Source organism: Rutidosis leptorrhynchoides, chromosome 2, assembly GCF_046630445.1.
Source record: "Rutidosis leptorrhynchoides isolate AG116_Rl617_1_P2 chromosome 2, CSIRO_AGI_Rlap_v1, whole genome shotgun sequence".
NCBI classification, from domain to species: Eukaryota; Viridiplantae; Streptophyta; class Magnoliopsida; order Asterales; family Asteraceae; genus Rutidosis; species Rutidosis leptorrhynchoides.
This window is the reverse complement of record NC_092334.1, coordinates 499995372-500067460: the sequence shown is the minus strand read 5'-3', so window position 1 is coordinate 500067460 and position 72089 is coordinate 499995372. Positions and strand designations below refer to the sequence as shown.

The window sequence follows — 72089 nt, the reverse complement described above, 5'->3', positions numbered from 1 at the left end:
ATACACATATACATACATATTCATATATGTTCATTTAATGGTTCGTGAATCATTGGAATTTGGTCGAGGTTTAAATGAATGTATAAACATAGTTTAAAATTCTTGAGATTTAACTTAACAAACATTGCTTATCGTGTCAGAATAATATAAAGATAAAGTTTAAATTTAGTCGGAAATTTCTGGGTCGTCACAGTACCTACCCGTTAAAGAAATTTCGTCCCCGAAATTTGATAGAGGTCGTCATGACTAACAATGAGAATGTTATTATGATGATTATAAAGTTTTATCATGTCTAAGAAGTATGGATAAAATAATTCAATTACTCGAAGCGTATGAGGGAAGTTATCGTAAATGAAGGAAATAAGATTATAGTGATTCGTCATATCTTTTGACGTCATCACAATTGATCTCCGAATTTAAAGAAAATCTTTGTAATCTATGTTGGATTTGATGCTTCGGTGATTAAGGAGATTATGATTCTCTTCGAATTAATACGATAATCCATCTTGATTTCTCTATCGGGTATTTCACTATAAATCCACCTCCTTCGTTTCCTTACAACTCACACCTTCTATTCTTTCTTCCTCAACTCATATTTTAAAGTATTTGTCAATATGCTTCATCCAGTACTGATTCTCGATATACTCCTCACTTTCATATCTGTCATTCTTCTTTTTCATCTGCCTCCGGAAGAATCTATTTACTTCTACTATACTCTTGGTTTTATAGTGTTTTTAGTTCTCCCGTGTCTTTATATTGCTATATGCATTGATATATACGGTTTGTGATTTCTGGATTGTTGTTGGGTTTTATATCTTCCCTTATATTTCAAAGTCCTTGCTTCTTCTATAATCATTGTCATCCACAGTTAATGCTCTCTTCTATTTGCTATGATTTATACTCCCATTTCTAGTTCGGAGCTTTGTCCTTTCGTTTCTTCTTCTTGCGATTAAGCACCGCTTGTAATGGTCCAGAATTCGCAGATATAAATTTCAGAATGAACATTGTTAATGTTCTAGGAAGGAAATTGTAATGACACGATCTTGATTTGTTAAATTACCAAAATACCCTGAAAAGACCGAATCATCAAGAAAATATATTCTTGATATTTTTAGAGATTAAATAGAATACAAGAGTCGTGTAACATAGCACATGATGACGTTATGATCTGTGAATCATCATGTTCCATTTAGAAACTCAGCATGAATTACTGTAATATAATCACGTTGATCAAGTGTCATTATATTATACTAACTCATGCTTCAGCTCCCAACACTTCTTCAAGAATATTCCTATTTTAAACTCGAATGTTTCAGAATTTAGAAACTAAAATAGTTTCCTTTATGATATAATACAGATAGCGCGAAGAGGTAAATGATTTCAGATAAGAATAATTATAAAAATATCTTCAGAAGTATGGATGATATTTATAATGAAAGATACGATGATATCTTAGAATGTCTAATATCAGAGGATGATGAAGGATATTGTCCGCAGGGGTTTAGAGTTAGGAGCAAGGTATTCGTTAATGACTTCAGCAAGTAATGAATCATTTGGATCCTTTGAAGGCAGGTTCAGCCTTTATGATTTGTCCACAGCCTCCTTCATACTTTGCTCAATCCGTTTTCCAGTTCTAAAGCTTCTCTTTTTCTGAGCTTTGCCAATATACTATCCTTTATAATCCAACTTTTTACTGTTAAGGTCGTTTACAGTTTTTGTTGCTTTATCGGCATTTTTCAAAATTTCGAGAACTGGTTCGCAGTTTAGGGTGTTTTTCAGAAATTTCTCATTCAAAGAATGTAAGTCTTGGAGGTAGACGTTGTGTGTATATGTAATTGTTGATGTAGACATGCTGCGAGGTTTCAAAATACTGATTGCTGATTCTCAATAATTGGTATGGCAATTCTTGTTATAAGGTACGAATAAATATATGATAGGGTTTCGATAATTATAATGATTTTTTTTTTTTTTGGAAAGTCAAAGATCAGTGAAGTTGTTGGTAAGTTTATTGCTAATGTGGTGAATATAAACGATTCCCCGGTAACGTTGGCGAAAGGGCAACGTATTTATCGAGGTTATAATAAGACTAGTCCGACTGAAAAGTCGAAGTTGACTTGCTGGAGCTGTGACAAAACTGTCTACTTTGAAAAGGAATTGAAAAGTCATTTTAGCTAATAAATGCCAAAGGGTCTGACACGGATACGCGTTGAACTATGACTTTGGCTTCGAGAGCTTTTTAGGTACATAAATGTGGGTAATATGTGGTTGGATCATCATCTCGATTGTTCATTGTTTGAAGTGTCTTCGAAAACTTCGGAGAGTTTGAACACAGTTTGTAATCGTTAATATACATATGATGTTCTAACATAGTTTTGAAGTCAAAGTATAGCTTTGAAAGATGTAGGAATCTAAGAGTGATGTCTTCTGTTAAATCATGACTTGGATTTTGATTTGTCAAAATCAGAATGCGTAATCAAATTTGGGTGAGAATGGTTGTTTTGATTACTATACAAAAATGTATATTGTTGTGAGATTTTGGGAGTATAGTTGATGATTTGCTTAATCAGATTCGAAAAATGTAACATATTAATTGTGAATTTATATATCTCTCGGGTATTACCTACCCGTTAAAATTTTTTTTTCCACACTTAATATTTTGTACAGCAGAATTTTATTACAGTCTTTATGAAAATATATATGTGCATATTTTCTTCAGATGTAACATAGATTTAATGAGTTAATATTAAATTAAACTCATTTGATTTACGGTTGAAACTAGAACTGAATAATCCCTAAAGACTTTAGAAATTACATAACTTCTACGGAGTATTTATTCAATAAAATTGAAATTATGAATTAATACTTCGTTATTTGTTGGTGTTTGTAACCCTTGCACCATATTCTCTAAAGCCACTACTCGAGCGCGAAGCGCGTTGACTTCTTCTGTTACACCGGGGTGATTGTTGGTTCAGACGAGCGGATAAATAAAATCTAGAATTTGATGTAGTATATAATCATGACGAGATACTCTGAAAATGAGAGAGCAAATGGTGTTTCAGACCGGTTCGCCGGTAAGTGCTTCAGGTTCATCGCCAAGAGGGCAATGTGGTGGATGGAAGGGATCACCTTCTTCTTGTCTCCAATTATTGAGGAGGCTACGAACCTATCCCCAATTCATCCAGAATAGATGATGGCTAATTGGTTGATCCATTCCGGTCACACTGCTTTCGGAGCTTGAGTGGGATTCCATATCGGAATTCGAGGGACTTGAACTAATGACGAATTCCATTTCGTTCGATTGAATAAAGGATTTTTCGATATGAAATGATTTTTCGGCTATCGGGTGGTATTCTAATTACATAGAATATCTATATATATAGCGCAAAAGATTTCGTAGATTACGGAGGAATTTACGGAATATGTCAGGCAAAGTTTACAGTAACAGATACGTTAAGATATGAATTAGCAGATACGCTAAGATATGAATTTTGTCTATACACTATTCATGCAATTAATGCAATAAGATGTGTCTAGACTAAGAATGATAAGCAAGTAATTTCTGACAAGAATTATGAGCAAAACTTTTGACATGCAGACACGGTCGAAGTCCAGACTCACTAATGCATCCTAACGACTATCAGTTAGACACACTAATGCAGACCTGGTTCGCTAAGACCACCGCTCTGATACCAACTGAAATGACCCGTTCATATACATTATAAACGATTCATAATAGTTGATTACATCGCGAGGTATTTGACCTCTATATGATACATTTTACAAACATTACATTCGTTTTTAAAAGACAAACTTTCTTTACAACGAAAGTTGACGGCATGCATACCATTTCATAATACATCCAACTATAATTGACTTAAAAATAATCTTGATGAACTCAATGACTCGAATGCAACGTCTTTCAAAATATGCCATGAATGACTCCAAGTAATATCCTTAAAATGAGCTAATGCACAGCGGAAGATTTCTTTAATACCTGAGAATAAACATGCTTTAAAGTGTCAACCAAAAGGTTGGTGAGTTCATAGGTTTATCATAACAATCATTTCAATATATTAATAGACCACAAGATTTCCGTTTATAAATATATGTACACTCGCAAGTGTATAAAACCGTTCTGCTTATGTTGAGGCCTCAGTAACCAACCTTAACAATAATATAATAAGTCATCTTCGCAAAGATGGATACGTACACTCGCAAGTGTATAAATAATCCTCAAAGTACTAAACATCCGCCCACTAGCTCTTATGTCTAGTGCAGCCTACAGGATGGGGGTGTTAAGCCCGATAGATCTATCTTTAGGATTCGCGCTCACATGCTCTTATAACATGTAACTAAATTACCTAGCACATCAATCCGCAGAATTATCATTTTTGATCACTTGTCTCTATTTCGTAAAGTATTTATAAAAGCAGCGCATGTATTCTCAGCCCAAAAATATATATTGCAAAAGCAATTAAAAAGGGAGCAAATGAAACTCACCATACTGTATTTCGTAGTAAAAATACATATAACGTCATTTAACAAGTGCAAGGTTGGCCTCGGATTCACGAACGTATCAATATTGAGATTTAATATTGCAGGAAAGTACGTAGACGCAACGGAGATGATAAACACTAGATTGACCTCACGAGCATACCCATGAACCATACCCATCACCTCCATAGCTATAACCCATAATTTCCTTAGCTTCGACTCATTCAAAAAACTATTTTGAAATCACTCGGACATCACTCCGTCGTAATATTTTATGTATACTAATAATATCTTGAAATAATACAGAGCAAATATATATATATATATATATATATATATATGTAAATCGATTGAGAGAGTTTAGAGAAATATATTTTCAAGTTTCTATAAAATAATGAAACCTATTGAATTCTATTTATAATAGATTTTTGAATTATTAAAGTATGAATTATTAAAGTGAATTATTAAAGTATGAATTATTAAAGTGAATTATTAAAGTATGAATTATTAAAGTGAATTATTAAAGTATGAATTATTAAAGTGAATTATTAAAGTTAAAGTAAAGTAAAAGTAAAGTAAAGGTAAAGTTAAAGTATAGTAAAAGTATAAAAACTATGTATGTATAATACGCGTATAAATATATATAATATTAATTTAAATCGTTATATATATTTAATGAAATAAAATATAAATATCATTATATTTATTATACTGGTTAAGTAATGAGTTGTCAAAAGTGATTCTAGATATTTATAAAAGTTATATATATTTTAATAATAAAGTTCTTTTTAAACTGAAAACGTTTTTGTACGTTTGAAAATAGATTAATAGAATATTATGGAAACCAATTCTCCACTAACTTTTGTCTAACTTTCGTAAATGACACTTTTTGTTTTTATTTATAAATAGCTTTACAAATTATTCCGAATATCGTTAAAAGGAATAGATTTTCTCAATCATAGTGGACCTCTCAACAGAGACTTGTAATCATAATTCAATGTTTCTGATAATTCAAGCATTTAATATATTTTTTTTAATTTCATCGATAATCATATTGAAACAAATACGTTCATGTAAAGCAATATACGTTTAAATACTTTTTTGACATTTTCAATTTATAATATATACACATATACATACATATTCATATATGTTCATTTAATGGTTCGTGAATCATTGGAATTTGGTCGAGGTTTAAATGAATGTATAAACATAGTTTAAAATCCTTGAGATTTAACTTAACAAACATTGCTTATCGTGTCAGAATAATATAAAGATAAAGTTTAAATTTAGTCGGAAATTTCTGGGTCGTCACACTGGCAGCCCGCTGTCCGGATTTTCCAACTCACGCGAAAAGATCTTCGACTTCCCGACACATTTAGACCAAATGCTTTTCACAACATAATACAATAGTTAAAATTAACACGTTCCATTAATAAAAAGGGTTTTACGACACCGGGCCCACATATGCCCAAATTACCCTTTAAGTACATAATACTAGTTTCGACCACACGACTTTTAATACAAAATAAAGCTGAGCATGGCGATTGGGGATACTCTACCCAATCCTAAACAATCCAAAAGCAAGCCTTCTCAAGCAACTACGCGAGTCCACTAGTCTCACGCTTACCCGAGCCACCACGTCCATGCAATCTATAAAAATGTAAACAACGAGAGGGTAAGCTAACGCTTAGTGAGTGAAAATATACTACATACATATATATGCATAAAATGGACACGCCACAAAATATCAAATATCGCATACCGGAGCATCCAAGCATAAAGGCAAGCTAATCTAAGCATACCGTACGATCACTAAGCAACAAGCTAAATATACATCAACAAACATAAGTTCACCAACGACGATGCGAACAACGCCAAGAAGCTACACCCGGAGGGTTAGCTACATCACGACAATGCAACAATATATATAACAATATATAAACGAATAAGGTTAACCCCTTAACCCATTACCGAATACCAAACACCACAATGAAGATTGGCCGAACTACACGAGCCTTAGTAATCCGAAACTACACGAGATTACTATCTTTAACAAGACAACATCGAGGTTGGCCGAACTACACGAGCGTTAGTAATCCGAACTACACGAGATCACTACCTCAATAAGATGACCGAACTACACATGTCATCGTGAACCCGAAACCACACGCGATTCACTTTCAACATCAAAACCCTTCGCCATTGGGGTTATATTATCCACATCACAACCACGTGTGATAGTGTACACACAAAATGCGTACCTCGCCAAAGGTGGTCAACCAAAACGCACAACCGTGCTAATTGGATCTAAACGCAAGTCCATCAAATCCACCTATATGTGAAGTGAGCTCTATAACCGAGAACCACTTCACCCGACCCGCACCCATCCTACACATACATATGCACATAGGATATTAACACTCACCTTGTCGCCTTGATGAATGCAACCGAGTAATTCCGCAACACATCAATGGAAAGTACCTAATCCATTATCACAAATACAATAACACACTTAGAGTGGATTTACAAACCAACTCAATTCGACACTTAGTGCAAATTCGACCAATTGCACTTATAAACACCAAACGCGTCCAAACTAACCACTAATCACTAATCACAAGTGAAAATGGTCCTAATAAGCCAAATGAACCCAAACTTAAGTGTTTAACACTTATCAATCTCAAAATCACCCAAAAACCCTAATTTTGACTCAATTCCAAAATTAGTCTTTCAAACACACCAAAAAGGGTTCCAATACTTTCATAATCACTAAACCTAGTGATTAAACCCAATTACAAGTCATAAACAAGACCAATTTGTTCACCAACCCAAAATCCACCAACAATAACAATAAACCCGATTACTAGCATCAACAAACTCACTTCAAGAGTTTTAAATGGGTTTCTTAACAATTTAAGTTCAAACCCTAACTTTGAATATCAAATCAAACAATGAAATTCAGAGTTAGAACTTACCCCAACAACCAAAACATAGCTAGGAACGAGGTGAACAATTTTAACACTTGAGCTTTTGATCAAACCAAGCTTCTTCTTCACCAAAACCCCAATTCCCTCTCTAGAACTCTCTCTCTCTAGATATTTGAGAGTGTTTGTGGATGTGAAATATGATCCAAAAGTAAATCCAAACCAGCTGATATGGCCTGAGATCCGGCCTCATGTGAAAAGACTAAAATGCCCTTCATTAAACTCAAAATAGAAAAAGACAAGATTCTGTCGCTGGGCTAGTGCGCGGCGCGCTCACCCAAGGGTGCGCGGCGCGCACACTGTTCTGGGCAGAATCTGAGCCTTTTGATTTATACCACGCTTCACCCATTATACGCACATCATTTATACTCTAAGTATACTAAATATTAGGGTCTTACAGCAACGCCCCTGCAACCTTTCAAAGGTGCATGATGGCGATTTTTCACGACATGATAGAAGAATGCATGAAAGTTTTCATGGATGACCTTTCAGTCTTCGGTGATACATTTGAATCATGTTTAGTTAATCTTGAACGAATGCTTATTAGATGCGAACAATCAAATCTAGTACTTAATTGGGAGAAATGCCATTTCATGGTTAAAGAAGGCATCGTTCTTGGACATAAAATTTCAAAGGAAGGAATTGAAGTGGATAGAGCTAAAGAAGATGTAATTGCTAAACTTCCACATCCCACCAATGTTAGAGGAGTTAGGAGTTTTCTAGGGCATGCCGGTTTTTACCGACGTTTCATAAAAGATTTTTCTAAAATTGCCACTCCTATGAATAAACTCCTAGAAAAGAATGCTCCATTCATCTTTTCAGATGAATGTATCAAATCTTTTAATATTCTTAAAGAGAAACTCCCTAATGCGCCGATCATGATAACACCAAATTGGAATTTACCGTTTGAACTTATGTGCGATTCAAGTGATTTTGCAATGGGAGCCATTTTAGGACAAAGGATTGAAAAACGATTTCAACCTATATATTATGCTAGTAAGACGTTACAAGGAGCACAAACAAACTATACAACTACTGAAAAAGAACTCCTTGCTATTGTCTTTGCTTTTGACAAATTTCGATCATATCTCGTTCTAGCAAAAACGGTGGTCTATACCGACCATTCTGCTCTTAGATACCTATTTTCGAAACAAGATGCCAAACCAAGATTAATCCGTTGGATCTTACTCTTACAAGAGTTCGATATTGAAATCCGAGATAAAAGAGGAGCAGAAAATCTCGCCGCTGATCATCTTTCTCGTCTTGAAAATCCCGAATTAGAAGTTCTAAATGAATCGGCCATACAAGACAACTTTCCTGATGAATATCTATTGAAGATAGATTATAATGAAATTCCATGGTTTGCAGACTATGCAAACTACTTAGTTTGTGGATTCCTTGAGAAAGGATTATCGTACCAAAAACGAAAGAAATTCTTCAGTGATATAAAACACTATTTCTGGGAAGATCCACATCTGTTTAAAAGTTGTCCAGATGGAATAATACGCCGATGTGTATTCGGAGATGAAGCTAGTAAAATCTTAAACCATTGTCACACAGGACCAACAGGAGGGCATTATGGGACTCAACTCACAGCAAAAAAAGTTTATGATGCTGGATTCTATTAGCCTACAATTTACAAAGACGCACACCTTCTTTGCAAATCCTGAGATGCTTGTCAAAGGGCCGGAAAAATAAGTCAACGTGATGAAATACCACAAAATGTCATTCAAGTATGTGAAGTATTTGACATTTGGGGTATTGACTTTATGGTTCCATTTCCAAAATCTCATAATAATCTCTATATTCTCGTAGCCATTGATTATGTATCTAAATGGGCGGAAGCACAAGCTCTCCCAACTAATGATGCACGAGTTGTAGTCAATTTTTTAAAACATCTTTTTGCAAGGTTTGGAACACCGAAAGCTTTAATAAGTGATCGGGGTACTCATTTCTGTAATAATCAATTTGAGAAAGTTCTCAAAAGATATGGAGTAACTCATAAAATCTCCATCGCATATCATCCACAAACAAGTGGACAAGTTGAAAATACCAACCGAGCATTAAAACGTATTCTAGAAAAAACCGTAGGATCAAATCCGAAGGAATGGTCCATTAAATTGGAGGATGCACTCTGGGCTTTTAGAACAGCCTACAAAACTCCAATTGGAACCACACTTTTAGACTCGTTTACGGAAAAGCATGTCATCTTCCAGTAGAAATTGAACACAAAGCATTTTGGGCTTTGAAAACATGTAATCTTGATTTACATGAAGCCGGACGTCTACGGTTAAATCAACTAAACGAATTAGAAGAATTAAGACAAGAAGCATACGAAAATTCGTTAATCTATAAGGAAAGAACGAAGAAATGGCATGATAAAAGAATCAGAAGTTCAAAAGAATTCAAAGAAGGAGACAGAGTTCTTCTTTTCAATTCACGATTCAAGCTATTTCCTGAAAAATTGAAATCAAGATGGTCTGGACCATTCATAGTCAAAAGAATTTTTCCATACGGAACAGTAGAATTAATAAATTCAAATGGGATTGAATTTAAAGTTAATGGTCACAGAGTTAAACATTACATACATGGTCCGATGGAAGTTGACAATGAAGTTAATCATAATTTCACCACCCAAGAAAACCTTCAAAATGAAAACATAAATATGTTATCAACAACATATGAAAAAACAAAATTGGAATATAGGGAGGAGTCAAATTTGAGTGATGAAGAAGAATTCTTATACAAACCTCCCATTCCAAGAAACGAAGAAAAATGTAAACAAGAAGTTCAAATAGAAGTGAAAGAACCAAGAAAAAAACACCCGAAAAAGGTTTACAAACCAACTCGACTTACTAAAGCAGGAGACCCGGGTGAATTTATCATTTCTTGCTTGCTTAATGATGGTGCTGTATATAATGGACTCGCAGATTTAGGAGCAAGTGCAAATATTATGCCTCTTTCCTTATACAAAAGATTAGGCATGGGTAAATTAAAACCAACTAAAATAGGTGTTCAATCATTTCACCAAACCATTAAACACCCGGTTGGAATAGCAAATAATTTACTTGTTAACGTGGGAAGTTTGGCCTTTGTTGCAAACTTCATAGTGATTAATATGGAGGAAAACCTTGAAATTCCTCTAATTCTAGGTCGCCCATTTTTAGCAACCACTGAGGCATTCATTGATGTAAGAGAAGGTAGAATGACACTTAGGGATGGTGATACATCGATCACCTTTGTGAATCGAAAGTTTAGATCTCCACCAACCAAAACTGTTAGATCAATAAAACGCATAAGTGTGGGGAAGATGAAGAAACACTTAATAATGATCCAATCACAAAGAATGCCGTTGATGATGCGAAATTAGATGAACCCATTTTTAACAGTTCAACGAAGAAACTTTATAAACGGATTCACGATGCTAAGATTAAGGGAAACTTTAAGTTATGTAACCGATTAGTATCCAATTTATCGCCAAAAGAATAGGCGATGTTAGTTGAATTTGTGAAAGTTACGGAGGAAATCAACAAATGGATTGAAGTAAAAGTCAAAGATATACAAGTTGTTGATGATTCAATTGAAAATAATGTTAATCACAATTTCAACTAAGTGTAGGGAGGTTTATATATTTCTGTTAGAGTTAGATTTTCTGTTTTCGTGTAGTTCTCAAAAATGGAACCCGAATGGTCTTTCCCTAGCAGACCCTAAAGAACTAGTCTTCTCCCCCCATTCTGAATTTTTTTTTTTTTTTAGGTTTTACAAAATGAAGACTTCCTGTGAACTAAACCATGGTCTAATGCTACACGCTTTGATTACTAAACGTAATAATGACACACTTCCGAGTGAAATAGTATCATTAATCAAAGGTAAATTGGACGGGGTAAGAAAAGAATCCAGATGCGAAGATAATAAGTTATAATTTGGTAAAGGAAAATCAAAATCCGCAGCAAAAAGAAGAGCACGACACCTTGAAAAATGTCACAAATGCGGAAAATGGTCACACGAAGGTAAATGTTCAAATAATCAAACCTATTCAAATACCGAATTTGTTACTTTATGCAGAGACGGACCGTTCATATGTTTAGAAGAAAAAACATTAAATGCTCGAGGTTACGCCTATGTAGCCATGGAAAATCAATTAGTCCGACTATCTTATGAGTGGGCTAGAGCATATCACTAAGAAATATATTTCACAGGTAAGTCTGTACAGTTTTTATTTTTATTTTTATTTTTTATTTTTAACCTTTTGATAATAAACGCTAATTTGTTCGCTATAAAGTATTAAATTGGTATTCGATGAAATTAGGTCTTGCGACCGAAATTATTGATATCATACAAAAATTTATTACATCACTGCAAAATTTACCGTTTATTCTTAAGGTATAAATATCTTTAATCAATCAACCCAAAATATTTCAAAAATTCGTCATGAGTTAAATTAGGTCATGAAACCGAAATTACTTTACCAAAAAGAGGGGCGTATATTTTTGATAATATTTGATTGATTAAAGTGGGATAAAAACCAAAAAGATTTTTAATTTTATTTTTACCATATTTTTAAAATTAATATATAAATCTTAAATTAATATTGTGAACTTTGTAAAATCAATATATTTAAGTTTGTCAATATTTAAAAAAAATTAATATTTTTAATATAAGTTTGTATGTATAAAATCAAAAATATAATATAAGTTTGGTGTGAATTTTTAATTTTTAAAATATGAATTTTTAATTTTATGTATTTTAAATTTAAGCTTGGTGTAAATTTTTAATATTAATTTTGAATTTTATGCATTTTTAATTTAAGTTTGGTGTGAATTTAAAAACAAAAATTTACTTTATTTCGTTAAGTTAAAAATATGATTTTTAAAATTCGTCGTGAGTTAAAGACTAGGTCTTTGAACCGAAATTGCTTTACCCGAGGGAGGGACGAGAACTTTTATTATCATTATTTTTAATCTTATTGAATTAAAGTATGCCAAAAACATTAAAAAAAACCCAAAAATCTTTGCTTTTAAAACCTCGCTTTAAAAAGACAAATTTTTAAATTTTGTCGAGGGACGGACTAGGACATCGTTCCGAAACGACCTCGTCCTAAATAACAAGGGAAACAAAATTTTAAAATTAATTACTTAATTGTTTTATAAGTTAAAGATTTCTATTAAAAAAAAAAAAAAACGCCGCGACTCGCGGAGTTTGAAGAGCACAAACACCGCTACTCGCGGAGGACCAAAAATACAGAAGAAAAAAAATAAAAGGCCGAACAGATCAGTTGCACACCACCACACCCCAAAACACTGCGAAAAAACCCGAAAAAACACTCCCAAAATCGAATTTTTTCACCAAAAATCATCACATTTTTTACTAAAATCATGTTGAGAAGGATGCTATCAAGGAATTACTCAAGAAAAACGGTAAATTTATACACCTAAATACCATTTAATCCAAAAATTAGTGTTCTTGAGCAAATTTATACCCAATTCGATTTTGATGCTTTTTAGTGTAATTATACTTAAATTGTTTATGTATTATGCTTGTATAACCTAGATTGATGCTATTTAACCTAATTAGAAACCTTAAACTTCAAATTTTAAGTAATCTAGGGTTTGTGTTCTTGAGCAAATTTGGGGCTTTTTGATATAAACAGGTTATGGCCGATTTTTGTCATGAATTATTGCTAAATTAAGTAGTGTAACATGTTTAGGTAGTTAAATGATCTAAACTTTGAGCCTAAACATGATTTTTGAGAATTAAAGTGGACTTTTTCAAGTCTAAAATTCATGAACTTGATTTTTGAGAGATAATGTCATTTGAAACTTGTTTAATTGCTAATAATGATTATTTTGACATGTTATTTGAGTTGAATGCTTATGAACTTGGCGAACATTTTCGTATATGCTTATTTGAAAAAGTGTAGATTTGATAAAAATATGAAAATGAGCATAAGTTTGATATAAATTGAACATGTCATTGTAATTATTTTGATTGATGATTTTGCTGACACTAATGCATATTTGGATGCACAAAAATTGTGTTTAATGTGTTTTGCAGACTGAAAGGGGTGAATCTTCATCCCAAGCTCGCATTGCTCCTCCTGAGAATGCGGAACAACAGGATGTTGATAACCATTACAAACAAGATATACCTCATCCAGTTATGACATTTTCAGATATGCACGTGGAAAATTTGCACCCGAACTTGAGATTAGACAGACGTTGGATAGATTATCCAAAATACCAAAGGGCCTTGCATACTCTTCATTCTAAAGCTGTTGAAGTACCTAGGGTAATAGAGTGGGAACCATTAGAAGCCGTAGAATTGGCCGAGCCAATTAGGGAATTACTTACTCAGAGGTATGGTAATTCTACTTTTAACGATTGGGTACGATTATTCAACATGCGTAGACCTGCATATAAAGTATGGTGTGAAGAATTATTGTGTAGTATAGAAATAAATGATCGGGTAGCTAGTTTAACCGATCGATCTTTTATTAGATTTTTGTTAGGAGGTTCGATTCGCCACATGTCTCTACTAGACATGGCTCAGGCCTTACGTATATATACGCCTGAGGAGCTAGCATCTGCCGATTGTCGAGGGTTGATATTAAATGGAAGGAGGATAGACGAAAGTTTTGATACGCATGGTGTATGGAGTCAAATGACTAGCCATCACCGATTTAAAGGGGGAAATTACTCTTATTTGGATATAGATAGAGCTGAGTTAAGAGTAATTCACAGGTTTCTAGCGAACTCGATTACACAGCGAGGTAAAAATAAGGAAAAGGTGAATGAGCAAGATTTATTTTACCATATGTGTATTCGAGACCCACAAAGCGCTGTAAGTATACCTTATTGTGTGGGTTATTATTTATCAGCTATGGTTAGGGGGATGAGACCGCACAGTATAATAGGAGGTGGTATATTTATTACATTAATTGCTGAGTATCTCAATGTGGATATAAGTCGGGGGGATTATTAATCGAAGAACCAGAACCCCACGATACAATTGGTTTAAATGTATATCATGGTGCTAAAGTTTTGAAGAGGCGAAATAACGCCGCAGTAGCCTATAATGGAAGACATCCACAGGTTGAGAGAAATCAACAGCCAGGTAATGTGGGAGGGGGAAATGAAATGACAGAAATGCAAAGGTTTATAGCTTCACAAGAATATGAAAATGCTAGACATCGAGCATTTGAAGATTGGCAAGTTCATTAAAACCAAATCATAGCACATTGCCAACATGTAGGTAGAAACTATATTCCTACTCCAACGCCCATATTTCCTCCCTGTTCTATAGAGATGCAACCACCGTATCCTACTTATAACCCAGCTGAAGCATTCTATAACACATACGCTTATGCATGGAACCCCTACTGGTATCAGTAACAACCCTAATTTATTTAGTTTTATTTATTTTATTTTTGTAATGTTACTACATTTAGCACTTATGTTAGTATTGTAATAGTTTTTATAATTTTCTAACTTTTATTATTAGATTTTAATAATTTTTGAATGTGGGGTAATATACCAAACTTCAAAAATATGTATATATGTTTGCAGTTTATCTTATGTACACAACAGGGTAAAACAACGCATTTTCAAAGACTGGCATTAAGTTCAGCAAAAGCAACTAATTTTGACGACAAGATGCAAAATATATGTGAAATAACGACAAGACGGAATGAACAAATGATATGCACCATTTATCATTCAACACAAACAATAATATGTTTGAAAACTTTGGTAAAATTTAATCATTTTTATACGCTAATCACCCTCAATAATTTTAATTGTTACTGATTTCTTGCAAATGAGGGCATTGCAAGATCTTAAGTGTGGGAAGGGGTTAAATTCTTTCGAATTTTTAAAATTTTTATTTAAGCACTTGGTTACCATTAAAAATACTAGTAAAGCAGTAGTTGTATTAGAATCTAGTGCTCTCTGATAATAAAGAACAGCCCTAGTCTTATATACTGACTATCCAATTCTAGTAAAAATTTTCAAAATTTTCAATTAAATGAACTCAAAATCATGTTTATACATATTTATGAACGATAAAACTAGGTGTTAACACCGAAATTATTGTTACCTAGGAAAGGACATAAATTGAGAAACAAACCAAAATGTTAAAATTCATTTAAAATGGAATAGAGGACAATAAAAAGGAAAAATAAAAGCCAAGTGTGGGAAAATTTACCAAGTTATTTTAAACATATGTCACATATTAAAGATACTTTTGCTTTGGACTAAACTAAAAATTTTTACCCGATTTACTGTAAGAAAGATGGATCTACACGATGAATCAATTCCATCATTAAAAGGAAGTAAAGTCTTCTGAAAAAGAAACGCGCTTCTTGATTTAGGTCATGAAGTTGTCGTCCAGACCAGCTGTAGGTTGACGAAAAATCTAGAAAAGTCGTCTCTAAAATCAGCAGGAAATCCACGGACCTCAGCATCAAACAGGGTCACCAAGTGATCAGACTTATCCTAACCATGAGAGGATTTGTCTCGTAAAATGGGGAGGGCGCCGTGCAAATTAGCTGGATAAGACTAATGAATCAGACCCCCAGAAAGGATAATCTCCTTAAAGATCAAAAATCAGCTTTTAAGACTGATATTACTCAATCCTTGAGATTGACCTTAAAGATTGAGAATTCAAACTCATGGAATTCGATGATATCTAAACTCGAGCTTGAACGAGAAAATATTTTGATCAAAATTACAAACCGATTTGTTTTCTGAAAACCCATTTTCAATGCGTTCATTACCATTGAACGTAAAATCCTAGGAAATCACCTGGAATTCATTAGGTCACCTGAACCAAATCGGGTGTCAACCATAAGAACGGTGGTTGCATAGCATGGTCAAAGACAGGACCTTATGCCAGACTGAAAAATTATAAGGGTGAGCTTTACTATTGCTCCTACCAAGGATATTAATTGCGTCCGACACGTTATAGACCATAATTAAAAGCATGTCAGGGGACATTGCCTTAACAGTTGCTTGTTCAACGCTTTCCTTTACAACCGGAGGGTAGTTTATCGAAAGGTAATATACGGAGCAAGTATACTGGACGTGTTGCTTTTCTAATACAAGGTTAGCAAGTGGGTGACACAAAACCACAAGTTTTGAGCTAAAATTTTCAAATCTGAAACCCACCAAACCCATAAAAAGAATTTGCAAACACCGGTGAAGGGTTATTCCGGAAAACTTATCTAGGGTAAAAGCTAGATTTAATTTTCAAAAGATCAAATGTTTTCATAAAGATCCAATTTCCTTAATGGATCTAAATTTTTATAGTCATGTGGGACTGTAAACCACATCGTTACTACCATTGTTTATACCGCCGTAAAGAAATCACTGATGTACAAAGTGTGAAGAATAAAGAAGTGATTCTAGTATTTCAAGACTATATTGCTTGAGGACAAGCAACGCTCAAGTGTGGGAATATTTGATAATGCTAAAAACGAACATATATTTCATAGCATTATTCCTCAAGAAAGACAAGCTTTTAGTTGCAATTGTCCTATTTACAAGTGATATTCGTTTAAATAATAAAAGGTGAAGACAAAAGACAGATTCGACGAATTGAAGATGCAAACGACCAAAAAGCTCAAAAGTACAAAATACAATCAAAGAGGTTCTAATTATTGATAAGAAACGTCTCGAAATTACAAGAGTACAAGATTCAAAACGCAAAGTACAAGATATTAAATTGTACGCAAGGACGTTCGAAAATCCGGAACCAGAACCAGAGTCAACTCTCAATGCTCGACGCAACGGACTAAAAATTACAAGTCAACTATGCACATAAATATAATATAATATCTAAATAATTCTTATAATTATTTATATATTATATAATATATTATAAACCATCGGCAAGCTAGGAGCCAAGGCTGTGTGAGCTGTAAAAACAAACTCCGCGAGTTGCGGAGTTTGAAGAATAAAAATACCGCGAGTCGCGGAGCTTCCCTGGACGAAAATTCCTATAAAAGCCAGCGCAATTCGACGTTTTAAATATCCTAAAAATCTCTCTTTCTCTATATGTAAACGTAAATTTATATATATAATTTATATTTTAATTTTAATTTTAAATCCTAATAATAAGGGTATGTTAGCGAATGTTGTAAGGGTGTAAGTCAAAATTCTGACCGTGTAACGCTACGCTATTTTTAATCATTGTAAGTTATGTTCAACCTTTTTAATTTAATGTCTCGTAGCTAAGTTATTATTATGCTTATTTAAATCGAAGTAATCATGATGTTGGGCTAATTACTAAAATTGGGTAATTGGGCTTTGTACAATAATTGGGGCTTGGATATAAGAACGACACTTGTGGAAATTAGACTATGGGCTATTAATGGGTTTTACATTAACTAAAAAAATACCTTGTTAATTTAATATACAAACTTATAATTCGACGTATTTATATATAACCACATACGCTTGACTGGGTACGGTGGGCGGGATATCTATAAATACCAATAATTATTCATTTTACCGGACACGGAACTGGATTAATAGTTAATAGACTTGTTGAAATAGGGGTGAATTACATTCAAGGGTAATTGGTGTAATTGTTAACAAAGTAGTAAAACCTTGGTTTACACGCAGTCGATAACCTGGTGTATTCATTAAACAAAGTATTAAAACCTTGTTACAATTCGAATCCCCAATTAGTTGGAATATTTGACTTCGGGAATAAGAATAATTTGACGAAGGCTTTCGCTCTTTATATTTATGACTGATGGACTATTATGGACAAATCCGTATGGGCATATTAAATAATCCAGGACAAAGAACAATTAACCCATGGGCATAAAACTAAAATCAACACGTCAAACATCATGAATACGGAAGTTTAAATAAGCATAATTTATTTATTGTTATTGTATTTAATTGCACTTTTAATTATCGCATCTTTTAATTATCGCAAGTTTATTTTATCGCACTTTTAATTATTGCAATTTCATTATCGTTATTTATTTTACACTTTAAATTAAGTCTTTTATTTATTTAATATTTTACATTAGGTTTTAACTGCGACTAAAGTTTTTAAAATCGATAAACCGGTCAATAAACGGTAAACCCCCCCCCCCCCCTTTATAATAATAATATTACTTATATATATATTTGTATTTTTATAAATTAAAACTAATATAGCGTTAAGCTTTGTTTAAAAGATTCCCTGTGGAACGAACCGGACTTACTAAAAACTACACTACTGTACGATTAGGTACACTGCCTATAAGTGTTGTAGCAAGGTTTAAGTATATCCATTCTATAAATAAATAAATATCTTGTGTAAAATTGTATCGTATTTAATAGTATTTTCTTGTAAAATTTAATAGTATTTTATACCCCTTAGCGAAAACATCAGAGACTTAAGCAAAACAAGATACCGATTGTTAAGGTTCGATGGAATGCTCGTAGAGGACCCGAGTTCACCTGGGAGCGTGAAGATCAAATGAAGAAGAAATACCCGCATCTATTTCCAGAAGATTCGTCAACACCTTCAACAGCTTAAAATTTCGGGACGAAATTTAATTAACGGGTAGGTACTGTAGTGACCCGAACTTTTCCATGTTTATATATATTAATTGAGATTGACATTTACATGACTAAATGTTTCCAACGTGTTAAGCAATCAAACTTGTTAAGACTTGATTAAATGAAATAAGTTTCATATAGACAATTGATCACCCAAGTTGACCAGCGATTCACGAACGTTACAAATTTGTAAAAACTACATGTTGTGATATATATAGACATATATATATGGTTGACATGAGATTATGATGAGTAAGTATCTCACTAAGTATATTAACAATGTGTGATATACATAAGAAATGAGATTACTAAGTTAAGAAACTCGAAATGATATATATAACGATTATCGTTATGATAATTTCTACTAAATACATATGTATCATATTAAGATATTGATACACTATATTTAACATGATAAAATGATATTTAAATATATCATTAAGTGTGTTAACAATGAATTACATATGTAAAAACAAGACTACTAACTCAAGAATTACGAAACGAGACTTATATGTAACGATTATCGTTGTAACGATATTTTAATGTATATATCATATTAAGAGATATTCATACATCATAATATCATGATAACATAATAATTTAACATCTCATTTGATATAATAAACATTGGGTTAACAACATTAATTGAGATCGTTAACTTAAAGGTTTCAAAACAACACTTACATGTAACGACTAACGAAGACTTAACGACTCCATTAGAATGTATATACATGTTGCATTTTGATATGTATTCTTACGATTTTGAAAGACTTCAAGACACATATCAAAGTACTTCTACTTAACAAAAATGCTTACAATTACATCCTCGTTCAGTTTCATCAACAATTCTACTCGTATGCACCCGTATTCGTACTCGTACAATACACAGCTTTTAGATGTATGTACTATTGGTATATACACTCCAATGATCAGCTCTTAGCAGCCCATGTGAGTCACCTAACACATGTTGGAACCATTATTTGGCAACTAGCATGAAATATCTCATAAAATTACAAAAATATTAGTAATCATTCATGACTTATTTACATGAAAACAAAATTACATATCCTTTATATCTAATCCATATACCAACGACCAAAAATACCTACAAACACTTTCATTCTTCAATTTTCTTCATCTAATTGATCTCTCTCAAGTTCCATCTTCAAGTTCTAAGTGTTCTTCATAAATTCCATAAGTATAGTTTCATAAAAATCAAGAATACTTCCAAGTTTGCAAGTCTACTTCCAAGCTTTTTAATCCATTCCAAGTAATCATCTAAGATCAAGGAACCTTTGTTATTTACAGTAGGTTATCTTTCTAATTCAAGGTAATATTCATATTCAAACTTTGATTCAATTTCTACAACTATAACAATCTTATTTCGAGTGAAAATCTTACTTGAACTGTTTTCGTGTCATGATTCTGCTTCAAGAACTTTCAAGCCATCCAAGGATTCTTTGAAGCTAGATCCATTTTTATCATTTCCAGTAGTTTTATCCAGAAAACTTGAGGTAGTAATGATATTCATAACATCATTCGATTCATACATATAAAACTATCTTATTCGAAGGTTTAAACTTGTAATCACTAGAACATAGTTTAGTTAATTCTAAACTTGTTCGCAAACAAAAGTTAATCCTTCTAACTTAACTTTTAAAATCAGCTAAACACATGTTCTATATCTATATGATATGCTAACTTAATGATTTAAAACCTGGAAACACGATGAACACCATAAAATCGAATATACGCCGTCGTAGTGAAACCGGGGGCTGTTTTGGTTTGGATAATTAAAAACTATGATAAACTTTGATTTAAAAGTTGTTCTTCTGTGAAAATGATTTTTCATATGAACATGAAACTATATCCAAAAATCTTGGTTAAACTCAAAGTGAAAGTATGTTTTTCAAAATGGTCATCAAGATGTCGTTCTTTCGACGGAAATGACTACCTCTTTAGTAATTGACATGTAACTTAAATTTCTAACTATAAACCTATACTTTTTCTGTTTGGATTCTTAAATTAGAGTTCAATATGAAATCATAGCAATTTGATTCACTCAAAACAGATTTAAAATGAAGAAGTTATGGGTAAAACAAGATTGGATATTTTTGATCTTTTTAGCTACGGGAAATGTTTAACAAATCTATACAAATCATATCCTAGCTAACTTATATTGTATTATACATGTATTCTAATATATTATGTAATATTGGGATACCATAGACACTTATGCAAATGTTTTGACATATCATATCGACCCATGTATATATATTATTTGGAACAACCATAGACACTCTATATGCAGTAATGTTGGAGTTAGCTATACAGAGTTGAGGTTGATTCCAAAAATATATATACTTTGAGTTGTGATCTAGCCTGAGACGTGTATACACTGGATCATGGATTGATTCAAGATAATATATATCGATTTATTTCTGTACATCTAACTGTGGACAACTAGTTGTAGGTTATTAACGAGGACAGCTACCTTAATACACTCAAATCTTTGAAACATAATAAAAATGGTTGTAATTATATTTTGATCATACTTTGATATATATGTACATATTTGTATAGGTTCGTGAATCGATCCGTGGCCAAGTCTTATTTCCGAGGAAGGAAATATCTGTGAAAGTGAGTTATAGTCCCACTTTTAAAATCTAATATTTTTGGGATGAGAATACATGCAGGTTTTATAAATGATTTACAAAATAGACACAAGTACGTGAAACTACATTCTATGGTTGAATTATCGAAATCGAATATGCCCCTTTTTATTAAGTATGGTAATCTAAGAATTAGGGAACAGACACCCTAATTGACGCGAATCCTAAAGATAGATCTATTGGGCCTAACAAACCCCATCCAAAGTACCGGATGCTTTAGTACTTCAAAATTTATATCATATCCGAAGGGTGTCCCGGAATGATGGGGATATTCTTATATATGCATCTTGTTAATGTCGGTTACCAGGTGTTCACCATATGAATGATTTTTATCTCTATGTATGGGATGTGTATTGAAATATGAAATCTTGTGGTCTATTGTTACGATTTGATATATATAGGTTACACCTATAACTCACCAACATTTTTGTTGACGTTTAAAGCATGTTTATTCTCAGGTGAATACTAAGAGCTTCCGCTGTTACATACTAAAATAAGGACAAGATTTGGAGTCCATGTTTGTATGATATTATGTAAAAACTGCATTCAAGAAACATATGTCGATGCAATATATTTCTATTGTAAACCATTATGTAATGGTCATGTGTAAACAGTATATTTTAGATTATCATTATTTGATAATCTACGTAATGTTTTTAAAACCTTTATTGATAAAATAAAGGTTATGGTTGTTTTAAAAATGAATGCAGTCTTTGAAAAACGTCTCATATAGAGGTCAAAACCTCGCAACGAAATCAATTAATATGGAACGTTTATAATCAATATGAACGGGACATTTCAACTGTTGAGATTCATCATTGGTTGTAGTTACCCGTCGTAACTAGAATGATCGATTATTGTATGCGTGTGTGTGCGTCGAGGACTTAAATTCCGTAATGGAATGCGACAATTCTAATGATTGTAGTTTTGAGTAACACTCGGTAGAGTGTGTGGTTAGAGAATCGTGTTGGGATTTTTGTTGTGAGTCGCCTTGGAATTGGCGAATCGAGGAGTCTTTGGGTCATTAAACTCATGGGAGTGGGACTCGTATGATGGTGATTGCGTAGTGTGTTAGCGTGTTGTGGATTATAGGGTAACATTCCTAACGGAATACCCCTTGATGATGTGGTTGTGTCGATGTATGGAAGAGTGTAAGACTTGGTGTTTCCAAGCATCTCTTTAGTGTTAGATGAAGGGTTTCGTGAGGCTATATCGTTTGGCCTTGTGGAAACTGTGGGTAGCGTGTGATTGATAGGAACTTTCGAGAAGACAATAAACCGTAAGGTTTGTCGAGTAGGTATGACTTCGGGTCATTATTGTGGAGAGAAGCGTGACATCGGGTGTATGGAACCCAAAGATCGAGTTTCTAAATTTCGATAGATTGTGGTGGGAGTCTGCATGACACTGTGTCAGGTGCCCCTTTATACATGCAAAGTGTGATGTTCAACTCCGGTGATGGTGTGATCACTTTGTACCTGGGGTTTCCGTGAGATATCCTTGGAAGCAGCTGAGATTACAATGGTGATCGACGGGTGATAGTAATTCAACGATTGCGAAAGTCGAAGTTAGAGAGCATTGCGATAAATACTTCCTATGAAGTGACGGATGAGCGAATCTGGTTGCTCTTGTGATAGACGAGTGAAGATGACCGGCGAGCCGGTGACGGACTTAATGTTCGGTTAAGACCGAAGGTTATGATGAAGTGTTGATATTGAAGTCGATGCAATTATTGTGTCGAATTGGTCACTCTTCTCCATGAGAGTGAGCAATTTTTGGTAAAGGTTCGTTGAGTGAAAGGTTGGGTGATCTCGACTGAGATGCACGACTGATTTATCGGAGTGACGTATGCTTAGGCATAGAGACGTATGTGGGACTTTGGTGGAGTTCGCTAGGCAGTCGATTGTGATTTGTGGTATGAAGGTGCGAAGTCGTCGCGTATACGACATCTCTGGTAATTTTGTATGACGGCTCTGAGAGCCTAAAGTGATTTTCAGTGATTCGGTGTTTATGATTAGTGATGAGAATGATCATGTGTGTTTGATAATGTTAAAAACGAACATATATTTCATAGCATTATCCCTCAAGAAAGACAAGCTTTTAGTTGCAATTGTTCTATTTACAAGTGATACTTGTTTAAATAATAAAAGGTGAAGACAAAAGACATATTCGACGAATTGAAGACGTAAACGACCAAAAAGCTCAAAAGTACAAAGTACAATCAAAGTGGTTCAAATTATTGATGAGAAACGTCTCAAAATTACAAGAGTACGAGCCGCAAAACGCAAAATACAAGATATTAAATTGTACGAAAAGGCGTTCGAAAATTCGGAACCGGGACCAAATTCAACTCTCAACGCGCGACGCAACGGAACAAAAATTTCAAGTCAACTATGCACATAAATATAATATAATATTTAAATAATTCTTAAAATTATTTATATATTATATTTATTTATTAAACCGTCGGCAAGAAGTAAACAAAATCATGTGAGCTGGAAAAGCAGGCCATGCGATCGCATGGCCTGGAAGTGCATTTTCCATGCGATCGCATGGGCCACATTTTCTGGCCACACCCTTATAAATTCGCAGTTTGGTGATCGAACAAACACATCCTTTTTCTATCTCTCACTCTACGTAATATATATATATATATATATATATATATATATATATATATATATATATATATATATATATATATATATATATTATAATTATAATTTTAATTTTAATTTTAATTTTAATTTTAATAATAAGGGTATGTTTGCGAATGTTGTAAGGGTGTAAGTCAAAATTCTGTCCGTGTAACGCTACGCTATTATTAATCATTGTAAGTTATGTTCAACCTTTTTAAATTAATGTCTCGTAGCTAAGTTATTATTATGCTTATTTAAGCCGAAGTAATCGTGATGTTGGGCTAAAATATTAAAGATTGGGTAATTGGGCTTTGTACCATAATTGGGGTTTGAACAAAAGAACGACACTTGTAGAAATTAGACTATGGGCTATTAATGGGTTTTATATTAACTTAACGATACCTTGTTAATTTAATATAAAGGTTATAATTTGACGTATCCATAAATAACCACATACGCTTAATCGGGTACGGTGGGCGGGATATCTATAAATACCAATAATTGTTCATTTTACCTGACACGGAACTGGATTAATAGTTAATGGATTAGTTGAAACAGGGGTGGATTACATTCAAGGGTAATTGGTGTAATTGTTAACAAAGTAGTAAAACCTTGGACTACACGCAGTCGATAACCTGGTGTATTCATTAAACAAAGTATTAAGACCTTGTTACAATTCGAATCCCCAATTAGTTGGAATATTTGACTTCGGGTATAAAGATAATTTGACGAAGACTCTCGCACTTTGTATTTATGACTGATGGACTAATATGGACAAAACCATATGGACATATCAAATAATCCAGGACAAAGAACAATTAACTCATGGTACTAAACTAAAAATAACACGTCGAACATCATGATTATGGAAGTTTAAATAAGCATAATTCCTTTATTTCATATTTAATTGCACTTTTAATTATCGCACATTAATTTATTGTCATTTTATTTATCGCACTTTTATTTATCGCAATTTCATTATTGTCATTTACTTTACGCTTTAATTTAAGTTATATTTATTTTTAATATTTTTACATTAGGTTTTAACTGCGACTTAAGTTTTAAAATCGACAAACCGGTCATTAAACGGTAAAAACCCCCTTTTATAATAATAATACTACTTATATATATTTATATTTTTACAAATATAGTTTTAAAAATATAGCGTTAAACTTGGCGAGTTCCCTGTGGACGAACCGGACTTACTAAAAACTACACTACTGTACGATTAGGTACACTGCCTATAAGTGTTGTAGCAAGGTTTAGATATATCCACTCTATAAATAAATAAATAACTTGTGTAAAATTGTATCGTATTTAATAGTATTTCCTTGTAAAAATTAATATTATTTCGTATACCCCTCGCATAACATCAGTTGTAGAATGGTAATTCCGCGGGATGTTATCATCTTTGCGGTAAGAATGTGGAGCTAAATCCTAAGTGGGGGAGTTTTTACTGCCACCCGAGGAAGCTCCTGTGGTACTAGATCAAGTGAAGTGTAAGACTTCTTATGTAAGGTGGTCGTGTAGTACCAAAGTGCGGTATGAGACCAAGTGTGAAGTTTGAGATCACGAAAGTGAGAGAATGTAACTGTTATTGCAGGTGCTCTCGTGATATAAATTTGGGTTGGTGTGAAACTCGGATAGTACTGTCGAGTGAGTACGAGTTCGAGATGGTGGTGAATACTGTGTTTTCCCTGTCAGGAAACGTGACCGGAGGATTTTCAGTGGATTATTCCACTTTGTGGATGATTGTGAGGCGAGGAGCGCCGGTTCTGATTGTCTTACGTCGAGACACGCGGATGTTGTTGTTTGCAAGGGTGTGTACCCTAGTGATGTGACCCGTTAGTTTTATTTAAATGTCGAGGCCATCCTTAACGGACGGTTTAGGAAGGAGGATTCACCCTACATAGGTGAATATATTTGTGGGTAGTGTGGCAAATCGCGAAGTGTTATGATGATAATTCTCTGTTGACGAGATTCTAGTACACGAATAGTTTCCATGCTATTAATAGGAAGCCGTAGTGTATGATGTGTTGTAGGGTTTAAGGGAGAAATCTAGTGTCGAGTGTTGATGTTTTTCCTAGTTCGTGGTGTATTATTGTCATCCTGGATTAATCCAGAGACTGGTGGTCGTGTGCGGATCGATCGATGGAAAAGTTGTGTTCCCTAGAGTGATTATTTTGGTGATACCGAAATTTCTTCATTGAAGGAATAATCCGGTTGCGGAAATGAGGGAGGTTCGTTCTTGAAATAGAGAACATACTTGATTGACCAATTGAGCGGTGCGTTATGGACTGTTAAAGTACAGAGTTTTAATGGGGGCAGTTTGAACGTTGAGCGCGTGAAATATCGCTTGTTGCGGTAATGCACGCTAGTGATTATTAGCGTGTGGTGAAAACTTCGGATTAATGGAAATTTTTATTGGATTTGTTGCGGACATCGAGTTTGGATGTGTTTAGGAGGACTATAGAGTGTAGGTTCGGATTGATTAAGTGACTAGGATCACGAGGACGTGATCCAATTTAAGTGGGGGAGAGTTGTAACATCCCGTTTTTCATCATACATGTCCGAGGTACGTGATTGATCTTTAGAATATTCATACTTGGTTGTATAATAGTATAAAGATGATTGTACGATGAGTGCATGAAGTGTACCAAGCGTGTACGTGTTTCTTGTTCGAATGTCGAAGAAAACTGGACGTTGTTTGAGTTAAAAGGTGTGTACATACCTTTTCGACTCCAAATAAATTTTGGGTTGATATTTCAAAACCTTACCAATAGAAAGGAAATCTTATTACGTTTCCAACGATATTTGATTCGTCGAAAATGGAGTTACGGTTTGAAATTTACGACCAAAACAAGTGTTAGAAAAATCCGAAAAAGGGCCCAGGCGCAAATTGCGGCTGGTGGGCGCAATTTGCGGCTGGCTGGAGTTCTTCAGCCCCTAAATGGGCGTATTCTTGCAGCCACTTTTGCGGCTGGCAGTAATTTGCGGCCAGTAGGCGCAAATTGCGGCTGGAAACGCATTTTTGGTGATTTTCTTGATATTTTGAGTTTTAATGAAGGGTATTTGAGTCTTTTCACTTGGGGGTCGGTTTTGAGCCTCTAAAAGTGATCCAATCTCAATCTTATCCTCATTTACACACTAAACACTCTCATCTTCAACCCTAGAGAGAGAGAGAAGAGAGTTTAGAGAGAGAGAGCTCCATTTGGAGAAGAAGAAGGGTGATTCGGGTCAAACCTCAAGTGTTAAAGTTGTTCATCTCGTTAACAGCTACGTTTTGATAGTGTTGGTAAGTTCTAACTCCGAATTTAATTGTTAAGATTCTTGTTCATGTTAGGGTTTGTGAATATGATTGGGTCGAATTTGATTGGGTCGAATTTGGTAATGACACTAAATTGGATTAAATGGATGTTAAACACTTTTGTTAAATGTTAAATGGCATTTGTGAATGAAAGTAATCGTTGGAAATAATTTCGGGTTAAAATTGGTATTTTGACCATAAAGTCAAACTTGGTCAACTATGAAACGGGTTTTTGTGTAATATACGAGATAATATGCATTTAAAGGCTAAGTTGTTGTATTTTGGTATTTCGGGAACGCGGGAACTAGTCTCATTAGTTTTGAACCTTCGGGTGTCGTTAAAAGTATAAAAAGGTGTACTTTGCACTTTAGGTGTCTAAATGGGCGGATTGTGGAGGTAGGTATAAACCATTGGTTAAGGGTGTTGGCGTCGAGTTCTCTTGTAGAGAATGTATGTTGATTATGTGTATACCTATATGCGTATTATAGGTAAAGGTTTGCTCGGTGGCGTTTGGAGGCGACTTACGTTATGACTTGTGCGGGCATCTCGAGGTGAGTGGAATAATTATACGTGTATGTATATAATGTATCTATTTGTGTGTTATGGCATGAACCAAAGCGTCGGTAGTGCCATAGCATGTACGAATGTGCTATGATGTGAACCAAAGCGTCGGTAGCATCATGGCATATATGTTGTAGTGTGAACCAAAGCGTCGGTAGCACTAAAGTGTAAATTGTTAGGGTGTGAACCAAAGCTCCGGTAGCACCTTAGCGTTAATTGTTAGAGTGTGAACCAAAGCGCCGGTAGCACTTTTACGTGAGTATGACTCAAGTTGTGATGTGAACCAAAGCGTGGGTATCATCATGACTAAAGCGTATGGTGTGAACCAAAGCGCCGGTAGCACCATGACGCGTGTATGGTTAACCATATGGTTGTGTTTGTGTTGTAGCATATCATATTTATATTGTTCGATTATATGCTAATGGTTATGCTAGTTGCGGTATTGGAGGTTTGTAGCTTTGTACTTGAGTTGGTAAGCTAATTATTACTAGCATGTATGCAGTATGTGTGTAAGTGATTGCAAGTATGTATAGTATATATGTATATGTATAATTATTGCATTCACTAAACTTCAAGCTTACCCCTCTCGTTGTTTACCTTTTTACAGGCATTGTGATTGTGAAGCTATCTAGTTGATAGACTAGTTGCGTAGGAGCGCTTGGGCTCGATGGGGTAGCTTTCGGATATGGATGTGGATTGGGGATTTGGTAGATCCTCGGAATTATGCTCTTGGTATCGGGTTGAGCTATTGTGTCTTAACCGTGGTGTTGTGTAAATGTTTCGAGGTCGCATCGTTTGGTTGTGTCGAGTCAAACCTTGTATGTGAAATACATTCTCGTAAGGATGTATGGTGTCATTGTAAACCAAGAGTCGAGATAAAACGTTTAACGTGTTATTATGATAAATTGTATATGGATAACTATTTCGAAATGGTTTGTATACTTGGTATTATTGGGACCTAACTTACATAAAATAAATAATAATAAAAAGTACTCCGTTTTTAGTTAAACGTATTGGGTTGTTTCAAAGCATTCATCGGTTATATTCTTCAATCGTTACATATATTTCCATCCGCGTTAATACAGTTTAATCTTTTAAAATTAGGGTTCCATTAGTTTGTGGATGTCAAATTCGTGAATCGATAAACGGTGTGCCATGCTTTCATTCTCAATTTCTTACTTATTTACATCCATCTAAATTCCACTCATTAATCGTCTTTCATGAGTTGTATTCCTAATAAACAGATATTACAAATTGATTGATTGAATTTTAGGATTTCTTCAAGGACATTAGATTGTGGTAATTTATATAATCTGATGAAGAATTGAGAATATCCAAACCTACGGTCCTTTTATCAATGTCAGGTAAATTTGGATGACTTTTATTTATATCAAATTAAAATTATTTCATTTGTTTTCTTTGGATTTCAACATGATTTGCTACGGATTAGAATCCGATATAAGTGTACTTACATAAACATTATCTTTATAAATTGTAAATAATATCATTACTTCACACTGTTACGTTTTAATTAGTTGTTTGGCTAAAAATTTAAATAAATGCTTATCCTAGATATTATTTTTGTAACTTATACCGTACTTTTGCCCAAAAATTATAAATTGAATACCATTTATATATTTAGTGTAAGGTTAATATTCGTTATCCATATATGTTGGTCATCATATACGTGAATAACATAATAGCTGGTAGCCTAAAAGTTTAAATTAGTTGTTATCATATATTTTGTAATAATGTTTGTATTCTTTAGTGTAAGTTTATTATTCAATTCAATTATTTAAGTCTAATAAATAATCACTAATGTACATCTGATGAAAGAGACATGCTTGATTTTAGGAGAGGTTACAAGGTTTCTATTAGTTATTTATCAGTTTAGACTTATTTGGCAGATATCCCGCCCATAATTTCCAGGTAACTGCTTAAATTTCAAAATTTCAGAACTATGACTGATCTATAAATATAAATCCAGTTATTCCATACATACTACACCTTCTAGGCGTCGTAGTTTCATGTTCATCGGTCTATAACTTTCTAGCATAAAACTTCAATACTATAGGCTTATCGTGTATCTTTCTGTATGAATACGGTGATGATTATTATAAGAAAGTGTAGTAATGTTGTTTTAAAGTTTTGTAGATGGATGAAAATTATTTTTTTTGTTTTTTTTATTTTTATTTTTTTTGTATATTGCATATCTTCCAATACACACGATAATGGGATATATAGGTGCATATGGCATCAATCAACTAAGTAGACACAGGTACATGAGTTGATCACTTGAGTTGATCAATATGATCTTTGGATGCCTTAAGTAGTGTTGTTTCATTTTTTTCTTAGCAAAAGATTATTGTAATTTTTAACCAGCTATATGTTTTGAAATAAATGTGTGTTCAGTGTCCCTCAGCACAACTTTTTAATCATGATATGTTGTCAATGACCAATTAAAAATTGTGGGTTGTGTAGATGAGTTTGAGTGCTTATTTTTTGTTTTAAGTTTCATCTCTGGTTTGTTGTGCATGTTAGAGAATACCAAGGTGCGTACAAGGTTAGAATATAAAGAGGTAAAGACAAGGCCTAACAAAATTTGAATTTTTCTTGTAGGTCCAATGATGCTGCTGCTGGTGTAAGCTCCTAACATTTTCAGGTCAGGTTCTTGAAAATGAGTTGTTGTGAGTAAAGTTTTGCTTGCCATTTCTTGTTCGTTCTTTCTATTTCCTATTCTTTCCACTTTTGTATACATGTAATTTAAAAGGAACAAAGAAGGAATAGAGGAGGTTCTGGTTTAAATGTTAATAAAAGGAACATCCTGAAAAATTTAACCATGTCTTGACTACATTCTCAATGTGTGGTTGAACCTTATTATTCATGGCTTAGTTAACCATATTATACATTGTCTTTAACCTCAACATCATTTACAGAAAATTTGTGCAAATAAATGGCATCCCTCATCTACGAGGCATGACAAAATGGGCAAATCTTGACAAAATTTGTGCAAAAATTTGTGAAAATTTGTGGTTGAATCTTATTACTCAAGTACTTGTTTCTGAGGCATGACAAAATGGGCAAGTAATTTTTTTTATTTTTTTATTTTTATATATTATCATTATGGCTTAGAAAGGTATTAAACTTAATACATATAAATCTACTTTATTTTTTCATAATAACTAAGTCCTTTTTATAACCTTAAATCTTATTTTTAACTTTCATTCATATTATATACTGCATATATATCTAAATGATTGTGTCTCAGTTTGTAAAGGTAGAGATCAATGTTTAAGCATAAAGAAGCATACATGTTACTTACCACTCATGGTATTCACTTCAGCAGATTAGTTTACGCCGACGTTGGGTATAATATGTTAAATTCTATTTGTGGGGCAGAAAAGAAACACGACCGAGTTTGTATGAACTGTTTTAACAGTGTATATGGTTACACTCTTTTAGGATGATGGCTATTGAGTTTAATATACATGTATCAAGTGGAGGTTATGAATCTTTTTTTTTTTAGTATGAACTTTGAGGACTTCGTGAAAGTGGATTCGTTATCGAAACAATAGAGATATAGGCTTATAGCCATTGTATAATCTGTAATTACATATGCTAAATTTGGATATCTGCTAAGTACATCAACTAATAAAGTAACAAGTGTTTTGATTTTTTTGGTCATTGAGTAATACTCATTTATTTTGGATATTAGTCCTATATGGCCTCATATCTCTCTTTTGTAGTTATGATCATCCTTGCCACCTCGACATGATTTTGTGTTTGTCTTTATGTCCATCATTGTAAACTTGAAAACTTATTTTGTAGATTATTAATACAAGTATATATAATATATATGCTTACTGTTCTTGAATTTTAAAGTCTCTGTCATTGACCTGCATTTCTTAATACTTATTATTTGTTTTTATACAACTGCACAATTCCATAAAGCACTGCATAAAAAGTTTTAAATACAGCTCACGGGCACTTCATATTGTGACAATCCGATAGCATAATGACAAATTCAATTAGTAATTTTCTGTTTTAATCACGCAAGGTTGCGGGTATTAAACTAGTTAAGGAAATTAAAACAGCCGCATTATTTTTTTTTGAAAAGCAAACATAAAACTTTTATTAAAACACGAAGATTACATGGGTTACAACATATATGCATAAGTATATGCATAGGAGAAACAGCGAGCTATACAACAGGTAAATCGAATAATTAAATGAACGAAGAGGGAGAAAGATGTTTGCAGCAGCTTAGTCGTGGTCGTCAACACTGAGAGGGTTCGAAAGCCATTGTTGCCAATCGAGATTGATTTTTTTGTAGCGCGATGAAATCCAAAGAAAACTCAGTATTTGAATTTCGTTTGCTACCATCGGGATACTCCATTCTTTGCTTTCGAAAGCTTTCGAGTTTCGTTTTTTCCAGATTATATAGCCCGTGGTCCACTCTATTGCTTGCCATATCTTGGATGTATCATGGTCCAAATTAGTTCCCTTACCTTTAAACATTTCTCCCATATCCGAATACAGCATATTGCCCAAATTACACCAATTAAGGATTTTTAGCCATAGATTTCGGGATTTTGGGCAATTCAGTATCATATGATCAACCGTTTCGGTTTCGTCGTTGCATGTAGGGCATAGAATAGAGTCAAGATCCATACCGCGATTATTTAACTCGACACGAACGTGAAGTCTTCGTAACAGTAATCTCCAAACAAAGATGCCTATTTTTCGTGGAACAAGGTTGTTTCGCAAGGTTGCAGCCCTTGGGCTTTGTAGTCGTAACATCGTATGGTTAAATACTTATATGTTGTATTTTAACTGAGCATCCAATAACATATCTTCTGCTATGTAGTATTACGTACATCTCAAGATTTGGTCCTCCTTTCAAATTAATACAATACATAACAAAGGTAACATATTATATTATACTAACAAACTAAATGTCATGAGAGTGAACACTATTTACGATGGCAATTTCGTATATACCTTAAACTTTGAGAGTATTTTGGTAAACCTTTTTATTAAATAAATAAACTTTTAAAATTATATTCCGTAAAATTTGTTTACTTTCTTTTTCTCCGTTTTCATTTCTTATTTCTTTTCTAATTATCTTGCCGTTAACCGTCTTTTACCGTTCAATTAACCAATCATTAACCGACACGTTCACTGTTTTACGTTTCGTTAACTGACCAAAACTACCCCGCAGCGAAGCGCGAGTTTTTTTTATCCTCGTTTGAACTGATTAACACACATGTGGTTAATAATCGAACTCGGGCTTCAAGCATCTGTTACAAATATTTAAATAATTATCTAGTTTCAACACGAAGGGAACTCAAGAAAGTAAACATGTTGAAGATAACACACTATGCTTATTTGGAAAATTTACAGGCGTTGCCAGCCTGTAATAATATTGAAATTAGGTTACAGTTGGAAAAAAGAGTAACCATGACACATATATGGGGGATGATTCTCACACACACTTTTTTGATCCTCCACACACCAATTGAGTATTATTAGAAGAGTAAAAGGTTAAAATAGGTGTGTGAGGATCAAAAAAGTGTGTGAGAATCACCCCCCACATATATAGCTCAATGATATATTTATTAATTAATGATGATATATATAATCTGTGTTGATGATAGCATGAAAGCTACGTGTAACAATGTCCAAGTTCTTAACACATTAATGATTAGCTATCATTATTTATGGGATGGGATTAAATTAATGAGAGACGCATCTTGATGTAAAATACTGGTAACAACCCAAACCGCCTCAGAAACAGTATGGGTCAAATTAATAATGTCATTTCAGTTTAAAAGCCAACCAATTAGTTAGACTGTGATGCAATTTTGGTGCATTAAGACTTTAATCTTTGGAGCAGTTAACTTTTTGACCTATGAAACTGAACCTAGTTATTCAGCTCATAGGTAATTAAGGAGTACGAAACATGCTTAATTCTGCACAAACAAATCAGTCATTCAACTCACAAGTGATTAATGTGAAAAACATATGCAAATTTTCACTGACCATATTTTAAAACAAGGCAAAACAGAAATCGAAGTGTTAAACACAACCTAACAAAATATATACACATTCTAATCCGTTTTTGACACATAATTTACAACGGAAGCAGAACCGCCAAAGAAGATAAAACGTTCTTCAGCGATTACACATTAGAATTAACCTACATCCAATTACAAATAAAGTTTTTTTCCCAATTTCATACACATTCACTTCCTTTCCTTTGAATATACTCTAGCTATAGCTATAGCTATAGCTATAGCTACTAGGGACACATATTCTGAGGAACGAAAGGACCCTGTGTGTAACAAACAAAATAACTATATCACATTTTGATCACCATATCCAACCAACTAACTAACTAACTAAACCCATTTACTAGCAGTTTGCCCGCTTGTTACAGGAACCCCACTCTCATACATGCGCTGTATTTCTTCTCTGTATTCCACTAGTGACTTGTCTGGTATCTTTGGACTTAGTTCAATGACATCCCCCATTCTCAGCTTGCAACTAAAGTCCCTCACAGGCTCATTATTCAGCTTAGGCATTAACTCTTGTTTTAGTGAAAATCCATAAGGACTCCATCTGCTGCTTCCCTGACCAGATCTAGCAACAAGATCCTTCACTGATGAATTAGCAGGGAATTCTTGAACCGACATCTGCCAGCATTACCCAACAATATTTGCAATTAGATTATTAGCAAAACAACTAATCTTCTATTGACACCAAGGTTGCAAAATTCGCTATTCGGGAATTAATCGGTCGGGACTTTGAAAGGATTAATCGGTAATTCGGATTAATCGGAGATTAATCGGATTGTACTGTATACATTTAAATATTAAATTTTAGAAAATTATATGTGTAACTATAGAAAAAACCATAAATATAAAGAAAATTTGTAACATAATTGTATAAAATTGTTCATTTTGCTTCAAAACTATATAACTCTAGTTTAAAATCATGTTAAAATGTTAACCATTTTTACTTTAACTGACTTTGATTACCAAATTCGATTTTGATCTATCAATTGACGTTGACCGTTTAATTAAACGGATTTTTAGAAATCGGAACGGATTGCTCCTAAAAATGATTAATCGAGGATTAATCGGCGAGTAATCGGGTTTTTTACAACACTGATTGACACAATATCTTTAGATAAAATTACGTCATTGGTCCTTGATGTTTGCTCAAAATTTCATGGATGGACCTAAAGTATTTTTTTGACTTGGATGGAAAATGTTGCGTCGTTATTTCCCCGTCATTAGTGTGCATGGATGTACACGAGGGCTTTTTAGTCATTTTAGGTATGTAACAAACGTTATTTCCCCATCTTAGTATGCATCGTTATTCCCCATCGTTAATGACTATAAAATACTCGTGTACATCTCACGTGATGCAAGCTACCGATGGGAAAATAATGTATAATATATGTTACATTCAGGGACCAACGATGCAATATTTTCAAACATTAAGGTCATCCACGTAGAAAATTACATTAGGTCCATTCATGAAACTTTAAGCAAACATTAAGGCCCTTCCCCTATACCTGGCTGCTTCCCGCTCACCAAAGCAAAATGGCGTAATTTTTTCAAATATTAATTAAAACAATTATTGACAAAGATGTTTGAATTCATCCCAAACATGGTTAGCTAACACCATCATTCACCCATTATGGTCTGAACTGTCGTGGCCCATTACCCAACTTGCTGGCCCAGCGAATAATCTACTATTCCCACCCTTTACCACATTATCGTTTTGTTCTAAAAAAGAAAACAAGTTGAGTTTCTTCTAAGTTACCAACCTTGTCATTCTCAATCACAATGACAAACACGGGTCCATCAGAACCACATGAAGGTTTATATGAATGTGGGCAAGCTTCAGAATGGAAAGGGAAATTGCAGGGTGGCTTCATGGCATCGATGTAGCCAATGGACGATTGGTCTTTCATCATTGTCTCACATTGCCATGTGACGACCCACCGAGCCCATTCAACCATCTGTACCACAAATGAAGAATGCATGCAATCGCCTTCCTTGTATCTCCAATGAGCTGCAAATCCATATTCAGCTTGTGAATGCATTTCTTTCGTTCTAATCTGAACTTCAAGTGGAACCGATCCTTCCCCTGTTACTACTGTGTGCAGAGATCGATACCTACATTATAAAAATGTTCCAATTAGAATAAAAATATATATATGTGTGGCAATAAAGCATCTTAAGGTCTATATTTGACCAACATACCCATTGCACTTGGGTCGATTTATGTAGTCTTTGAATTTTCCAGGTACTTCAGACCATAACCGGTGAACAAGTTGTAACGCTTTATAGCAGTCATCTACATTTTCCACAATCAGCCGTAGTCCATGGATATCATGGATTTCATTCATACTTAACTTTTTCCTACACCAACATATATACAATTAAAAACCTAATTAGACTACTATATCTTGAAAGTTTAATACCACAATATGTTGTAATAAATTACTTTCAAAATCAGATAAATAAATATGACGTTTACAGCCGGAAAAATCTACAGTGGAGCAGCAAAACAGAGTAATTATCTTCCATATTACACAGATGATGTGATTAAATATGATCTAGAAAAGGAGACATACTTTAGCATTTTGCAATGTACACTATACAAGCTTTTGTGTCGTCCATATAGAACATGATAAGCAACGGATTCCTCCTTAAGAGCTTGCTCTAACTTTTCAGCAGCAGATGAGACCATTGCCTCATTAAAGGACTTCAAAAGTTGCGAGGATAGATCTTGGTAATGATATGGGTTAATATACTTGAAGCAGAGATTTTCTAACTGCTCCTTCCAACTAACAATTCCCAAACGGTTAGCCAAGGGAGCAAATATCTCCATAGTCTCCTTGGCAAACCTGTATTGCTTAGATAAAGGCAGCGCATCGAGTGTCATCATGTTGTGTAACCTATCTGCCAATTTAATGAGCACAGCCCTAGCATCAGCCATAGCAAGGAACATGGTGTGCATACGATCTGCCTCAACAATTTTAGTTGCTGTATTGCTTTCACGAGCAAGCTTACTCAATTGACTCAACTTAGAGACCTGGATATAACAAGTCATATAAGTAAGTTTTAATAAACATCCTAGGCTAAAAGGATGTGGCCCTAACATAAAGACTAGTAATGGCTTGTGGACATAAATCCATCTAAAACTGATTTCTCATGTGCAATTATTTTCCTATACACATACCAGTCAGAGTCAATTATATTTACATATTTATGTCTCCAACTAAAATAAGCACGAAAGAAGTAACTCAATTAACACATTACAATGACAAGAAATATAATGACACGAAATATAATTGACAAACATATAATGGCATTTAAACAAAAATAGAAGTGCATTCTAGGGGGGGGAAAAAGGAAAGAAAAAAAAACGCTTCATACCCCTTCAACAAGATCAGCAAGGCCAGATCCGAAAGTTTGGAGAATATGATCATAGCCCATAAAAGAATCATCAAGTGTATCATGCAATAGCCCTGCAGAAACAACCATAGCATTTGCACCAATCGACGCTAACAAACCCGCAGTTTCCACACAATGACGCAAATACGGATCCCCACTCGCTCGCATCTACAGCATCGATATTACAACCTCAATAAATACACTATATACCAAATAATACAGTAATAAATCATAATTAAACACAAAAGGTAACACACTGTTATTTATTACCTGTCCTTCATGAGCTTTCGCAGCTTCGTAAAACGCTTTAATAACCAACTCATGGCTAAAGACATCATGTTTTAATTGAGCAGCCAATAACATATCTTTAGCATAATTTAATTTCTTCAAATTATTACTGTTACTAGGATTATCATCCATTATAAATGTAAGTTCATCAGACGAATTAACATTAACATGCATTCGAAAACTCGACGAATAATCAATACACGATGAGCCTAGAGCATGCGTAACAAAACCTTTGAAAAACCTTCTACTGCCGCCACGAACATAACCGTCTCTTTCAGGCGAAAACTTCATAGCCGGTGTACTACTAAACGATACAGGGCCTTGCATCACCGATACCGGACTCTGATGAAAATGATCTCGTTTGCTTAAATCATCACCGCATCTTAACGACGTTAAATCTTCCGTTACAGAGAGGGAAAAGCTTGAAGGAGATGAGAATAACGATGAAAGTCCACCGACAATTGTTTTTTGTGACGGAGATGACGTCGCCGTTGACGATGATGACGACCGGCTGTTTAAATCGAAATCATATGATCCGTACGGTGTTGAACATACACTACTTGGTGGACTTGCGTAAAGTGCTATTGATGGAACTGCCATAATTGACTGGTTAATTGAGGAATGAGATCAATTATATGAATTGTAATACCTAGCTTTTGAGCTTAATTGATCGTATATGTATACGTAGATATACAAAGAAGATGAATTGTTTTAGTAAAATTGATTAAACTAAAATATAGGAATTGAATTTTGAAGATGAATTAGGTTATTTAGTTACGAATATATGGTAAATGATTTGTGAAATGGATTGGTGAACTTGATTTTTGAAGGTCAAAAGAAAAGAAGAAAGGAGAGGATTCTTCTTTTATTTTAATTTAATTTTTTTGCTATATGAGGAGCACGGAGTATAATATATTTTATTTTGTGAGCAATGAAAAAAGAAAAAAGAAAAAAGAAAAAGAAAAAAAAGAGGATGTTGCTTAGCGGCAAGGCGAAGGAAAGGGGTGTTGAATTTACGAAATCACCCTTCCGAGCCGCACAAAAATTAACGGTCAGTTAAAAGGATGTATTTTCTAATTTAACCTTTTTACAAAATTCTCCAACCATCGCAATTTATCTCTCTTAAGGAAAAGAAAAATACAATTAAAAATATCTTAATGTTACGATTTACAATTTACAATTACAATGAAGCTGAAAACAAAGGGCGAATTCTTGTATTTAATGTAAACACCCACGCTTCCATTCCTTGCAAAGGAACACAATACTCAATAAGTGAGCCTTAAAGCACTCAAACAACTACTTCGACCTACACTATTAGAATTAGGAATGGTATCGGGCAGGTTTAGGTAATTCGAGACTCGAACCCGATTAAAAAAATCCATCTCAAACTCGGACCCGGACCAGTCGGGTCCCCATTTAGTTACTAACTAGTAGGTAAACGGGTTTCCCACAGACATTTGGGTCCAATTTACTTACGAACTATCGAAAAAACGGAGTTTTTCACGGGTATTCGAGTCTTTTTTGGATATACAAGTCAGATAATGGGGTATACGGGCCGAGTAATCGGGTTTACATGCCGGGTATACGGTCTTGGGTCTTTTTCTGGGTATACGGGTCGGGTAATTTGATTTGTGTCTAAAACCATCCCCGGACCCACGAAAAAAATAAAAAACATCCTAATACCAGGCCCAAAATCCATTTGCCCGACCCGAACCTAGCCGAAAATATTGGTTTTTGGGCTTCCCCATCGGGTATGAGTTTTTTATGCCATCCCTAATTAGAATGAAACTTTACAACCAAAAACAACAATAACAACTTAAAACATCAAGGTGTTGGTGTATTGGTGATAACCTGATTTGCCATAAGGAATGTCAGGGGTTCGATCTCATGAGCTGCAAAATATTTCCTTCGCGGTTACCCGTCCATTTCATGGGCCACAGAGATTGCGGTTGTCTTGCGTTCGAGCCTCACACAATAAGGTTTTACCACATGTGAAGCCCGTATGAATTCGTCGTCGTGGTTTCCTCACGAGGAGCGGTAGAACTGTAATGTTTTTCCCATTAAATGATCGAGTGGGCTCCGACATCAGTTTTTGACCCTCGTCACTGACTCCTAACTTCTGTTCTAGGGAAAAAGAAACAACTCAAGAGACTTACTAGTTGTTTTTCATGTGAAAGACTTGAGGAGAATCCTTAAACTTCTAAGTAAGGAGCTTCAATACATACGATAGAGAATATAATATCAAATAACTGATCAAGGGACCTATTGTTCTTGCTACACAATCTATTATTCCGTTCTTGCCTGATAAAATAGACATAGCCACATAAAATAGATATAACATAATTCTATTGTCACTAATTCTAACCGTCTGTCGCATACAATTCATTTATATCTAATTTCTCTATTGAATCGAATTCGTCTACTTGGTTGGGATGGACGCACAATTCTATTCTTATTAATTGTCGCTATATTTAATTATTGAGTTGTCAATTCAAGCAAGCAAACATACGAACCAATTAAACCGAATAAATACTATAAAGATAAATGTGGTTCTTTTATTCAAACATTAAATCATAGAATAAGACCAACCATCAAATTTAATCCAACATAAACAAGTATTTAGATATAAAGACTAGCCAAGAATCATAATAATTAACAAATGATGTTATAACAAGGATCAAACACTTGAGCTTCGTTGCGGAGTGATTTTGGTCGGTTGACAGTCAATTAATTGAACGTTGAAAAAAAATATTAACGTTCGGTTAATTAAATGTTTAAAAAAATGGAAAAAGAAGGGGAGAAAAGGAAGTGAAAAAAAGTTGTAAAGACAACTTCGCTGCGGAGTGTTTTTGTTCCAAAAATTTAACGTTTAAAAGAAACGGTTAACAATTGATTAATTAAACAATTTAAAAATAAATAAATTGTTTTTGGTTTGAGTTTAGAGAGGTCAATATATTAGATGTAATTGGGTAGAGAAGTCCTGGAGTTGTTCTGGAATTTTTTTTTTTTTTTTTTTTTTTTTTTTTGTCTTTTTTTGTTGTTGTTTGTAAACATGTGTGTTTAACTTTATGGTCTTGGACTTTTAGTGATGTAAATTTATTGGTATAACTAAAAACTGAAAACATGGAAAAGAAGTGCAATATATCACTCCAACTTGGACGGAAACGATCAGCATACAGAAACGATTATCATCTAAATCATTTAACATTTTTAATTTTATCCCATAAACACGATATATATACGAAAAAATTGTACGATTTAAAAATAATAATAAAACGATGAGCAGTAATCGCTTTTATTGTATTGATATATAGAATAATATACGTTTTTTATATTCAGTGAAAAGATGCAAGTTAATAAGGTATGTTCCCTTGTCAGGGAAAGAATTATTATTATTATTGGGTCTAAAACATAAGTGTTGTGGTGATCCCAAAACGTGCACACTATAAATTGGAAAAAATTATATGCATACGCAATTCTACTTTTGTGTTTATTCTTGTTATAAGAATTATACGAATCGTTTACGTCTCCATTCCGTTCCAATTAATGACGAGAGAAAAGAATATACCTTAAATAATAATAATAACAATAATGGTTTTAAGTGTCATTTTCATTATGTTCGATTAAAGGTATATGGTGCGAATGTTTATTTATATTAAATGAAATTGATATTTATATGATTAAGTGTTTCCAACATGTTAAGCAATCAAATTTGTTAAGACTTGATTAATTGAAATAGGTTTTATATAGACAATTGACCACCCAAGTTGACCGGTGATTCACGAACGTTAAAACTTGTAAAAACTATATGATGTCATATATATATATATATATATATATATATATATATATATATATATATATATATATATATATATATATATATAGTTAACATGGTATTATGATAAGTAAACATATCATTAAGTATATTAACAATGAACTACATATGTAAAAATAAGACTACTAACTTAAGGATTTCGAACGAGGCATATATGTAACGATTATCGTTGTAACGACATTTAAATGTATATATATCATATTAAGATATATTAATATATCATAATATCATGATAATATAATAATTTAACATCTCATTAGATATAATAAATAATGGGTTAACAACATTAAATGAGATCGTTAACTTAAAGGTTTCAAAACAACACTTACATGTAACGACTAACGATGACTTAACGACTCAGTTAAAATGTATATACATGTAGTGTATTTAGATGTATTAATATACTTTTGGAAGACTTCAAGACATATATCAAAACACTCATACTTAACGAAAATGGTTACAGTTACATTTCCATTCTTTTTTTCATCAAGAATTCTAGTCGTATTCATACCCGTATTATACACAGCTACTAGACGTACTTACTATGGGTATATACCAATAGGAACTAGCATGGGATTCTACTCTTGATTATGTCATGCATGACTAATCAATTTTAACTTCTATCATGAACTAGTCAACTAACTAGAACTCCTTTTAACCCCACTCACCACTCACCACTTACCACTCATCATTCACTCCATTTCACTTCCAATTTTCTTTCTAATTCTCTCTCAACACACACACACACACACACACACTCTTATGAACGAATTTTTCCAGTAGCTAATCATCATTTTCATCAAAAATTACTTCAAGAGTCAAGCTATAATCATCTTAGGAAGAACACTTCAAGAACACTTCGAAAATCCTTTCAAGTTTACTAGTTTACTTCCAAGCTTTCTAATCCATTCCAAGTAATCATCTAAGATCAAGAAACCTTTGTTATTTACAGTAGGTTATCTTTCTTATTCAAGGTAATATTCATATTCAAACTTTGATTCAATTTCTATAACTATAAATTATCTTAATTTGAGTAAAAATCTTACTTGAACTTGTTTTGTGTCATGATCCTACTTCAAGAACTTTCAATCCATCCAAGATCCTTTGAAGCTAGATCATTTCTTGTCACTTTCATTAGGTTTACCTACTAAACTTGAGGTAGTAATGATGTTCATAACATCATTCGATTCATATATATAAAACTATCTTATTCGAAGGTTTAAACTCGTAATCACTAGAACATAGTTTAGTTAACTCTAAACTTGTTCACAAACAAAAGTTAATTCTTCTAACTTGACTTTTAAAATCAACTAAACACATGTTCTATATCTATATGATATGCTAACTTAATGATTTAAAACCGGAAAACACGAAAACACCGTAAAACCGGATTTACGCCGTCGTAGTAACACCGCGGGCTGTTTTGGGTTAGTTAATTAAAACCTATGTTAAACTTTGATTTAAAAGTTGTTCTTCTGTGAAAATGATTTTTCTTATGAACATAAAACTATATCCAAAAATCATGGTTAAACTCAAAGTGAAAGTATGTTTTCCAAAATGGTCATCTAGACGTCGTTCTTTCGACTGAAATGACTACCTTTACAAAAACGACTTGTAACCTGTATTTTCGACTATAAACTTATAATTTTTATGTATAGATTCATAAACTTAAGTTCAATATGAAACCATAGCAATTGGATTCACTCAAAACGGATTTAAAACGAAGAAGTTATGGGTAAAACAAGATTGGATATTTTTGCTTGTTGTAGCTACGTGAAAATTGGTAACAAATCTATATTAATCATATCCTAGCTAACTCATATTGTATTATACATGTATTCTAATATATTATGTAATCTTGGGATATCATAGACACGTATGCAAATGTTTTGACATATCATATCGACCCATGTATATATGTTATTTGGAACAATCATAGACACTCTATATGCAGTAATGTTGGAGTTAGCTATACAGGATTGAGGTTGATTTCAAAAATATACATACTTTGAGTTGTGATCTAGCCTGAGACGTGTATACACTGGGTCGTGGATTGATTCAAGATAATATATATCGATTTATTTCTGTACATCTAACTATGGACAACTAGATGTAGGTTACTAACGAGGACAGCTGACTTAATAAACTTAAAACAGTAAAACGTATTAAAAATTTGTAAATATATTTTGAACATACTTTGATATATATGTACATATTTGTTATGAAGTAAAAATATGTGAAAGTGAGTTATAGTCCCACTTTTAAAATCTAATATTTTGGGATGAGAATACATGCAATTTTATAAATATTTTACGAAATAGACACAAGTAAATGAAACTACTTTATATGGGTGAATGATCGAAGCCGAATATGCCCCTTTTTAGCTTGGTAGCCTAAGAATTTGGGAACATACCCCCAAATTGACGCGAATCCTAAAGATAGATCTATCGGGCCCAACAAGCCCCATTTTGGAATTTGAAATGCTTTAGTAATTCGATTTTATCATGTCCGATGGGTGTCCCGGAATGATGGGGATATTCTATATGCATCTTGTTAATGTCGGTTACCAGGTGTTCACCGTATGAATGATTTTTATCTCTATGTATGAGATGTATTGAAATATGAAATCTTGTGGTCTATTATTATGATCTGATAATATATAGGTTAAACTTATAACTCACCAACATTTTTGTTGACGATTTAAGCATGTTTATTCTCAGGTGATTATTAAGAGCTTCCGCTGTTGCATACTAAAATAAGGACAAGATTTGGAGTCCATGTTTGTATGATATTATGTAAAAACTGCATTCAAGAAACTTATTTTTGATGTAATATATTCTTATTGTAAACCATTATGTAATGGTCGTGTGTAAACGGTATATTTTAGATTATCATTATTTGATAATCTACGTAATGTTTTTTAAACCTTTATCGATAAAATAAAGGTTATGGTTGTTTTAAAAATGAATGCAGTCTTTGAAAAACGTCTCATATAGAGGTCAAAACCTCGCGACGAAATCAATTAATATGGAACGTTTATAATCAATATGAATGGGACATTTCAAAAATCCTCCCACCCAACTTTAAAAGTTTTTTCAAATTATAAATGTATCACCAAATGGCATAAAATCATAATATATGTCATTCTAAATTCAACTCATTTGCCTTTTTCAGAAAATAAATAAATACTCGTAAATGATCTTTAAGTTTGGTAGTTAAATGACCAAAAGAACACAAACGCGGCAACTAAAAATTGTACTGTACTAACTAAAAATGTGTGCTTAGAGAAGTTATTATTACGGTTTACGATATTAACTAGATAAGAGGTCCACGCGTTGCAGCGGATTTTGAAAAAAAATTTTGCTAGTTACTTTGTTGATGTCTTAGGTAGATGTTTTACATTTTTGAAAGACGTTATTATATATAATTATATAGATAAGTACAGGGTTATTATACATACATTTTTACATATCGTTCCTACATCGGTAGTTACATGACATTGGCAGAAAGGTAGCTACATTTCGTTACAAACTTTATTATATTGGAATGTTATTACATTGGAATGTCAGAGGGGTTGGACAAAGTATTGCCAAACGTTGCACAAGAGATGGGGTTCAAATAATATTCTTGCTCAGTCTTTCCTTTATTTCTTGGCTACGTTGTCTTGGTGATCACCAATTACAAATTTATGTTATGTTTGTCATTTAATGTCTTTGTATAATTGTTTTGAATATTTTATAGTGAACTTTACCTGAAGCTGGCAAATAATTTTTTTCTTTGTTGTTGGTGTGTTTTTTTTGGGGGGGTATTCACGTTTTTCCTTTTTATTTTTTTATTATTTTTATTATTATTTTGTTAATGCTTGATAAAATAAGAAAAGAAAATTATTTTCTTCTTATTTATTTAGAACTAGTTTATAACCCGCGCATTCGCAGTTAATTTATCATACAAGATTTTAAAAAATATTATTAATAAGTAAAGACATCACAAAGCTCAATTCTAAGAATATTCGGAATCATAATTGATAAAGTATACACATGGAAATTGTTGATAAATAGACATACATACCGCTTTGGCTATTTCGAGTAAACAATATTCTATTGATGATTGAAGTGAAGTATTCAACCTAAACTCATGTTCTCCAACTCTGATTCAACGATTGCATGAAGGCTTTTTCTCAAATGCCGACATAGATCAATTTAGGACCAAACTTGCCGAGCCAAAAAAAATAGTAGTCTGTATAACATCCGACTTCAATTCAAGATCATGTGAAACATTTTTGTGGTCCAAGTGGTGAACAACTGAAGCTAATATCAACTGCTTGTTTTCTGAATCAAAACCGAAACAGATTTAGTATTGATATACACTGAATAAAATATAGAAGATACATATAAAAAATTAAGTACCTAGATGCTCATGATAACACAAACAACCCTAACCCACCAGGAGCAATCCATTGTCGGTTAATCTCGAAAAAGATAAACATCGGGTCTAACACTCTACCCATCGTCGTACGAGCCTTAGCGAGCTCTACCATTCTTTGAATACAAATTTGAGCCCATATTTTGAGTGTTTCAACCTTTTCTCTGTACCATTTGCAAAATAAATAAAGAGTTAAATAAATAAATAAATAAAAATTTTAACTTTAAAATATAAATTACAGCGGATACACACACATTATGGAAGAGGGTACAATAGTTGATAACCTAGTCAAAAGGGAAGGATCTTTTTTTCGGCCCGTGGTTTAACAGTCTAGTAGTTAGAATTGGCTTCATTTTAAGCCCCCTCACTTCACATCTAACTACTTCATCCACCCAAAAATGATGTGCTTCCCCCCGTTCATCGTCTTGTTCAGTGGTCGAGGTCGAAACATAGTTACTCAAAATCACATGTATAATCTGCATTGTTAGAGTTCAGACACAACGATTTGAATAGTCACAATTGTACGTCATAATATTTGCAACAAAAAATATAGTTTAACTGACGAACCACGTTAAATTCATCAAACATATGCGAGAACTCCGTCATAAACCAAATCAGCATTTGTAATGTGTTATCTAAAGACAAAAAGAAAGGATATCATTTTCACAATTCATAATGTTAGAAGTGTACCATGGCTGAAAGGCATTGTAAGCTTGCTATCATTAATCGCTTTTTCTCATCTTCTTCTTTAGGTTTACGTGCAACCATACAAATCTTTGGAACTAAATTTTCAGTATTGTATGTGCAAGTTCCATCCACCTGCAGAGGATCAGTTGGAAAACTGGTCTAAAAGGGGTTTTGCTCAAAATAGGCATCCTTTCATTGCAGGTCAAAATGGGTCAGGCTGAGTGACCTCACCTGGAATACTTTTTGTCCACATAAAAGTACATTCATTAAACTAATTCGTGTGTCAAGAATGACTATGGTAGTAATATCAATCCTGGAAAATTAAAGCAACCAGTCTTATTTCACAACAGATGTCAGTCACCCCCTTCTGATAATTAAATAAATATTTGAGAAAAAGTGCAAAACCTGTGCATGCACTCTCACATTTTTATTTGCAAAGAGACTCCTATTTTTTTACACACTGCTCGCATACTTACAAGTGTCAGAGAGATTTTGTGTGTTGTTTTGATCCACTTCAACATCAGCTAATGAATTCGAAGAATATGAAGGACCAGCCGCCATCTCCTTGGTCCTTTCAATGGGTTGATTCACATCCAAAATCAAGTGATCACCATCCTATTTACAATGAAATCCTGTATTAACAACACGTCAAACCACTCTATCTAATAAGATAATGTTATTAGAAAAGGAAATCACAACAAAGGGAACACAAACTTGATACATGTATTATTGTTTATTTTTTCACTAAATAATGGTACAACGTATTACAATATCCATTTTACACTAAGTCTATTAGAACTAAACAATATTTTAAATCTTATGATAACTATCCCGAAACAACTGCCAACCTTGATAAGCACAATATAGTAAGATAAATTGAAGTGTTGAATGTTTATATAAATATAAAAGCCGAGAATGATGTACTTGACTTTGCCTACTGTCATAAATTCTAAACTGATTTTTAGCCCAATTTCAATCAAATTAACCCTAATTCAGTAGGAAGTTGGAAGGTTACTAAAGTCGTGCCACCAATTAAATAAACTATCCCTTCAGCCTACCCATTTTGCCACCTATATTATTTTCTCAAGGAATGCATTAGTTCTCATATATTAGGTTCACACCGCTTGATAACCGTTCATACACATGGTGTGGAAGCAATTAGCCTAATTAATCTTTGGGTAAGGTTCTAAGCAAATCTCACATTCATCATCTATTTTTAGTTCAAGATGTGTGAGATCAACATAGTTTCCCAGTTTCTTTTGATCTTATATCTCCATCCACAAGCTACCTCATTTAAAACCACACTAATTCACCAACTTATAAGGTAGCCAAAAGATGGAAGTATCACAAGTACAATACATTGATATGGTCTTGATCAGAACAACCAAACAAAAAAATCTATTATTCCATCAATAATATCTCAATTAACTGTGTTATTAAAACCATATTTGTATAACTTTAAATGTATAAGACTATAAGCTTTATAAAAGTAAGATATCAATATTAATAGGGAAACATGTTAAAAAGAGAGTAAAAATTCATATTCATAATTAATCTAAGAATGATACCCTTTTCTGATATAGCAACACCAACTGCTTCGTCCAAACCTCCTTTAATACCAATACATTTGTGCACCTAGTGATTCCATCAATGAGAACATGAGATGGCCCGAGTTATAATGGTTCTCCATGAAATAAAAGCTTCATAACGTTCTTCCTTCAATTACACAGTATGGTAGCCAGCAAAAATTCAGATTTGACTAAACAGGAAAAAAAGCTAGCAAGAAATTCAAATTTGACAATTTCACAACATTACCTACCCATTAGCAAAAAAAGAAAGAAAAAAAACATCATTTGAACTTTATTAGCAGACTCATTACCTCACTTGTTTTTCTTATTCTTTTTATCCTTTCAACTTTCAGCCATGTTCTTACAATTTCAGTTCCCACTTTTATCAACCATATCTTCCTTCACAGACAAAAAAAAGTCAGATATTAGCCTAACACATATTAATATATAAGTATTAAAAACAATTCAAAATGAATATAAAAAACAATAAAAATCAAACCTGATATGGCTGGACGTATATCAATTCATCACTATGATATGGATCTCATTGTGATATGGATGTCGCCGATTAACATCAAAACGTATTCATATCTGATAACAGCAATTGATTTTTCCCATCAAATCAAATTAGCAGGAATGGAATGAGAATAAAGGGGATTTTAAATGCGGTTAATGGATATGACGGTTTTAAGTTTTTAAGATGAAATCGAACGATGAATGGGGATTACGGTTTCTTGTTTTTAAATTAGGGGGAAAAATTAGTAATAAGGGTAATGGGGTAATTAGGTTATGTAACCACCGATTAGAATCCTAAATGACGACATTAGCTATTTAAACGGATAAGATTAAAATAAGAAAACAGATCCAAGGGTTGAGCTGTTTACACGTTTGTTCCTAATGATGCCATAATTACTTTCTTATTATAGATAAGAGAGATGGTACTACTGAACCCCATACCTCACTGCAGCGGACCTTAAGTTTATACATAACATAGTATCGTATACATAGTAGGTCGTTAATGCTATACTGTAGTTAGCATTAGACAATCAAAATCGTATATTATCGTCCGTAACTCCTTCAGTTTTGACTTTCATTCCCTCTTGCGTTTCCATTCTTTTAGAAGTGTGCCTGCATGTAATGTGCAAAGTGTGGTTAAAAGGGGTTAATTAGTTTTTTCTGCACAAAGTAGAAACCTGAATATCAACTAAACATGCTATGAAATTGCCATGTTTACCAACAAATTTGAAGTCAAATATAAGGATGACAGTTGTAGAGTAAAACATTTACAAAGGTGTTCATGTCAATGTGGGTTATAAGTCATTGAATACTTAGTCCTATAATTACCTGACTTTATACATATTAACTTGAAATCAGTTTATGGTATTGTTGACTCTATTGCAAGTATTCAAAGAATTAACTTACATCATAAACAAATAATTTGTTTGATTCTGGATCTATGAATCAAGTATCTTTCCAATCCATACGCCAAAACTAATACATGTTCTTCTAGGTTAATACGTGTCTAGGGGCCATTATACTACTATAACGTTAAACAAATAAATAACCAAACTCATAAAACCGCTAGTAGCCAGCAGTTTGCAACCATCTATGGCCACCAACAGCACGAATAAGATATGATACTATATAGCCAGTCGTTAAATAGTCGCACAACGTAACCAAAATAAAACGTAAAGTAGCTAGTTGTTAAACATTCATAGCATCAACTAAAAAAAGTCACAATAGTAACAAAAAAAAGGGATATGGAAAACATAAATGAAACTTACTCTACAATGTCGCAAAGCAAAGGTAAAGAAATAAGCTACAACAGCAAAGCACAGTGCACACCTGTAAAAAAAAAAAACACAACTGTTTAACAACAATCCACATCATCTTACAAAGAGCGCCTAGAAAACCGAAGTCAATGAAACATTAACGACAATAACAAATTGCAGAAACAACATACACATCCATAAAACAACAATAATGCCAAGTACATGATATCAGCTAACAATTAAAAAGGAAGAAACGAAACATGAAAACAGAGATGAAAACGTGCAAATGAAATTTACAGTTGGTGTCACTGTAGGAATTTATTTACATGACTTTCATATTCAGCATAAGCCTTATTTGATAGCTATATTTGAGTTCCGATTATTGATATCTTCGAAAATAAGCTCTTATCAACTTTTTTATGATTTTGAAGAGGTGGCAAAACTCAACTCTAGCGAAGGGTATTTTTTAGCTTATCAACTTTTTTATGATATTGAAGAGGTGGCAAAACTCAACTCTAGCGAAGGGTATTTATTTTAGCATCTGTAATCGTAAGTATGCAACAAAATATTGAACAAATATTATGCGAACTTGACATACATTTAACTTATATATGCTCTTTCACTTTAGCAACTTGGGTTTCACATTATGTCTCTTAGTGAAGAGGGAACAAAATCATATTATGCTATCCTGCCACCACAATTTTAATATTCTATAACTCAGTAAAAATGAACAATTACTCGACCCACCCATTTTGTCACATTTAGTTAAAAGATATCCAATTATAAAACTAACAGAGAAAAGAATGTAAAACAAAGTTATCACATAGCAACATATTCCTAATCACAAACACAAAGATATGGCCGTCAAAGCTGAAGCAAATACACAATTGCGAACAAATTTTTTGACACAAACAGATGAAGTTGCAGTAGAAAACAGAATTATCAAACAGCGAACAAATTTACCACTTGCAATAAAACAGAGTTATCAAGTGATTATTAGTGTAGAATCTTGAAACAAAAATACCATTGACCGATTTAAACATCGGAGATAGAGGCAGCGACGGCGACAGAGGTCAGTTGACAGTGGGATGAGGTCAATCAGCTCAACTCCTAATTTGTAAATAAAATTTTCAATCAGTGTAAGAAAATCATAAAAAGTTAAACAGAAGAAACATCAATTTAACAAAAGGAAAGCTTTACCTGGTAGATCGACGGTGGAAACGATGACGTGTGACGGAATAGGTTACATGTACCAAATACGACGACACTTGCGCCAAAGACGGTGACGATGATGGTGGTTGTGACGGACCACGCTGGTTACGCCGGTGACGATCGCAGAGGAGAAGACGGTAGTGGTTGTGCCGGGGAGGGTTACGTCCAGATGAAGAAGACGTTTTTTTATTGAAGGGCGGTGAAGAGGGTAGCATAGTGGTTTAGTGAGAGAGTTCGAAGCCTGGAAGTGGAGGAAGAGTGTAGAGTAGCGTTTAGAACCCTAGGATGTAAAATTAACAAAGGGTAAGAATCGATGAAGAAAGCAAATATCGGCAGAACCCTAGAGAGGTTAGAGTTGTTGTGGCTGAAAAAAGAGGGTCTGGAAGCGGTGGTGGTGGTGGTGGTGTTGGTGGTGATAACGTTTAGGGGGAAAAAAAAATATATATATATATACTGTGGCTGCATTGTAACAGTGTTTGGTGGGTGTGGTGGGTTCTGTTTGGATGGCAAATACGTGAAGTAGTATGTATATAAATATAAATAAATTTGTTGAGTATATATATAATCTGCACAATTTTTTTTTATTTTTTTTTAAAGGCAACAAACAATTTCATTAAAACCTCAATAATACAAATACAAAGCGGGAAGAGCCCCGCAAACCGCAAGCAATATCTACAACATTTGATGAAACAAAAGGATACTAAGGAAGAATCCTACGAAGAATACATTAAATGAATTCAAAATGAACTAACATAAAACAAAGAAAAATCACATTATAAACTTTTTCGGATCAACCAACCACGTTTGCCAATCGATCTTTAAAGTTTTACTCCTTTTCGTAATCCACTCAACGCTCTTTATTTGAATTTCATTTAACCCAACCGGTGGATTCCAACACGAATTTGTGCACATACGATTTATAGAACACAAACGCGGCAAATCACTACTAGAATCTAGGGGTGAGCATGGGGCGGTTGGGGGCGGTTTTGTGCGAAACCCACCCCCATAACCAATACTTCGGTTAATTAACATTTTTAACCGTTCGGTTCGGTTAATAAACGGGTTGGTTAATTCGGTTAAATCGGTTAACGAATTGATATAAAACGGTTAATTTGGTTAACCATTTATGGATAAAGATGTCAGGAATATGTGTCTAGTAGAGTACTAACTAACATTTAAATATATTAATAGGCCTTTTCTCATATTTCTAACAGAAAATAAAATTTAGATCATTGTTTTACACTTCAAGCTCATGAAAAAAAAGAAAAAAAGCGTAAATGACTAGACTAGTCATAATTTCATGTAGAGTTTTGAAACTGTTAAATATTCTTCATACTTCATGACCATTTTTTTCATCTATTCGATTAAATGAATAAAATAAATATATTAACTAACCAGATAACACACACAATTACTTAGAATAATGTTACTCACAAGCAATCAAACCAAAATTGAAAAATAGTAAGTGTATAAAAGAAAATTAATTAGTTCACATTCTTTATATGATTTGGTCAACGGGGCGGTTCGGTTAAAGTGGTGCGGGTATTCATTATTTCCATAACCGCCCTACAAACTTCGGTTATAAAAGTGACGATATTTTTGGTATTGGTGAGTTACTTGGTTTTTCTTCCAAAGGTAATAAGAAGTTGTTGAATCGTGATCATGAAAACTTTGTTTTATCATGAAGATATTATCCATCAATAGTTGCGGTTCGTTGTGCTTCGATAAAAGAAAATGGATAAAAGATCTTTGTGTTACGCATAATATTGAATTCTTGGCTATTCAAGAATCCAAACTGTCTCGGTTACAAATGTTTCGTCTTAAATCGTTTTGGGGTAACCCAAATTTTGATTATGCTTTGAGTTTGGCTTGAGATTTTTCCGGAGGCATCATTTCGATATGGGACCCGAAAGTGTTTGTCAGAAGTGATATTTGGTGCGATGATAACTTTGTTATTGTTAAAGGTAAATGGCTTCGGTTCGATTTGGATATTTTTATGGTGAATGTGTATGCTCCTCAATCGTTAGCGGACAAACGTAGTTTATGGGAGAAACTTTCCTTTTTTGATATCTTCTCATTCGGATGATTATATTTGTATGGGAGATTGGAACGCGGTTAGAATTTCGGATGAAAGATGTGGATCGGTCTTTTGTTCTCAAGATGCTTACTTTTTTAATGAATTTGTTGATCATAATGATTTATTTGAGGTTCCATTAGGTGGACTGAATTTCACTTGGTGGAATAAATCGGGAAGTAAGTTTAGCAAGATCGATAGATTTTTCATTACCTAGAATGTGTTTAACTTCATTCATGACCTAAAAGGGCTTATTTTTCCTCGTGGTTTTTCGGATCATTCCCCGCTTATCTTATTTCAAGACAAGGTCGATTTTAGACCAACGTATTTCAAGATCTTTGATTCTTGGTTTGACCGCCATGACTTTGATGATACGGTTAAAATAGTGTGGGACTCGATTAGTGTTGATTCCAATCTTGATATTGTAGCAAAATTTAGACTTTTGAAAGGTCATTTAAAAAATTGGATTCATAATACACGATCAAATGAAGCGAAGAGATTAAAAGAGATCACAAGTAAGATTGACGAGTTAGACATTATTATTGATTCGGGTTATGCTACAAATTCCGAAATTGATACTCGTAATACTTTATCTTCTGAAAAAAACGATTTACTTAAAATTATTGATCTTGACTCTCTTCAAAAAGCTATAGTTAAGTGGTAAAATACCCCGTTCATACCGAGTATAAACGATTCACAATAGTTGATTTCATTGTGAGGTATTTGGCCTCTATATGATAAGTTTTACAAACATTGCATTCGTTTTTAAAAGACATACTATCATTTCAATGAAAGTTGACAGGCATGCATACCATTTCATAATATATCCAAACTATAAATGACTTAATAATAATCTTGTTGAACTCAACGACTCGAATGCAACGTCTTTTGAAATATGCCATGAATGACTCCAAGTAACTCTTTAAAATGAGCAATTGCACAGCAGAAGATTTATTTAATACATGAGAATAAACATGCTTAAAAGTGTCAACCAAAAGGTTGGTGAGTTCATAGGTTTATCATAATAATTATTTCAACATTTTAATATACCACAAGATTTCAAATATTTAACCGCACACGTAACCCGTGTACAAAACATGATACACATAACATGTGTATAAAAATCATTCATATGGATTGAACACATGGTAACCGACATTAACAAAAATGCATCTAGAATATCTCCATCATTCCGGGACTCTCATCGGACATGATAAATCGAAGTACTAAAGCATCCGTAACCCGGATGGGGCTTGTTGGGCCCAATAGATCTATCTTTAGGATTCGCGTCAATTGGTGGCAATTATAATAAACATCAATTCTTAGGCTACTAAGCTAAAAAGGGGCGATATTCGGTCTAATAATTCAACCATAGAATGTAGTTTCAAGTACTTGTGTCTATTTCGTAAAACATTTATAAAAGCAGCGCATGTATTCTCAGCCCAAAAATATATATTGCAAAAGCATTTAAAAAAGGAGCAAATGAAACTCACAATACGATATTTTGTAGTAAAAATATGCATACGACGGAACTGAACAATGCAGAGTTGGCCTCGGATTCACGAACCTATATCATTTATATATATATTAACACATATAATCGTAATCGAACAAATTTATATATTATATCTTAAATTATATATCTTTTATATTTAATTTGTATATATATTTAGAATAATTACTATTTATATAGTTTTATATAATTAATAGTAATATGAATAATTAAAAAGTTGTTTCATTTAATAATAATAATAATAATAATAATAATAATAGTTTTAATAAAAATGATAATAATAATAATATTAAAATAATAATATTAATGTCAAAATAATAATAATAATAATAATAATAATAATAATAATAATAATAATAATAATAATAATAATAATAATAATAATAATTTTGATAAACTGATAATTTTTCTAATACTGATAATAATAATAAAATTATAACAATAATAAAAATGATAATTTTAATGTTTTTAATAATAAAAATGATAATAATAATAATATTAGTAATATAATAACTATAATGACTATTATAATAATGATTTTACTAATAATGATATTAATACTAATAATACTTATTTTAATAATAATAATGATATTAATGATAGTAATAATAATAATAATAATAATAATAATAATAATAATAATAATAATAATAATAATAATAACTATTAATCATATTAATTATAATGATAATGTTAATAATAATACTTATATTAATAATAACCTGATAACATTAATAATCATGATAATAATAACAATAATAATAATACTAATAATAATAATAATAATAATAATAATAATAATAATAATAATAAAAAATAACTACCTCAAATAAGTAAGCCTTTAAAAAAAAGAATGCCTCAGCTCGGGCTCGATCTCAAGACCTCTCAGTTACATATAAACACCCCTAGCCATCTGAACTGTCACGCTTTTCTGAAGTAATATCTAATCTAATTTTTATAACTCGTCCTTCCTCAGCTTCTTTCGGCCCAACAAGCAATAGCCTAACACTTGCAGTCCATGGCACAAAAATTTATTTGCAAACCCACGGCCCAACTGAAAATATGTAATGGATCCCGGCCCAACAATAAACTAGAACAAGCCCAAGTTGAAATTCTAATTTATAAAAGAAATAATAAGGCCAATGAAAAAATATATCGGTCCAGTTAATTATGAAAAATTCGATTGCGTGGGTATGTATTTGTTGGATTGTAAAGTGGTGTACGATATCAAATAAAAAAAATATACTTCTCGTGCCCTGTTGCTTTCTTGTCCCCCACCTCATTATCAATAACAAAAAAAAACGTTGTCTCCTTTAATATACTCGTTCCCATCATTCTTCTTTATCACAGGAATTGAGTAACAGATTACGTGAAATGCGTAATCTTTGTCTTCATCGTTTTATCACTGAAACAGTAACATAGCAGCAGTCGATGACAAGGGTTTTCATCGATTTGAAACAGAAAAGAGGGAAAAGGAATAAAGTAAACAGAAGTAGAAGAAAAGCAGCGAGTAGCAGCAGGTTTGGTTTGTGAATTGGTTGCAAAACAGGAAACTAGTCTGGTTCGAATAACAGTCCAACATGGAGGGTTTTGTTGATTTTGTTTCTAGGTTTTTATTTGGATTTTGGTTCGAAATATAAGCAGAAATGCTGAAACGTGTATTAACCGAGAGTAGTAACCGGGTTTCGTTGATAGTGTGATCAAGTGAGATTATTGTGGGTTTGTCGATGGTGTTCGAATAGCGTGATGGTGTATGATGGGTCATGTTGAGGGTGGGTTTATGAATGATCAAGAGTTAGTTGCAGGTTTTGAATGATGTATTAAATGAAGGTGGTGATGATGTATAATTCTAAAAAAATATGGTGAAATGGTGGGCAGTGGCGGATCCGGAACATTTTGTCACTGGTAGCACACACAAAATTTGACGTGTTGAGAGAATTTTTGATCTAAAATCAAAGGCTAATCTTTATAAATCCAAGTATTTTATATATAACACACAAAAATTTAAGTAAAATTTCAATAAAATTGCTTTTGAATTTGAAGGGTTTTTTTTTTCTTTTTTTTCTACTTGTTTATAAACTACTAGGTTTGGTTTAACTTAGTATAGGAATGGGGATGGGAATGGGAATGGGAATGAGATATAAAATGTTGGGACACTTTATGAAAACAAATACATTAAAAGTAATGAACAGAAAAAAAAATAGAAAGTTCAAAGATGTAGTAGTTATAAAATGCAAGTGAAAATAAGACTTGTTTTTTTAATGTTGATAAAAAAAAGTAATTGAATAATGGGTGGTTACAGAAAACGTAACTGATTAAACATACGACCTTTGTTAATTATAAAAGCTAAATACAATACGAATAGTACAAATTTACTAATACTTAAATATATCGAAAACATAAGTTCCACGAGTTTGGATAAATTTGATTTATGCCTGATTTATATAAATGTGTTTAAAATATAGTACTACTACTAACTTATGTTTAGGTGATAAAAGTGCATTGAGTTTTAAGAATTACCCATTTAGTTTTTGTAATTTTCATTATAAAAATAATAATAGTAGATACTCCATAATACGTAGTAGGATTTTTTTATAAAAGCCTGAACAAGTAAGAAATTTCAGTTTTCAAGGTAATGCAGTATCTACTTGTAATATACAAGTCATAATGCACACTTTTATTTTTCTCTTTCCACCATTTCTTCCATTTCCCATCTTCCTTGCAATTCTCATACATGCTGCACTGAGTTCAAACATGGCTGGTTCACTGGTTGCACTTTCATATTATCAATAAAAACTATGAAAAATTTACACTTCGTCGTATAGATTGAGTGGTGGCACGTGCTACCCCTCTCTACAACATAGATCCGCCCCTGATGGTGGGTTGTTTTGGTGATCTTTGATGATGATCAAGGCGGTGGATGGTGGTTCAAAGGTTACAACCGAAAGTAGTAGCAAAATAATAAAAAGTGTTATGGTTTTGAGTCTAGTATCAGAACAGGAGCTGCATCAACGCAACTCGTAACAGTAGCACAACTAGGATGAACCGAGCAAGAAACAAACGTGTTTTGGGTGTGTTTCGTTGATGGTTTGGTAGAAATACAATAATAATAGTATTCGCAGGTGTGGTCTTGGGTTTAGTCGATGATAGTGTTTGACGTTTGATGTAGAAGATGAAGTTAGGAGTTAATGATGATGATCAATGATATGTGAAGTGAAAGTCTTAAGAATAATAGTAATAGAGATATATGATATAGAGTGATCGATGGATGTGTATGAGAGTGTGCATATATGTTGGTTTTTATATATGAAATTGTGTTTATGTACTATCACAACAAACCAACAAGGAGAGAATTATTTTATATATATATATATATATATATATATATATATATATATATATATATATATATATATATATATATATAAAATGGAAATTCACATGCATGAATAAGAAGATAAAGTAATACAGGTGCCACTTCTTGTAATCGTATACCGACATTTTTTTACGGACTGCAATATCGTGCTCCGTTAATAATCAGTGGCGGATAAAAGTCTTCGAAAAAATCCCAAATTAAATATCTTTATTTATTCTAATTATTATTTTATAAAAACGGTTATTAATTTTTTAAATTTATTAAATAAAAATTAAATCAACTGTCCGCGATCGATCCCGGTTAAAATATAAAAAGTGTTAAAACTTAACAAATAGCTCCTAAATACATTTTTAATAAGCCTATAATCTATATAACTCATTTTCGGATCACCGTTTATTTTTAAAATCATATAAGTTCATATTAAACTTGTTTAATATCCATCGAATGGTAATTGAGTGTTACTGTCGTTTACTAAATAGATTCGAAATCACAAAATATATATTTACATATTTATATATATATATATATATATATATATATATATATATATATATATATGTTTTAAATAATAATTATCATAATATCATATTTTTATTTCATTTAAATAATTAATTTTAATATCAACAACATATAATATTTCAAATTATATTTTCAATTATTGCATATATATATATGTATATATACACACATATCTATTTACAATTAATTGTTCATGAATCGTCGGAAATGGTCGAAGTCAAATGAATGTACGAAAAATAGTTCAAAAATTTTGAGACGCGACATAACGGACTTTGCTTATCATGTCAGAATTATGAAATCGTATCGTGAGTTTGGTTCAAAATTAGTCAAAATTTTCCGGGTCGTGACAAGTGGGACGTTGAGGGGATGAAAATTCAAAATTCTTCTAATCTTCCTTGAAACGTACCCGACGCATCTAACATATTTAGGGCCTCATTGTTGACGGGGTTTGGTTAGATGATCATAATGTTATTAAGCAAAGTTTTTTTTTATCATTACAAAGCCAAATTCGACATTCATGAAGCTGATCTTTTTTGCTCCGATTTGCGGCCTGTTTATGTTCTGTCCGAAACTAAATCGTCAATGTTTGAAGTCGAGATAGATGATGTGACGATCGCTCCAAATCCATATGGACGAACATGTCATTCATCGATTTCATTGCGAGGTATTTGACCTCTATATGATACATTTTGTAAACATTGCATTCTTTTGAAAAGGCACACCATAAATGAATATTTAAATCAAAGGTTTTCGACATCTGATGATTTCTACATATAGACAATCACCGTAATATAATAGTTTACAATAGTACTTCCGTTGACAATGCAGTCAAAACAAGATACATGGTGATGATTTGGTGAATGCAACGTTTCCTTGAAAAATATGCCATGTATGACTCCATGCACATAGCTTGTCTAACATATAAGCAAACAGCAGAAGACTTCTAGGAAACCTGAGAATAAGCATGCTAACAAGTGTCAACACAAAGGTTGGTGAGTTCATAGTTTTATTGTTTCGTATAATCTGTATATAAAGGTGGACCACAAGATTTCAGTTGTTTCATCCATAAACGTTTATCAAAATATTCTATAAGATTGAGCACACTGGTAACTAAGCTTTAACGTCTCTATAATAAGTACCCATGTGTTTAACATGCAACCAACATGTACAATACACTCAAATAGCATACGTCTGTTTTATAGTTCAGGCTAGGGTTTTTATACCTGGAACAGAAGGGGATGTCAAGCCCTATGGATCCATATACAACTACTCGCGTCCACTAGTTCTTATAACTGGTAGTTACTATTTACCAAAGCTAAGGGATTTTCGATTCAAACTCAGTAATATATGTATTTAATTCGTGATTCATCATAAACTGTTTAGCGAAGAAATTTAGCATACAAGCATGCATAAATATATATACTCGAGCACTAGACATGGATACACAATTAATATATAAAAGATAAGATATGAATGCTCGCGTATCAATATTGTGATTCAATATTGCAGGAAAATACGTAGACGCAACGGAGATGATAAACACTAGTTTGACTCATGAGCAAAACTCTCGAACAATACCCATAACCTCCTTAGTAATAACCCATAATTTCCTTAGCTCTATCCTGCTTGAAAACCCATTTTGAAAGTGACACGCTCATAACCTCGTCGTAATATTTTATGTAATAATATTACTAAAAATAATACTAATAATAATAATAATAATAAGATTAATAATAATATTAATCTTAATAATTATAATAATAATAATAATAATAATAATAATAATAATAATAATAATAATAATAATAATAATAATAATAATACTAATATATAAATATAATACGGAGCAAGAGATAGATTGATGAAATATATATTGAATTAGATCACCAGGCTTCGCATTTTATAGTACCTGACTTATCTCAGCCCACCATGCGATCGTATGGTTTTTGGGCATCAAGGCCATGCGATCGCTTGGCCCTCTGATCCAGCTCACATTTGTTTAACTTTTAGCTTGTCGACATATTTTTATATAATATATTTAATTTAAATAATTAATTATATATTATATTAAATTCACGTGCATAGTTGACTTGTAATTTTTGTTCCGATAAGTCATACGTTGTCACTCGACTTATGTCTCGGTTTCGGTTTTTCGAAATTCCTTTCGTACACTAAGAAAACTGGCACTTTACCTTTCGTGACTCGTACCTTTGTCAAAATATAGATTTAAATTATTCAAAAACTATACCAATTGAGATATAACTTATACAATTGAGTGTTTTGGTCATTTACTTCTATAAATCAATGGCTCGTTATCTAACAAAGTATATTTAATAATATTGTTTTAAATCAAAACGTTTTGTAACCAAGTTAATATTTAAATATACGTCGCAAGTTATTCATATATCTAATTCTAACAGTTAATATTCCTTATTATTGTATGTGTCCAAATTACGTTATTTAAACTAACACTTTACCATTTATTTCGAATATCATTAAAAATGAACGATTTCCCAAATCAACATGGACCTCACAACAGAGACTCGTAATAATATCATAATTTTTAAGGGACTCAATAAATATCTTTTAATTCAATCATTTGGCATAATCTTTTAACTCCGTAGTTAAATATATCAATCAGATAATCAAACCAATAAGGTTAATGCACGGTATCATTTTTATAACACTTTGTTACGTTTTCAAGTTATAGTATATATATGTATCTATTTACATATATTTGTTCGCGAATCGTTTGTAGTGACCCGAACTTTTCCATGTTTATATATATTAATTGAGATTGATATTTACATGATTAAATGTTTCCAACATGTTAAGCAATCAAACTTGTTAAGACTTGATTAATTGAAATATGTTTCATATAGACAATTGACCACCCAAGTTGACCGGCGATTCACGAACGTTAAAACTTGTAAAAACGACATGACGATATATATATGGATATACATATGGTTAACATGAGATTATGATAAGTAAGTATCTCCATAAGTATATTAACAATGAGTTATATACATATAAACAAGACTACTAACTTAAGGATTTCGAAACGAGACATATATGTAACGATTATCGTTGTAACGACATTTAAATGTATATATATCATATTAAGATATATTAATATATCATAATATCATGATAATATAATAATTTAACATCTCATTAGATATAATAAACAATGGGTTAACAACATTAATTGAGATCGTTAACTTAAAGGTTTCAAAACAACACTTACATGTAACGACTAACGATGACTTAACGACTCAGTTAAAATGTATATACATGTAGTGTATTTAGATGTATTAAAATACTTTTGGAAGACTTCAAGACATATATCAAAACACTCATACTTAACGAAAATGGTTACAGTTACTTTTCCATTCTTTTCTTTCATCAAGAATTCTAGTCGTATTCTTACCCGTATTATACACAGCTTCAAAACGTACTTACTATGAGTATATACCAATAGGAACTAGCATGAGATTCCACTCTTGATTATGTCATGTATGACTAATCAATTTTAACCTCTACCATGAGCTAGTCAACTAACTAGAACTCCTTTTAACCCCACTCACCACTCACCAATTACCACTCATCATTCACTCCATTTCACTTCCAATTCTCTTTCTAATTCTCTCTCAACACACACACACTATTATGAACGTATTTTTCCAGTAGTTAATCATCATCTTCATCAAAAATCACTTCAAGAATCAAGCTATAATCATCATAGGAAGAACACTTCAAGAACACTTCAAAAATCCCTTCAAGTTTACTAATTTACTTCCAAGCTTTCTAATCCATTCCAAGTAATCATCTAAGATCAAGAAACCTTTGTTATATACAGTAGGTTATCTTTCTTATTCAAGGTAATATTCATATTCAAACTTTGATTCAATTTCTATAACTATAAACTATCTTAATTCGAGTAAAAATCTTACTTGAACTTGTTTTTGTGTCATGATCCTACTTCAAGAACTTTCAAGCCATCCAAGATCCTTTGAAGCTAGATCATTTCTTGTCACTTCCAGTAGGTTTACCTACTAAACTTGAGGTAGTAATGATGTTCATAACATCATTCGATTCATATATATAAAACTATCTTATTCGAAGGTTTAAACTCGTAATCACTAGAACATAGTTTAGTTAATTCTAAACTTGTTCGCAAACAAAAGTTAATCCTTCTAACTTGACTTTTAAAATTAACTAAACACATGTTCTATATCTATATGATATGCTAACTTAATGATTTAAAACCTGGAAACACGAAAAACACCGTAAAACTGGATTTACGCCGTCGTAGTAACACCGCGGGCTGTTTTGGGTTAGTTAATTAAAAACTATGATAAACTTTGATTTAAAAGTTGTTATTCTGAGAAAATGATTTTTATTATGAACATGAAACTATATCCAAAAATTATGGTTAAACTAAAAGTGGAAGTATGTTTTCTAAAATGGTCATCTAGACGTCGTTCTTTCGACTGAAATGACTACCTTTACAAAAACGACTTGTAACTTATTTTTCCGACTATAAACCTATACTTTTTCTTTTAGATTCATAAAATAGAGTTCAATATGAAACCATAGCAATTTGATTCACTCAAAACGGATTTAAAATGAAGAAGTTATGGGTAAAACAAGATTGGATAATTTTTCTCATTTTAGCTACGTGAAAATTGGTAACAAATCTATTCCAACCATAACTTAATCAACTTGTATTGTATATTATGTAATCTTGAGATACCATAGACACGTATACAATGTTTCGACCTATCATGTCGACACATCTATATATATTTCAGAACAACCATAGACACTCTATATGTGAATGTTGGAGTTAGCTATACAGGGTTGAGGTTGATTCCAAAATATATATAGTTTGAGTTGTGATCAATACTGAGATACGTATACACTGGGTCGTGGATTGATTCAAGATAATATTTATCGATTTATTTCTGTACATCTAACTGTGGACAACTAGTTGTAGGTTACTAACGAGGACAGCTGACTTAATAAACTTAAAACATCAAAATATATTAAAAGTGTTGTAAATATATTTTGAACATACTTTAATATATATGTATATATTGTTATAGGTTCGTGAATCAACAGTGGCCAAGTCTTACTTCTCGACGAAGTAAAAATCTGTGAAAGCGAGTTATAGTCCCACTTTTAACTTTTAAAATCTAATATTTTTGGGATGAGAATACATGCAGGTTTTATAAATGATTTACAAAATAGACACAAGTACGTGAAACTACATTCTATGGTTGAATTATCGAAATCGAATATGCCCCTTTTTATTAAGTCTGGTAATCTAAGAATTAGGGAACAGACACCCTAATTGACGCGAATCCTAAAGATAGATCTATTGGGCCTAACAAACCCTATCCAAAGTATCGGATGCTTTAGTACTTCGAAATTAATATCATATCCGAAGGGTGTCCCGGAATGATGGGGATATTTTTATATATGCATCTTGTTAATGTCGGTTACCAGGTGTTCACCATATGAATGATTTTTATCTCTATGTATGGGATGTGTATTGAAATATGAAATCTTGTGGTCTATTGTTACGATTTGATATATATAGGTTAAACCTATAACTCACCAACATTTTTGTTGACGTTTAAAGCATGTTTATTCTCAGGTGAATATTAAGAGCTTTCGCTGTTGCATACTAAAATAAGGACAAGATTTGGAGTCCATGTTTGTATGATATTGTGTAAAAACTGCATTCAAGAAACTGATTTCGATGTAACATATTTGTATTGTAAACCATTATGTAATGGTCATGTGTAAACAGAATATTTTAGATTATCATTATTTGATAATCTACGTAAAGCTTTTTAAACCTTTATTTATGAAATAAAGGTTATGGTTTGTTTTAAAAATGAATACAGTCTTTGAAAAACGTCTCATATAGAGGTCAAAACCTCGCAACGAAATCAATTAATATGGAACATTTTTAATCAATAAGAACGGGACATTTCATCGTTGAGAACAATCGAAGGGTATTTGAATAGTTCAAGAATTTTAGGATTCAACTTCATAGACTTTGCTTATCGTGTCGGAAACGTTAAAGATTAAGTTTAAATTTGGTCATAAATTTTCGGGTCATCACAGATGATGAGGAAATTAAACGTGCGGTGTAGAGTTGTGGTAGTTCAAAAGCCGCCGGGCCGGATGGTATTTCTTTCTGATTTATTAAACATTTTTGGGAATTACTAAAGTTTGATTTTTGTAGGGACATTCGAAGTTTTTTTCTTCATGTTCCATGCCTCGTGGTGCAAATTCAGCTTTCTTTTCCCTTATTCCGAAGATTCATAATCCATTGTTGATTACTGATTTCCGTCCTATATCTTTGGTTGGTTGTTTTTATAAAACAGTCACTAAGATCCTCACGAATAGCCTACAAAGTATCATCGATAAAATTATTAGCCCGGTTCAAACGGCGTTCATTGCCGAACGACAGATTCCTGATGGCCCGCTTATGTTAAGTGAGATCATCGATTGGTACAAAAGAAAACATAATAAGATGCTCATGTTTAAAGTCGATTTTGAGAAGGCATATGACTCGGTTAATTGGGAGTATCTTTTAACTATGTTATCGATTTTGGGGTTTGGCGACAAGTGGTGTTCTTGGATCAGGGGTTGCCTTTTTTCATCTCGCACGTCGGTCCTTGTCAATGCCTCAATGGCTCTCTGACACGTAAATTTCCCTAGAAACGGGGATTGAGACAAGGTGATCCTCTTAGCCCATTTCTTTTTATTATTGTTATGGAAGTCCTTCATTTAGCGTTTAGCCAAGCCATGGAAAGAAATTTTATCCGTGGAATTAAAGTGGGTACTGAGAATATAAATCTTTCTCACTTTATCTATGCGGATGATGTCATTATATTCTTGGATTGGAACGCGTGTGAATTAAGGCGTATTCTTCTTATTTTAGAAGTGTTTTATATGGCCTCGGGCTTGAAACTCAATATTAATAAGTCGCATGTTTTCGGTATCGGGGTGGATCAAGAGGAGGTAGAATCATTGGCGAGTTCAACCGGCACTCGTGTTGGTTCTTTTCCTACTTCCTACTTGGGAATTCCTATTGGTTCAAATATGAAAATTGTGTCAAATTGGAATTCTTTATGCGAGAAGTTTCAAGCTAAACTTTCGACATGGAAGGAGTCTTATCTCGGTAGGTGGTAGATTGACTCTTATTAAATCCGTTTTGGGGAGTTTAGGGATTTATTAGTTTTCTATCTTTAAATGTCCCGAAACTGTTCTCAAACGCCTTGAATCGATAAGAGCTATTTTCTTTTGGGGTGGAAATAATTTAAACAAAAGAATGTCATAGGTTAAATGGGAGAAAGTTTTATCTTCTTTTGATAAAGGCGGGCTTAATATCGGAAGTCTTAAAGCTTTTAATATGGCCTTAGTGTTTAAATGGTGGTGGCGTTTCTTAAAAAATCCGAACGATTTGTGGACCGAAGTTATTAAATCAATTCATGGTCAGCTCTTTTTTTTGAAATTCAGTTACACATCGATGTGGTATGATACTGTGACAACATGTTCTAGGATCGTGAACAATCATTGGCTGCCTTCTGATTATTTTCGCATGCTAATGGGAAATGGTTGTAATATCCATTTTTGGCACGATTTATGGGTTGGGACTGAGCCTCTTCCGCATCGTTTTAATAGATTATATCATTTAGACTCCAACCCGAATGCTTTCATCTCTAATAAATGGGTCAAAGGTAATTGGCTTTTCACTTGGGTTAGAGATAATTTGGCTGGAAGAAATGAAACTAGTATTAATAATCTTTGTGAGATTATTGGTAAACATATTTTATGTGATCGTCCAGATTCGTGGACTTGTTCGTTGAATAGTGATGGTTGTTATACGGTTAAAAAAGATAGAGAGCTTATTGATAACATGCGTTTACCGACATCGCAGATTAAGACTATTTGGTACGTTTTTGTCCCTAGAAAAGTTAATATTTTTTATGGAGTTTTCGTTTGGACTCTCTTCCTGTCCGTTCGAACCTATCCGCGAAAGGGATTGATGTGGCGTCTATAGTCTGTCCATCTTGTAATAATGGGGTGGAGACTAGAGACCATTTGTTTTTCGAATGTGAAGTTGCTAGGGACTTATGGCATAAGATACGTGTTTGGCTTGATTGTGACATGCCTCTTTTATCTTCATGGGATTCTTTTTTGGCATGGTTGGAAGGTATTCGGTTACGACAGTTATCTAAAGATCGGATCATTGCTGTGACGGTGACGTGCTTATGGACGTTATGGCGATTTAGGAACGGTGTCATTTTCGTAGATTCTTTTTGTAACAAAAGTAGTTTATTTGATTTCATTAGATTAATTACTTTTCGTTGGATTAAACATAGAGGTCATCTAGTGTCTAGTTGGAACTTGTGGCTTTCTATGCCGTTGTAATTATCTCTTAGCGCCTTGCTAGGGATCGCTTTATTTTAATTTAATCATTCTTTGCCGTTAAAAATAAAATCCATACGTGTTATCCACATCCGCGGTTATATGTTCGGTTTAGTTAATTCGGTTCGGTTTTATCGGTTAATACGGTTATTGTTCGGTTAATTCGGTTTTCTGCTCAGCCCTACTAGAATATGCACATACGATTTATAGATAGCAAACAATTAATCAACCTATCAACCCATTTTTGCCCTCAGGTCGTACGCTTGATCAATTGACTTGTTTAGGCAACAAAGTGTTTGACTTGTATTATTGTAAAGATAGTATACCCATGTCCCAGACATGTGGTTGATTTAGATTCTGGCCCAAAAAGTCAATAATTATTACTGATGAAGCTTTGTTAAGATGCTTAGTTTTTCAGCTCATTTTCTTTATATATATATGTTCACTAGTTAGCCCAATTATAAATAGGCCTCTACAATTTGATTTTATTTAGTCATCATAGATTCAGTTCACGAGTAACCTAACTCAACCAAAAAGGAAAAATGACCAAAATAAACTTTTTTTAAAGTGTTGGGGCAAAATATACATTTAAAAAAAATTGCAAATTACACCATGGTTCGAACTTCGAACAACATTCAAACAATCTCTTGTTTGAATCTAGTTCACTGGTCGAAAAACGATAAAATACAACTACAATCATGTACACTAGGTGTTGGATAATAGGGTTTGAATGCCGGATAAACCTTTGAATCGTGTAGTCACTTTCGCGATAAAGTATTTCGACCCTATACATATATTGCCTTAGGGTTACACGAAATCTTTATTCGGGATAAGACAAAGGTACAACTCTAATATAGGCAATTAAAATTGGAAGTTAAGAACATAGATAATTTTTATATTGTGAATGATCAATCTTTCATCATCTTGAAATGTGAGACAAATACTCTTATTTATAGAGTATGAAAGGTCACCGTGAAAAGTTGCATCTTTTGGTACCATGAAAAGTTACATCTTTTGGTGTAAAACTTTCCATGAAATGTCACACCTCTTGGTGTAAAGGTACCATGGTTACACCATTTCATGAAGTTACACCATTTCATTAAAAGTGTCACCTATTCATAAAGAGTTATGTCTTTTGGTCAAAAAGACACCAACTAACAAACACAACCTTTCAATTAGATGACTCTACTTAGCTTAAACAAGCGTGTACTTCACACTCTCCTAACTTGTTATAAAGCTTAACTAGAAATCCATTTGTCTCAAGTAAATCACCTTATCACACAAAATGGCCGATGACACTAAAATCACCAACAATCCCCCCCCCCCCCCCATTTTAGTGTAATCCTTTGATTTACTTAATAACTTGAACAAACACATAAACCAATGCATAAATGCGAATGTTCGTGAAGAATTGAATTTCCACTTAGTATATTATTTATGAGAATTCGAAAATCAGGGTGTTCACGAAGAATTGAACCCTTCATTTCATATGAAAACTATAAAATAATATACACATTAGTTTCTTACATTTCTATAATGTTCCTCTTGACGCTTTTATAAGCCATGCGTCCATATCCTTTCATCAGTATATAGGAAGCCAAGTCCAAGCTTCTTTGAAGCGGCAAAACTTCATACTCACATAGGTAACTCTTTTCCTTCTTGCACCCGCATATGCAAATTTTCAAAAGAGGCATTAAGAAGTTAAACTTCAACCTAACTCCACTTACGGGTCTAAACACATACTTTGGGATCAGAATATTTATGTGTTTCAGTCTTCAGAAAGTAAACTTACCTCATTGAATTCAGCTCCTAGCGTTGTACTAGAAGGGAATTGGGCGTCTCACTTTGAAAGATTTAATGGACTTCAATCCCACATCATTAGCCAACTTGTGCGCGCATCCAACTAATGCTTTTGTCAAGTGATATAGTCAAACTTTGTTGTGACCTAACAAAATCCACATATCTCACTCCATTCGTGATTAACTCACGAAACATAGTATGTCTAAGGCATAAGTATCTAGATTTTCCCTTGTACATTTGACTATATGCCTTAGCCAACGAATATCCCATAATTAGGAATCTAATTGAACTTTAATCTCATTGACTTCGACTTCAATCAATTTCCCTTAGTAATCTTTTAATTCAAGGACTTACTAACTTCTTATTCTACCATAAGAAACCCGTGTACACTCGTTTATTCATTGATTGATCAGTCGACTCCTAAGTCCAATTTCTTTACAACTCACCAATGTAAACTTATAATTTGTACATACTTGATAATGAATTCCCATTATCATTAAGCACACAATTATTACCATCACATTGGATAGCGAGATTATAACTATAAACATACCTTAGTCAATCCGCTTATAGAACCAAGAAGAAATGACAACATGTTAATTTATAGTGTCATTAATCTCAACATTAATCATTTGATCTAAGATATCACATCTACACCAAGAGTAAAATCCAACAACTTGTGGATGTAACATCTTTCATCTATACCAAGTGTAATAATCCAACAACTTGTAGATGAATCACAATCTTGATCAATAATAAACTCAACATAATTTAATATATTTTAAGGATTCACATTGTGAATTAAACCATAATCTATGGTTGACTCCTACAAGTACAAAGTACTTGAGCCTCATCACAATGAATTCCACTAGATGATGTTCAATCTTTATAACATCATGCTATATTGGTTACTTGATGTAATCACATACATCATACCACCAATTTTCAAAGCAAATTGGTGATTAGAAATAATTAAGCAACATCTAATCTTTATTCCATATCAAATATTATTCGTTTCACTAACTTGTACCATTTTGATAAATCATCAAATTTATTTCGGTGATTCAATTCAACGAATGAAAAGAGCAACAATTCAGTTATAATAACCACATTAATCCGTCCCATAGATTTCTTATTTGAAATAATAGTAATCATTCCATAACATTTTCACATGATAATGCACTACACCCATGCAACAGTGACAATTCCATAAAATAGAATTGTTAACATTTATCGATTCCTGCCACAGTAACCATTTAATTATCACACTGGTTACTTTGCATCCCATGTTGGTTACTTGAATTTAAATCACCGGTTTTTCACCACTCATACAAACGTTCAATAATTTTATCAAAACGTTTAATATCACATCACTAAAATGTTATTGTCGCCACCGTCAACCCCAAAAAATAATGGGACCCTCCAACATCAGAGAATGCTACACTGGTGAAACATGATTATACTAAACCACCAAATCATATCCAAGTAAACAAGATTCGATCTTGAATATATGTTGTTATATTTGTTTCGGTTAGAACGACAATTTCAATTAACAGCCAAATCTATATAACAAATATAACAACAAAGTTTATTTTGGCGCAATTCCAAATCTTCACACGGTACAAGATTGTGTTGCATAAAGATTTATCACATGAATTTTGTTGTTTAAATAATAGGGTGACTTACAACAAAATTTAGACACATGTATGCATTATTTTCCATTTGCAAGTCTAGTCCACCCTACGATTTTAACCGCAAAATCTTCTTTAATTTATCACGCCGTATTTGTGAATTTGAGTGAATTACCATAAAGACATGCATACGGGTCGGTCACATGTAATTCAATCCACCATATTTGTAACACCCTGTTTCTGTTTCTTCCTTTTCAGTTATGTGGGACGCCATCCAGATAGGTGGGACGCCGTCCAGTAGTGAAGGACTGGATGCCGTCCAGAATTTTGGACGCCGTCCAGTTGGTCTGTCGGGCCAGCTGTGAGATTTTAAGATATTTAGAGGGGTATGTTGGTCTTTTCACTTGGTGGCCGGTTTTAAGCCACAAATGGGCAAAGGTTGAGCTCATTCAACCTTATCTTCACCAACAAAACTCTCTCAACCATATTTAGAGAGAGAGAGTAAGGGTTTAGAGAGAGAGAGCTTGATTTGGAGAAGAAGGAGTCGGTTTCTCACCAAAGCTCGGGTTCTAAAGTTGCTCATCTCGTTCACGGCTACGTTGTGGTTGTATTGGTAAGCTCAAACTCCAAATTTCATTTGTTAGATTTGATATTCAAGTTAGGGTTTTGAGCTAGTTTGTTGTAAAACCCTTTTTAGATGATGAAGTGGGTTCATGGTGACTAGTTATTCTTGTCACTTGGCGGGTTTTGGGTTGGTTGACGATTTGGCCTTGATTAGGCTTTGATCTTGAGTTTTAATCACTAGGTTTAGTGATTATGGAAGTGTTGGAACACTTTTGGGTGTGTTTGGTTACCTAATTTTGAAATGGGTCGAATTAGGGTTTTGGTGTCAAAATGCGTAAGACACGTGTTTAACACTTGTGTTCGGGTTTAATTGGTGTGTTAGGACCATTTTCACTCGTGTTAGTGATTATTAGTTAGTTTGGGCGCGTTTTGTGCTTGAAAGTGCATTTGGGTCGAAATTGCACTAAGTGTCAAATGGGTTAGTTTGTAAGTCAGCCCTAATTGTGTTGTGTGTTTTGTGATAATGGAATAGGTACTTTCCATTGACGAGTTGCGGATTATTCGGTGGCATTCATCAAGGCGATAAGGTGAGTGTTAATATTCTATGTGCATATATATGTGTAGGATGGGTGCGGGTCGGGTGAAGTGGTTCTCGGTTATAGAGCTCACTTCACATATAGGTG

The 72089-nt window shown here is 33.1% G+C and overlaps 2 protein-coding genes and 2 long non-coding RNA genes across 10 annotated transcripts; 2 read left to right on the top strand and 2 right to left on the bottom strand.

Annotated features, from left to right (window-relative positions):
* Nucleotides 1-29253: 29253 nt before the first annotated feature.
* Nucleotides 29254-31937, top strand: LOC139892734 (uncharacterized). Of its 2 annotated transcripts, XR_011774215.1 has the most exons (4): nt 29254-29363; nt 29489-29579; nt 30835-30877; nt 31484-31937. It is a non-coding gene; the product is annotated as an uncharacterized lncRNA (long non-coding RNA). The 2 variants fall into 2 exon arrangements; XR_011774214.1 differs by lacking the exon at nt 31484-31937 and having other exon boundaries at nt 30835-31472.
* Nucleotides 31938-34278: 2341 nt separating this feature from the next.
* Nucleotides 34279-38834, bottom strand: LOC139892733 (probable GTP diphosphokinase RSH2, chloroplastic). The gene is made up of 6 exons (XM_071875853.1): nt 37959-38834; nt 37671-37856; nt 36866-37326; nt 36492-36650; nt 36053-36404; nt 34279-34910 (listed from the first exon to the last, which is right to left on the bottom strand). The coding sequence occupies exons 1-6, from the start codon at nt 38574-38576 to the stop codon at nt 34617-34619; spliced, it is 2070 nt and encodes a 689-aa protein (XP_071731954.1). The 5' UTR covers nt 38577-38834; the 3' UTR covers nt 34279-34616.
* A 6978-nt stretch (nt 38835-45812) lies between these two features.
* LOC139892732 (uncharacterized) lies at nt 45813-51573 on the bottom strand. 6 transcript variants are annotated; one of them, XR_011774213.1, is made up of 11 exons: nt 51464-51573; nt 51288-51373; nt 50276-50336; nt 48991-49619; nt 48803-48886; nt 48492-48639; nt 47400-47555; nt 46927-47055; nt 46521-46712; nt 46221-46400; nt 45813-46142 (listed from the first exon to the last, which is right to left on the bottom strand). It is a non-coding gene; the product is annotated as an uncharacterized lncRNA (long non-coding RNA). The 6 variants fall into 6 exon arrangements; XR_011774210.1 differs by having other exon boundaries at nt 46804-47555; XR_011774212.1 differs by having other exon boundaries at nt 46927-47555.
* A 1998-nt stretch (nt 51574-53571) lies between these two features.
* LOC139889492 (uncharacterized) lies at nt 53572-54213 on the top strand. Its single transcript, XM_071872440.1, has 2 exons — nt 53572-53728; nt 53798-54213. Exons 1-2 carry the CDS (start codon nt 53572-53574, stop codon nt 54211-54213), a joined length of 573 nt encoding a protein of 190 aa, XP_071728541.1.
* Nucleotides 54214-72089: the final 17876 nt, after the last annotated feature.

Coding starts and splice junctions, on each gene's coding strand:
- LOC139889492 (XM_071872440.1), top strand. CDS start 53,572: ATGGGAGATTGGAACGCGGTTAGAATTTCGGATGAAAGATGTGGATCG. Junction 53,729..53,797: donor TTGGTGGAATAAATCGGGAA/GTAAGTTTAGCA, acceptor ATGACCTAAAAG/GGCTTATTTTTCCTCGTGGT.
- LOC139892733 (XM_071875853.1), bottom strand. CDS start 38,576: ATGGCAGTTCCATCAATAGCACTTTACGCAAGTCCACCAAGTAGTGTA. Junction 37,857..37,958: donor CGAAAGCTCATGAAGGACAG/GTAATAAATAAC, acceptor TCGATGCTGTAG/ATGCGAGCGAGTGGGGATCC. Junction 36,651..36,865: donor GTACATTGCAAAATGCTAAA/GTATGTCTCCTT, acceptor ATGTTGGTGTAG/GAAAAAGTTAAGTATGAATG.